This window comes from Oncorhynchus clarkii, chromosome 3 (assembly GCF_045791955.1).
Source record: "Oncorhynchus clarkii lewisi isolate Uvic-CL-2024 chromosome 3, UVic_Ocla_1.0, whole genome shotgun sequence".
Lineage (NCBI taxonomy): Eukaryota > Metazoa > Chordata > Actinopteri > Salmoniformes > Salmonidae > Oncorhynchus > Oncorhynchus clarkii.
In genome coordinates this window covers 32,131,850-32,200,679 of record NC_092149.1, presented here as the reverse complement: position 1 = coordinate 32,200,679, position 68,830 = coordinate 32,131,850, and the positions used below count along the sequence as shown (strand labels likewise).

The 68,830-nt window shown below is 43.7% G+C and overlaps 4 protein-coding genes across 9 annotated transcripts; 2 read left to right on the top strand and 2 right to left on the bottom strand.

The window, feature by feature from the left end:
- Positions 1 to 9,260: 9,260 nt before the first annotated feature.
- On the bottom strand, positions 9,261 to 13,733 carry LOC139393335 (uncharacterized). 4 transcript variants are annotated; one of them, XM_071141953.1, is made up of 6 exons: positions 13,442 to 13,733; positions 13,048 to 13,161; positions 11,829 to 12,188; positions 10,980 to 11,219; positions 10,184 to 10,280; positions 9,261 to 9,739 (listed from the first exon to the last, which is right to left on the bottom strand). In XM_071141953.1, exons 2-6 carry the CDS (start codon positions 13,100 to 13,102, stop codon positions 9,676 to 9,678), a joined length of 816 nt encoding a protein of 271 aa, XP_070998054.1. In that variant the 5' UTR covers positions 13,103 to 13,161; positions 13,442 to 13,733; the 3' UTR covers positions 9,261 to 9,675. The 4 variants fall into 4 exon arrangements, with proteins under 4 accessions (XP_070998054.1, XP_070998065.1, XP_070998043.1 ...); XM_071141964.1 differs by having other exon boundaries at positions 13,048 to 13,107; positions 13,442 to 13,718; XM_071141942.1 differs by having other exon boundaries at positions 9,454 to 9,760; positions 13,048 to 13,107; positions 13,442 to 13,670.
- Positions 13,734 to 18,729: 4,996 nt separating this feature from the next.
- On the bottom strand, positions 18,730 to 24,726 carry LOC139405919 (uncharacterized). 3 transcript variants are annotated; one of them, XM_071148365.1, is made up of 6 exons: positions 24,493 to 24,726; positions 20,524 to 20,580; positions 20,088 to 20,417; positions 19,603 to 19,830; positions 19,402 to 19,525; positions 18,730 to 19,289 (listed from the first exon to the last, which is right to left on the bottom strand). In XM_071148365.1, the coding sequence occupies exons 1-6, from the start codon at positions 24,602 to 24,604 to the stop codon at positions 19,253 to 19,255; spliced, it is 888 nt and encodes a 295-aa protein (XP_071004466.1). In that variant the 5' UTR covers positions 24,605 to 24,726; the 3' UTR covers positions 18,730 to 19,252. The 3 variants fall into 3 exon arrangements, with proteins under 3 accessions (XP_071004466.1, XP_071004467.1, XP_071004468.1); XM_071148366.1 differs by having other exon boundaries at positions 20,524 to 20,607; positions 24,493 to 24,649; XM_071148367.1 differs by lacking the exon at positions 24,493 to 24,726 and adding an exon at positions 24,359 to 24,443 and having other exon boundaries at positions 20,524 to 20,607.
- Positions 24,727 to 37,385: 12,659 nt separating this feature from the next.
- On the top strand, positions 37,386 to 47,766 carry LOC139385492 (uncharacterized). The gene is made up of 9 exons (XM_071130595.1): positions 37,386 to 37,510; positions 37,862 to 37,918; positions 38,771 to 39,121; positions 39,942 to 40,208; positions 42,083 to 42,370; positions 42,801 to 42,905; positions 43,080 to 43,135; positions 43,240 to 45,177; positions 46,467 to 47,766. Exons 1-9 carry the CDS (start codon positions 37,471 to 37,473, stop codon positions 46,494 to 46,496), a joined length of 3,132 nt encoding a protein of 1,043 aa, XP_070986696.1. The 5' UTR covers positions 37,386 to 37,470; the 3' UTR covers positions 46,497 to 47,766.
- A 9,082-nt stretch (positions 47,767 to 56,848) lies between these two features.
- LOC139385487 (free fatty acid receptor 2-like) lies at positions 56,849 to 57,907 on the top strand. Its single transcript, XM_071130586.1, has one exon. The coding sequence runs from the start codon at positions 56,849 to 56,851 to the stop codon at positions 57,905 to 57,907; it is 1,059 nt and encodes a 352-aa protein (XP_070986687.1).
- Positions 57,908 to 68,830: the final 10,923 nt, after the last annotated feature.

Below are 68,830 nucleotides of genomic sequence, written 5' to 3'. Positions count from 1 at the left end.
ACAGCGCAAACTGGTTCTAACCAGAATAGAAAGAGGAGTGGGAGGCCCCGGTGCACAACTGAGCAAGAGGACAAGTACATTAGTGTTTAGTTTGAGAAAGACGCCTCACAAATCTTCAACTGGCAGCTTCATTAAATAGTACCTGCAAAACACCAGTCTCAATGTCAACAGTGAAGATGCTACTCCGGGATGCTGGCCTTCTAGGCAGAGTTGCAAAGAAAAAGCCATATCTCAGACTGGCCAATAAAAGAAAAGATTAAGATGGGCAAAATAACACAAACACTGGACAGAGGAAGTGTCACGATCGTTATAATGAGTGGACCAAGATGCAGCGTGGTATGGTTCCATCCTCTTTATTTTGAAGTGAAACTCAAAGAAAACAATAAATCGCAAAACGAAACGTGAAGCTACAATAGTGCTCACAGGCAACTATTGATGGTTAAGATCCCACATAGCACAATGGGGAAATGGCTGCCTAAATATGATCCCCAATCAGAGACAATGATAAACAGCTGCCTCTGATTGATTGAGAACCATACCAGGCCAACATAGAAATATAATCACCTAGATGACCCACCCTAGTCACACCCCGACCTAACCAACAGAGAATAAAAAGCTCTTTCTGGTCAGGGCGTGACAGTACTCCAACCGCAAAACCTGACTCAATAGGGGAGGGTCCGGGTGGGCATCTACCGTCGGGGGCGGTAGATGCCCACACCGCTCGTGGAGATACCCACTCCGCCCGCCATCTTCAATGGCGGCTCTGGTGCGGGGATTGTCGCCGGAGGAACCGGACCGCAGATCATCCAGTAAAGGTGGCACCGGGCTGGTGACACGCACCTCAGGGCGAATGCGGGGAAGAGGCACAGGACGTACTGGACTGTGGAGGCACACTGGAGGCCTGATGCGTGGGACTGGTACAGGTGGCACCGGGCTGGTGACACGCACCTCAGGGCAAGTGCGGGGAGGAGGCACAGGACGTACTGGACTGTGGAGACGCACTGGAGGTCTGGAGCGTAGAGATGGCACAACGCGTCCTGGACAAATGACCACCTTCGCACGGCAAGTGCGGGAAGCTGGCACAGGACGCACTGGGCTGTGAAGGCGCACTGGGGATACAGCGCGTAGAGCCGGCCAGGATATCCTGGACCGAAGAGGCTCACTGGAGACCAGGCGCGCTGAGCCGGCACAACCCGTCCTGGACAGATACCCACTTTAGCACTACAAGTGCGAGGAGTTGGCACAGAACGCACCGGGCTGTGAATGCAAACTGGAGACACAGTGCGTATCACCCCAAAACATGGTGCCTGGTCACACGCTCCCCACGGTGAGTATGGGGATTTGGCTCTGGTTCAAAACATGGCTCTGCCAACGGCTGCCTCTCGGGCTTCCGTCGTAGCTGCGAACCCCGGTGTCGTCATTGTTGTTCCCTTGCTGCCTCCATCTGCTCCCATGGAAGGCAATCCTTTCCGGCCAGGATCTCCTCCCACGTCCAGGATCCCTTACCGTCCAAGATATCCTCCCATGTCCAGGATGTCTGCTCCTCCTGGCCATCTGCTTGGTCCGTTTGTGGTGGGATCTTCTGTCACGATCGTTATAATGAGTGGACCAAAATGCAGCGTGGTATGGTTCCATCCTCTTTATTTTGAAGTGAAACTCAAAGAAAACAATAAATCACGAAACGTGAAGCTACAATAGTGCTCACAGGCAACTATGCATAGTCAAGATCCCACAAAGCACAAAGGGGAATGGCTGCCTAAATATGATCCCCAATCAGAGACAACGATAAACAGCTGCCTCTGATTGGGAACCATACCAGGCCAACATAGAGAATAAAAAGCTCTCTATGTTCAGGGAATGACAAGAAGACTGGAAAAAGTGTTATGGACAGACTAATCTAAGTTTGAGGTGTTCAGATCACAAAGAAGAACGTTCGTGAGAAGCAGAAAAAATGAAAAGATGCTGGAGGAGTGTTTTACGCAATCTGTCAAGCATGATAGAGGGAATGTGATGGTCTGGGGGTGCTTTGTTGGTGGTAAAGTGGGAGATTTGTACAGGGTAAAAGGGATCTGGAAGAAGAAGGATGTCACTCCATTTTGCAATGCCATGCCATATCCTGTGGATGGCGCTTAATTGGAGCCTGTTTCCTCCTACAACAGGACAATGACCCATAGCACAGCTCCAAACTATGCAATAACTATTTAGGGAAGAAGCTGTCAGCTGGTATTCTGTTTATAATGGAGTGGCCAGCGCAGTCACCGGATCTCAACCGTATTGAGCTGTTGTGGGAGCAGCTGAACATATGGTACGCACTGTAAGAAGTGCCCATCCAGTCAATCCAACTTGTTTGAGGTTCTTCAGGAAGCATGGGGTGAAATCTTGAGATCACCTCAACAAATTTACAACTAGAATGCCAAAGGTCAGCAAGGCTGTAATTGCTGCAAATGGAGGATTTTTTTATGAAAGCAAAGTTTGAAGGACCCAATTATTATTTCAATTAAATTATTAAATCATTATTTATAACCTTGTCAACATCTTGACTATATTTCCTATTAATTTTGCAACTAATTTCATGTATGTTTTCATGGAAAACAAGGACATTTCTAAGTGACCCCAAACTTTTGAACTGTGGATATATACACTGCTCAAAAAAATAAAGGGAACACTAAAATAACACATCCTAGATCTGAAATAATGAAATATTCTTATTAAATACTTTTTTCTTTACATAGTTGAATGTGCTGACAACAAAATCACACAAAAATGATCAATGGAAATCAAATTTATCAACCCATGGAGGTCTGGATTTGGAGTCACACTCAAAATTAAAGTGGAAAACCACACTACAGGCTGATCCAACTTTGATGTAATGTCCTTAAAACAAGTCAAAATGAAGCTCAGTAGTGTGTGTGGCCTCCACGTGCCTGTATGACCTCCCTTCAACGCCTCGGCATGCTCCTGATGAGGTGGCGGATGGTCTCCTGAGGGATCTCAACCCAGACCTGGACTAAAGCATCCGCCAACTCCTGGACAGTCTGTGGTGCAACGTGGCGTTGGTGGATGGAGCGAGACATGATGTCCCAGATGTGCTCAATTGGATTCAGGTCTGGGGAACGGGCGAGCCAGTCCATAGCATCAATGCCTTCCTCTTGCAGGAACTGCTGACACACTCCAGCCACATGAGGTCTAGCATTGTCTTGCATTAGGAGGAACCCAGGGCCAACCACACCAGCATATGGTCTCACAAGGGGTCTGAGGATCTCATCTCGGTACCTAATGGCAGTCAGGCTACCTCTGGCGAGCACATGGAGGGATATGCGGCCCCCCAAAGAAATGCCACCCCACACCATGACTGACCCACTGCCAAACCGGTCATGCTGGAGGATGTTGCAGGCAGCAGAACGTTCTCCACGGCGTCTCCAGACTCTGTCACGTCTGTCACATGTGCTCAGTGTGAACCTGCTTTCATCTGTGAAGAGCACAGGGCGCCAGTGGCGAATTTGCCAATATTGGTGTTCTCTGGCAAATGCCAAACGTCCTGCACGGTGTTGGGCTGTAAGCACAACCCCCACCTGTGGATTTCGGGCCCTCATACCACCCTCATGGAGTCTGTTTCTGACCGTTTGAGCAGACACATGCACATTTGTGGCCTGCTGGAGGTCATTTTGCAGGGCTCTGGCAGTGCTTCTCCTGCTCCTCCTTGCACAAAGGCGGAGGTAGCGGTCCTGCTGCTGGGTTGTTGCCCTCCTACGGCCTCCTCCACGTCTCCTGATGTACTGGCCTGTCTCCTGGTAGCGCCTCCATGCTCTGGACACTACACTGACAGACACAGCAAACCTTCTTGCCCCAGCTTGCATTGATGTCCCATCCTGGATGAGCTGCACTACCTGAGCCACTTGAGTGGGTTGTAGACTCCGTCTCATGCTACCACTAGAGTGAAGCACCGCCAGCATTCAAAAGTGACCAAAACATCAGCCAGGAAGCATAGGAACTGAGAAGTGGTCTGTGGTCACCACCTGCAGAACCACTCCTTTATTGGGGGTGTCTTGCTAATTGCCTATAATTTCCACCTGTTGTCTATTCCTTTTGCACAACAGCATGTGAAATTTATTGTCAATCAGTGTTGCTTCCTAAGTGGACAGTTTGATTTCACAGAAGTGTGATTGACTTGGAGTTACATTGTGTTGTTTAACTGTTCCTTTTATTTTTTTGAGCAGTGTATATATATAGTGTAGTGTATGTGTGTATGTATGTATGTATATATATATATATATATATATATATATATATATATTTGGTCCCACAGATGACAGTGCATGTCAGAGCAAAAACCAAGCCATGAGGTCGAAGGAATTGTCCGTAGAGCGCCAAGACAGGTTCGTGTCGAGGCACAGATCTGGGGAAGATTTCAGAAGCATTGAAGGTCCCCAAGAACACAGTGGCCTCCATTAATCTTAAATGGAAGAAGTTTGGAACCACCAAGAGTCATCCTAAAGCAGCCGCCCCCGGCCTAACTGAGCAATCGGGAGAGAAGGCCTTGGTCACGGAGGTGACCAAGAACCCAATGTTCACTCAGACAAAGCTCCAGTGTTCCTCTGTGGAGATGGGAGAACCTTCCAGAAGGATAACCATCTCTGCAGCACTCCACCAATCAGGCTTTTATTGTATAGTGGCCAGATGGAAGCCACTCCTCAGTAAAAGGCACATGACAGCCTGCTTGGAGTTTGCCAAAAGGCACCTAAATACTCTCAGACCATGAGCAACAAGCTTCTCTGGTGTGATGAAACCATCATTGAACTCTTTGGCCTGAATGCCAAGTGTCACGTCTGGAGGAAACCTGGCACCATCCCCACGGTGATGGATGGTGGTGGCAGCATCATGCTATGGGGATGTTTTTCAGTGGCAGGGACTGGGAGAATATTCAGGATTGAGGGAAAGATGAACAGAGTAAAGTAAGAAGAGAGATCCTTAATGAAAACCTACTCTAGTGCTCTCAGGACCTTAGACTGGGGCGACGGTTCACCTTCCAACAGGACAACGACCCTAAGCACACAGCCAATACAATGCAAGAGGGGCTTCAGGATAAGTCTCTGAATGTCCTTGAGTGGCCAGATCCCGGACTTGAACTCGATCTAACATCTCTGGAGAGACCTGAAAATAGCTGTGCATTGACACTCCCATCCAACCTGACAGAGCTTGAGAGGATTTGCAGAGAAGAATGGGAGAAACTCCCCAAATACAGGTGTGCCAAGCTTGTAGCATCATACCCAAGAAGACTCGAGGCTGTAATTGCTATTGAAATTACAGTTTTAATTTTATTTTTTAATACATTTGCTAAGATTTCTAAAAACCTGTTTTTGCTTTGTCATTATGGGGTATTGCGTGTACAGTAGACAGATTTTTTTTTTTGGTATCCATTTTAGAATAAGGCTGTAACGTAACAAAATGTGGAAAAAGTCAAGGAGTCTGAATGCTTTGCGAATGCACTGTGTGCTTCTGCATATGCTCGCGTGCGTGCCCAAAGAGCTCTATTTTCATGTCATCTGACCATAGCACCGGTTCCAAGGGCGTTCATCAAACTCCAGGCGGTGTTATTAATATATACGCCTTAGCTCAGTATTTGTATTATTTATTTTAAACAGCCTTTTTTGCTGATCTTTATCAAGAATAACCCCACGCGGGTAAGGGGCGCGGCTCTGTTGCGACCTGCAGTGTTTGGTGTGGCGTAAAACTTTTTTTTTAAAAGCCACTTTAAATGTGTACATGACACTGCAACAAAATGTCCCCATGGGGACAATAAAGTCAGTAAGTAAGTAAGAATGCCAATAATTATGGACATGAATGTATTGCAAAGACACCAGTAAGTGGACTTCGGTAACTGTTGTTTTGGAATACTGGTGTAGGGGATTGTTTAAGCTGAGGACATATGGGTTTATTTTAAAGGCATGCGTTAGCACTTGTTTACTTGGCTCAGGCCGAAGCGGTGTAAACTGTATCCGAAGACTATCATCATGATCGATATACAGTACAGAAGCATTCGACAGGAACGGGAGTCTGATCTTTAAATGCTGGATATCATCTTTAAGAGGGAATTGTAATGTGTGCCGGAGGGTTGTTGGTATTCTCCATCACACAGTCGTAAGAGGACATTGTCACCCCCTTTGAAAACATCATAAGCATGTTTTTGGGATAAGCTTTAAGGACTTGTTACTTTTAAAAAAAACTGCCATGATTGGCCATTTTCATGAACTGAGGTGTATCTGACTTAGTATAGCAACATCATCCTCTCCCAAAGTGTCTCAGAGTAGGACTGCTAATCTACTGTAGGATCAGGTCCATATAATCTTATTCATTTGGATCTAAAAGGCAGGACTGATCCTATATCAGCACACCTAATCTGAGACTTTCTGAATACGGGCCCCATATTCGTTATAACTGCGCCATAAGACTCTTATTCATATCTTTCACCTCTGTGTGGTGTCTGATGCCCCCATCTCTTATGTCCCTTCAGAGCCAGAATTACATGGAGGGGCAGCGGATCGCCACTGGGTTACACCAGCGCAAGAGGGCCCACCAGCTCCAGCGGGCCTGCAGTCAGCTGCACTGGCAGCACACAGCTGTGAGTACAGAGTCCTGTTCATTAGGGCACACAATGGAAAATGTAGTTCAATGCAAAATTCTGCTTTGACTAAATATTGATGTTGAGGACAGACGTAGATAGAGGCCTGGGGAAGACCACCATGTATCCAGAGCTAAGCCTTAGAAATTCTCTTGTTAAGCATTAATGGCATGCATAGCTCTTCCACCGGGCCCTTCTCATGCTATACATCCACTAAACCCATTAGACCTCCCTCCCCCCGTCTGACCTAAAGCTGCTCTCCCCACCCTTCAACTGATCTCTCTTCTAATCAGTGCAGCACAGCCATTTTCCTTTGTTCGCGCTCCGCTGGGCTCCACCCATCTCCATAGACATGAATACCTATAGTCCTGGTAAGGAAGTCCACTCCGGGGGCAATAACAATAGCAGTGTCTGGAATGCACTGGGAGAGATTAGATAAGACAGGGGTCAATGCAGGGAAGTCAGATCACCTAGGTTTCTCATGAATGTGTTCTGGATCAGTAACGTCATATATACAGTAGATCTGAACAAGAAGTGGAATTTATGAATCAGCTATTGTGTGAGAGCTAGAAGCTAGGACAAGAACCGTAGAGAGCATAGATGGTGAGAAGATAGTATTGACTAGAGTAGAACTTCGAAAGCAAGGAGGACAATTCTAGATGGCCCTTCTTAGTTCCGGGAGGTTTCTCCGGCTTCTCAGTGCTGACTCCGTGCTCTGTTGGCTCTGTCTGTCCCACCAGACCAGAGAGAAGATCACAGAGCTGTTGAGGGGCATCCATTGTCTGGAGCTGTGTCTCTGTTTGTCATATTATACTGAACATAAATTGAAACACAATATGTAAAGTGTTGGTCCCATGTTTCATGAGCTGAAATAAAAGATGTCATAACTTTTCCATATGCTAAAAAATCTATTTCTCTCAAATTGTGTGCACAAATTGGTTTACATCCCCATTAGTGAGCATTTCTCCTTTGACAAGTTAATCCATCCACCTGACAGGTGTGGCATATCAAGAAGCCATTTAAACAGCATGATAATTACACAGGTGCACCTTGTGCTGGGGACAATAAAAGGCCACTCTAAAATGAGTAGTTTTGTCACACAACACAATGGCACAGATGTCTCAAGTTTTGAGGGAGTATGCAATTGGCATGCTGACTGCAGGAATATCCACCAGAGCTGTTGCAATATAACATTGTTTGGCCTCACAACCGCAGACCACATGTAAGCTCCACATCCAGCTTCTTCACCTGCGGGATCGTCTGAGACCAGCCGATGTCTCTTTAAAAAAATTATTTCACCTTTATTTAACCAGGTCGGCCAGTTGAGAACAAGTTGTCATTTACAACTGTGGCCTGGCCAAGATAAAGCAAAGCAGTGCAACACAAACAACAACACAGAGTTACACATGGAATAAACAAACGTACAGTCAATAACACAATAGGAAAAAATCGATATACAGTGTGTGTGCAGATGAGGTAAGATTAGAGAGGTAAGGCAATAAATAGGCCGTAGTGGCAAAATAATTACAATTTAGCAATTAAACACTGGAGTAAAGTGTTAAAAAATGTATTATTATTTGACCATGCTGGTCATTTATGAACATTTGAATATCTTGGCCATGTTCTGTTATAATCTCCACCCGGCACAGCCAGAAGAGGACTGGCCACCCCTCATAGCCTGGTTCCTCTCTAGGTTTCTTCCTAGGTTTTGGCCTTTCTAGGGAGTTTTTCCTAGCCACCGTGCTTCTACACCTGCATTGCTTGCTGTTTGGGGTTTTAGGCTGGGTTTCTGTACAGCACTTTGAGATATCAGCTGATGAACGAAGGGCTATATAAATACATTTGATTTGATTTAAAGCCCTTTTGTGGGGAAAAACTCATTCTGATTGGATAGGCCTGGCTTACCAGTGGCTCTGGCTTACCCTGCTCTGTCATGTGAAATCCTTAAATTAATGAATGTATTTTAATTAATTGACTGATTTTATTTGTGTTCAGTATATAATGTGTGTCTATACCTTGACTCTGTGATCTCTGTAGGTGCATTCTGGACTGGTGGAAGAGGCTAAGCAGTTGGGAGCCACCATAGGAGTGTTATAGCAGAATCTAGCCAAGTCTATGTGAGTGTTTGTGTTATTGAGTTGCTATGAACGTGAGCACATATATCCGCCCTGTATGACTCTTTCACAGCATATTGAACATATGATGTGCTCCCTTTCATAACACATTGGCCTTTAATGTAAGGACTCCCCCACACCATTTAACCCTGTGTTGCTGTTCTGTGACACTGTGTACCAGCCACTCTCTGCAGTCCCTAGAGGAGCAACAGGCCTGTATGGGACAGGTCGTCACCTGTCCAGGAAGCAGGGGGGCCCTGGAGCTGGAGCAGTGCAGCGACTTCATCCGCCAGCACCTGGAGACCCTGTCTGAGGCTGAGACAGCCATCCCCATGCCCGGATTGACCAGAGAGATGTACTGAGAGATGTACTGATGAGGTGGACACACACATGAACTCACACACGCACACTTTTATTCATGGCCATTGTGAAATTCACTATGTATAGAGCGCTTGTGCTTTGACTCCCATTCCCTGACTGAATTGTGGATTTACAATAGCGATCAATTCAACCAAAGCTTCACACAGTTTAAAATGTGCTTTTTATTACAAAGAATACACAGCTAAATATACAAAATGTTTATAATATACAAAAGTTACAAAATACGGAATTGATTTTCATTTAAAACAAATTATTTTAGAGCATTATATAAAAAAAAGTAGTGTGTAGTTCAGTACAATGCGAGGCGGTGTAAAAATGAGAGCTACTACAAAAACAGGCAACACACCGGGCAAAAGTCCCTCTTTCCATTTTTAGAACTCGTCAATTGGCCAAAAAGCAGTTCACTCTCCACATTGTTCCAATGCACTGAAAGGTCATGCTGCTCACAGGGAAGGAAGCTCCTCCCAAAGCGTTTTGTACACTTACTGTCCTTTTATGAGTGCATCTTTGAGTTGGGGAGTGTAGCGAAATACCTTGGGTACTGGTATCAATGGGTCACCATTACAAGTTGTCCTCAAAATGCTCCTGAAGCCTCTCGCCTCTGTTACTGTATCGCCTGTGTCTCCTAAACAGAAACCAACAAACTCTAATATGGGTAAATACAACAACACACTGTACATTTTTTAAATTTTAGTCATTTAGAAGACACTCTTATCCAGAGTGACTTACAGGATCAATTAGGGTTAAGTGCTTTGCTCAAGGGCATATTTTGCACCTAGTCGGCTCGGGGATTCGAACCAGCAACCTTTTGGTTATGGCCCAACGCTCTTAATCGCTAGGCTACCTGCCACCCTATATTGTACTGACAATGTCAATCGTGCAATGCCTTGATGTGATATTGTAACTTCCCATTTTGAGGTGCCCATCCATTCTCTTTTCCCATTCTGCAGTCTGTCAGCGACCTCCGTTTCCTTGCTATGTATGGCTTTATCTTACAGTATGTACCGTAGCTCAAAATGAAATGTGTATCTGTGCCGCGTGACTAGGGTGTCAGTGTGTGTTACCGTACCTCCACAGTAGAAAAGCGAGCGCTGCTCCACAGACCAGCAAGATGATGAGAGAGACCACCGCCACCGTGGTCCTCTTGCCCTCTCTCTCACACGGCTCTGACAGACCAGACAGGACAAGGTCACAACAAAACAATATGGGGACGTGTTATGGTGTCCATAGGACAGCCTCGGAGTCACTCGGACTTGGCTCTCGAAATATGGACACTGTACATACAGTATTAACACGAACGCTACATAGGGCATACCACTCGCACACACACCGAGGCTGTACATTCAATGGATATGAATGGTGTGGGCACTGTTTCTGCATTCAGCAATGCCTTTGAGGAAAAGTTACCTACCTACCTGTTCTGTCTGTCAAGGAGATATGAGATTTCTTACCCATGCTTTGCAGTGCTATTACATAGAACATTGGTCACCAACCCTGGTCCTGGAGAACTACAGGGTCTGCAGGGTTTTCTTACAACCTAGCACAACCACGTCTGATTCAGCCTTGAGCTACGCTAGCTAGCTAGAGGAACAGTCTGCATACACTGTAGCTCTGCATGACCAGGGTGGGTGACCACTGGCATAGAGACTAACAGACAGATGGCTGATTCACATCATAGGGCCAACATGATTATTTCTAGCACGGTTCCATCAAAAACAGTATGGTGGATGCGTAACCAGGCCGTGCCAGTGCAGCTTGGCTTGGCTCGGTTTGGTCCTGGAATGTGAATCAGGCATGAGAGACAGATGGGGTTTGTGTAGAGACTGAGAGACAGATGGGGTTAGTTAGTGCGTGGGGTTCCATACCTGCTGTGTAGGTGGCAGAGCTGTGGCCAAGTTTGTTGCTCACCATGCAGGTGAAGTGACCACAGATGGGGGTGGAGGAGACGACGAGGGTCTTCCCATCAGGCGAAACGTGTCCCACAGCATCGGTTATGGCTGCCCGCTCGTGGAGCCAGCTGAATTTAAGGTCTGTCCCCCAGGTCTCCACACAGAACAGGGAGGAGTGGGACACGTTCACTCTCACTGAGGGGTGGTGCACAGCCTCTGAGAGGAAAGACAAGAGACAGCGAAAAGAGAATGAGACCAGGTGTGAGAAAGGTGAGACTTGGAAGTTGGAACTGAAAATTGAGGAGGAGAAAGAGAGTGACAGAGGGTGGTTGCGTCGTGAAGTAACAGTGTGAGTTGAGCGTGTTGTCTACTGAGGCTTGGTGGTGGTGACTTGAGAAGTATGAGGCTGTGAGGAGAAAACAGATTAGAAACTTAGAAAGAAGACATTTGACAGAGACAAATCTAGAGCTTGGAACTATTGAAGAGGGATTGTGCGAGAGAGTCGTTGGACTGATAACCTGAAATATTACCGACTCAAAGTTGAGTGTTGGACTGCAGTGAAGCATATATTTATATTATAAAGACAAAGAAAGCACTTAGGCAGAACTGACCCAACAGTTCATCCTCTATAAGAACATAACTCCAGAGGACAGGAAGGAATATCTAGGAATGTATTCCAAACGGCAACGTAATCAGAAAGTCTGTGTTGTCACATAACACGTCATTATAGTGACATTTTAAGTAATACGTGAGCATAGGTGACATGGAACAATGGTTAAATGTCACTTTTGATATATTCTACTTAGACCATGTTGACCGTCGTACCGTACTCCTTGACGGTACACTGTCCAGAGGTCTTGACGCCAGCCTGGTCAGTGACGGTCACGATGTACACCCCGCTGTCTGCCACGCCAAAGCCCTCCAGCTTCAGTATTGACCCCTGCTCCTCCAAACTCAGACGCCCGTCCAAGCGTTTTTCTTGACCGGGGAACGTAATCAACGTCACCTTCCCAGGATTCCCTGGAGTCTTTGCGTTCTCTGGCTCCCGCTCCCAGGTTATCATGGAGATCTTTTCTTTGGGACCGCGGTCGATCTGGACCTGGAGAACTAGACGTCCGGCTGGGAGAACATTGACCGGCTGCGGGGTCTGGAAGTGGACCGACACGCACTGGTACCCACAAGACACTGGGGACAGAAACATGATCATGCGTTGTTATTGTTTTGCATGTGGTGATTGGATATCAATACCGTACCAACTTTCGATGGAGCCTGATGGAGAGAGAAATTTGAGGAAGGGCTCATTGTAATGGCCGGAGTGGAACGAATGGCCATTTCAATGAGCCGGTCCTCCGATTTTAAAATGACACCAGCCTCCACTGCTAACCACTGATACGGTTGGTTTCTATGTTTTTCATGACTTAGCTCATGATTTCTTACATTTATATTTAGTATGAAGTGAAGAGGACTTTCATCAGGTAGTCAAACAGTGACTGAGAGCACATGACAGCCTGACGTGATGTTTGTCGAGCTTTGTCGTTACATGACTAACCCTCTGTGGAATCCTCCATCTAACACAAAGGGAAGTTTACATCTCTTACAGGGAAAGACATTTCCTCAGAAGATGCAGATTGAAACACACCCTATTGTCTCAATCACCTTAGATGACCAGAGTTGCACACTCCTTGGCTCGGTCTAGACATATACAATGGTACTGTATTCCTTGGCTTTGAACTCAAACTGTTTTCTTTCAGAAGTGCGACGCAAGCAACTACAACATAGGTTGAGTGTGCACTGATGACAGTATATCACACACAAACTGAAAAACCTGAAGAATCCATTTTCATGTAATCTCGACACCCAGAACCAAATGTTAAGGCTGTCACGTGGGACTACTGATAATGTATCAGTTCAATACTAATATGGTAAATACGACATACACAAATGGCCAAATAGAGCAGTCAAATACACGCCGCCTGGTTGCACCAATACACTTAGATACAACCGTGTGACATTTTTATGGATCATGTTGCACAGAAGCACTTACACAAGAGCAGAGGTAGCAGAGAGAGGCTCCAGGAGAGACAGTGTTGCAGCCTCATGGCACCTGAGAGAGAGAGAGGGAGAGAGAGAATGACAGACAGACAGACAGAGTCTGAGACTGAGAAAGGGAGCGAGAGAAAGAGAGAGAGAAGAATAACAGACTGAGAGGACATTTCTCTTGGATGGTTCCCGTGACCTCTCTGATAAGAGACCGATAGAGACCCAGTTTCCAAAGAAGAGGTCATTGTTTCACTTCCTAAGTCTGACTCCTAAGTCTGACTCCTAAGTCTGACTCCTAAGTCTGACTTAGAAGCTTGCCTTAAGTAACCGGTCTATATTTTGGCACAGACAATGACTTGCACTGGATCAAAGTCAGCAGCTGTTTGAAATTCACTTACCTTCCCAACTGTACAATGGATTATGAGTCAGAGATTATGGAAGTGGCAGGAGTGCATTCATTCAAAAGGAAGCCCACTTTTCAGGGGTAGGGCACAGCACGCCAGGAAGCTTGGATGCAGTTTTATAATATAAAAACAAAAAAATCCTTACGCAAATAGAACAGAAAAATGTCAACCATCAAAAACAACCCAAAGAAAGAGGCTGGAGTGAACTAAAAGTTGCTCTGATAGATTGCAGTCTGGTGCAGGACTTTGTACTTGCAGCCCTTCCCTGTGTGAGGTCCAGCCAGTTAGGTACTTAGACGTCACCTTGTTTTCAAGCTGTGCAATTTCCTCTTTCCCTTTCCTGTACAATACATGCCACCACTCAGCTGTGTTTAAACAAGTGGATTCTATTGTATTCTGTTGTAAAATTATCACATTGATAATCACTCCTCCCCCTCCATCTATTTGTGTCCAAGCACCCTCTCAAATGCAAATGCAACAAATCATATTGTCCGGACACATACTTTGACACCAAGTTTTGAACACAATAAGCAAATAGAAAAGTAAATTCAATTAGAATAGCATTCTCTCAAGGGAAAGTTAACAATGTTGGAATGCTTTGTTCAAAAATGTGCTTTGTAGTTTTGTGGTGTTTTTTCATTATTATTCAAGTTTTATTTTTTTTTACATTTCCTGTTGAAAAACAACATACCACGTATGAATACAGTAATGTACACACACTTCAGGGTAAAAAAAACTTGATGGAGTAGGCTATTCAAGGAGTTGGTTTGATGGTGCCCTCTGATGTCATCGGCCTTCCCCCTTGCTTGCAGAAACAATAGAGGAGCAATAGAGAACAATGGAGAAAGGCCCACCCCCACTTGTGCCATGTCATGAGTGTACCTGGACCACCTAGTGCCTTTTGTTAAGTAAATCAGGTGCAAAGGTGACTGGAGTACAACTTTAACTTGGTAAAAAAAAAGTCTTATCAACATTTGCAACAACAATTAACAATACGGTAGAGTATTTTCAATTCACGTCCTCTGTGAATGACCATCCATAAATTAAATCAGGGGCGCAACATGCCCCCCCCGCCCCCACACACACACACACATTCTGAAATTTCATTTGTATTCCCCCCAGTTTTATCATTGGAATGTGATACAAAATGAGGCAACGGTGTGCTTTATGACCATGCAGACGCCTCCGAGCGGTCGGGTAGGCTGTTTGGATCTTTTATCCGACTGGATAACATTTTTAAAAATGTCCCCCCCACTTCTAAAATCAAAGTTGCGCCTCTGAAGGATATTATGAATAGAGGAAGTTCTAAAACAAGCAAGTGGATGGCGCTATTTCGTGAAATAGTTGGTGCTATGCTTTCCCTCTCTCATCCAGAATGCTGTGTTTCTAAACTCAGCAAAAAAAAGAAACGTCCCTTTTTCAGGACCCTGTCTTTCAAAGATAATTAGTAAAAATCTAAATAACTTCACAGATCTTCATTGTAAAGGGTTTAAACACTGTTTCCAATGCTTGTTCAATGAACCATAAACAATTAATGAACATGCACTTGTGGAATGGTCGTTAAGACACTACCAGCTTACAGACAGTAGACAATTAAGGTCACAGTTAAGAAAACTTAGGACACTAAAGAGGCAATTCTACTGACTCTGAAAAATATCAAAAGAAAGATGCCCAGGGTCCCTGCTCATCTGAGTGAACGTGCCTTAAGCATGCTGCAAGGAGGCATGAGGACTGCAGATGTGGCCAAGGGCAATAAATTGCAATGTCCGTACTGTGAGACGCCTAAGACAGGACGGACAGCTGATCATCCTCGCAGTGGCAGACCACGTGTAACAACACCTGCACAAGATCGGTACATCTGAACATCACACCTGCGGGACAGGTACAGGATGGCAACAACAACTGCCCGAGTTACACCAGGAACGCACAATCCCTCCATCAGTGCTCAGACTGTCCACAAAAGTCTGAGAGAGGCTGGACTGAGGGCTTGTGGGCCTGTTGTAAGGCAGGTCCTCACCAGACATCACCGGCAACAACGTCGCTTATGGGCAGAAACCCACCATCGCTGGACCAGACAGGACTGGCAAAAAGTCCTTTTCACTAACGAGTCGCAGTTTTGTCTCACCAGGAGTGATGGTCAGATTCGTGTTTATCATCAAAGGAATGAGCATTACACTGAGGCCTGTACTCTGGAGCGGGATTGCTTTGGAGGTGGAGGGTCCGTCATGGTCTGGAGCGGTGTGTCACAGCATCATCGGACTGAGCTTGTTGTCATTGCAGGCAATCTCAACGCTGTGCGTTACAGGGAAGACCTCCTCCTCCCTCATGTGGTACCCTTCCTGCAGGCTCATCCTGACAGGATATTGATCTCATCCCGTCAGTAGAGGTTGCCTGGTTATTTTTTTTAAATGTCTTCCTAACCATCTTAAATAAGCATGCCCCTCTCAAGAAATTTAGAACCAGGAACAGATATAGCCCTTGGTTCTCCCCAGACCTGACTGCCCTTAACCAACACAAAAACATCCTATGGCGTTCTGCATTAGCATCGAACAGCCCCCGTGATATGCAGCTTTTCAGGGAAGCTAGAAACCATTATACACAGGCAGTTAGAAAAGCCAAAGCTAGCTTTTTCAAGCAGAAATATGCTTCTTGCAACACTAACTCAAAAAAGTTCTGGGACACTGTAAAGTGCATGGAGAATAAGAACACCTCCTCCCAGCTGCCCACTGCACTGAAGATAGGAAACACTGTCACCACTGATAAATCCACTATAATTGAGAATTTTAATAAGCATTTTTCTACGGCTGGCCATGCTTTCCACCTGGCTACCCCTACCCCGGTCAACAGCACTACACCCCCCACAGCAACTCGCCCAAGCCTTCCCCATTTCTCCTTCTCCCAAATCCGGTCAGCTGATGTTCTGAAAGAGCTGCAAAATCTGTACCCCTACAAATCAGCCGGGATAGACAATCTGGACCCTTTCTTTCTTAAATTATCTGCCGAAATTGTTGCCACCCCTATTACTAGCCTGTTCAACCTCTCTTTCGTGTCATCTGAGATTCCCAAAGATTGGAAAGCAGCTGCGGTCATCCCCCTCTTCAAAGGGGGGGGACACTCTTGACCCAAATTGCTACAGACCTATATCTATCCTACCCTGCCTTTCTAAGGTCTTCGAAAGCCAAGTCAACAAACAGATTACCGACCATTTCAAATCTCACCATACCCTCTCTGCTATGCAATCTGGTTTCAGTGCTGGTCATGGGTGCACCTCAGTCGCACTCTAGGTCCTAAACGATATCTTAACCGCCATCGATAAGAAACATTACTGTGCAGCCGTATTCATTGATCTGGCCAAGGCTTTCGACTCTGTCAATCACCACATCCTCATCGGCAGACTCGACAGCCTTGGTTTCTTAAATGATTGCCTCGCCTGGTTCACCAACTACTTCTCTGATAGAGTTCAGTGTGTCAAATCGGAGGGTCTGTTGTCCGGACCTCTGGCAGTCTCTATGGGGGTGCCACAGGGTTCAATTCTTGGACCGGCTCTCTTCTCTGTATACATCAATGATGTCGCTCTTGCTGCTGGTGAGTCTCTGATCCACCTCTACGCAGACGACACCATTCTGTATACTTCTGGCCCTTCTTTGGACACTGTGTTAACAACCCTCCAGGCAAGCTTCAATGCCATACAACTCTCCTTCCATGGCCTCCAATTGCTCTTAAATACAAGTAAAACTAAATGCATGCTCTTCAACCGATCTCTGCCTGCACCTGCCCGCCTGTCCAACATCACTACTCTGGACGGCTCTGACTTAGAATACGTGGACAACTAAAAATACCTAGGTGTCTGGTTAGACTGTAAACTCTTCTTCCAGACCCACATCAAACATCTCCAATCCAAAGTTAAATCTAGAATTGGCTTCCTATTTCGCAACAAAGCATCCTTCACTCATGCTGCCAAACATACCCTTGTAAAACTGACCATCCTACCAATCCTCGACTTCGACGATGTCATTTACAAAATAGCCCCCAATACCCTACTCAACAAATTGGATGCAGTCTAATTTAGTTAGACTAGTTTTGTCACCAAAGCCCCATATACTACCCACCATTGCGACCTGTACGCTCTCGTTGGCTGGCCCTCACTTCATACTCGTCGCCAAACACACTGGCTCCATGTCATCTACAAGACCCTGCTAGGTAAAGTCCCCCCTTATCTCAGCTCGCTGGTCACCATAGCATCACCCACCTGTAGCACCCGCTCCAGCAGGTAAAACCAATTATTTCTTTGGCCGCCTCTCCTTCCAGTTCTCTGCTGCCAATGACTGGAACGAACTACAAAAATCTCTGAAACTGGAAACACTTATCTCCCTCACTAGCTTTAAGCACCAGCTGTCAGAGCAGCTCACAGATTACTGCACCTGTACATAGCCCACCTATAATTTAGCCCAAACAACTACCTCTTTCCCTACTGTATTTATTTTATTTTGCTCCTTTGCACCCCATTATCATTATTCCAGTGTTTTACTTGCTATATTGTATTTACTTTGCCACCATGGCCTTTTTTTTGCCTTTACCTCCCTTCTCACCTCATTTGCTCACATCGTATATAGACTTGTTTCTACTGTATTATTGACTGTATGTTTGTTTTACTCCATGTGTAACTCTGTGTCGTTCTATGTGTCGAACTGCTTTGCTTTATCTTGGCCAGGTCGCAATTGTAAATGAGAACTTGTTCTCAACTTGCCTACCTGGTTTAATTAAGGTTAAATAAAAAAATTAAAAAACATGGCCCTCCAGCATGACAATGCCACCAGCCATACTGCTCATTCTGTGTGGGATTTCCTGCAAGACAGGAATGTCAGTGTTCTGCCATGGCCAGCGAAGAGCCCGGCTCTCAATCTCATTGAGTACGTCTGGGACCTGTTGGATCAGAGGGTGAGGGCTAGGGCCATTCACCCCATAAATGTCTGGGAACTTGCAGGTGTCTTGGTGGAAGAGTGCGGTAACATCTCACAGCAAGAACTGGCAAATCTGGTGCAGTCCATGAGGGGGAGATGCACTGCAGTACTCAATGCAGCTGGTGGCCACACCAGATACTGACTGTTACTTTTGATTTTGACCCCCCCCCCTTTGTTCAGGGACACATTATTCCATTTCTGTTAGTCACATGTCTGTGGAACTTGTTCAGTTTATGTCTCAGTTGTTGAATATTGTTATGTTCATACAAATATTTACACACAAATATTTACACATGTTAAGTTTACTTAAAATAAACACAGTTGACAGTGAGAGGAGGTTTATTTTCTTGCTGAGTTTGTAGCAAATTGTGCATTTTTCCATTTGCTTTATATCATACATAGGCATCACAAAAGTAGGTTTAGGTTTAACTTTGACTTGTAAATGTGATGGCATACAGTACTTAACAAAAAGATACAAAGATATAATCAGTCAAAATATACGTGTAGACACTGCATCAAATACCACAAATCAGCATACAAATACACCAATAACAAGCATTTCACTATACCCACAATAACATCTGCTAAACATGTGACAAATACAATTTAATTTGATAAAAAGGCATATCAATATATTTTATTGATGCGGAATAGGGCCACCGCTCTTAATAGGAATGATCATTGGTGTCTGGCAGAGTGACATGCTGCAATAGAATATTACATTTAAACTTCTCATATCATACCATCTCCGCAGGTGCCCATCTGTGCCAAAGACTTGTGTGATCGTTCAGTGTGTAACAAAATGTCATAAGACTGATAATGCAACGCGAGGGACCTCCTAAAGTCATATAATCCCATTCGTCCTCCGCTGTTTGCATCTCCTGTTAATAACACACAGCAATGTGAAAAGTGTACGTGTACCAAACAGAATAGCAGTCATTTATTAATGTATTACTGTAAAAGACAAGCCGGGGAGATGTTGTGTAATCTTACCAGGAGAGACATCCACATTTCATTAGAATCACTATGATGATGATGATGATGATGACGATGGTGGCCAATATTACAACACACCAAGTCTCACAGGATTGGTTACTTTGGGATGGTGTAGGAGAATCTAGGCCACAGCAAAGAAGCATGAAAGACTGAAAAAACTCAAAATAGTCATAATAAATGATCATAATGCATGTATACCAGTGATGTAGTGTGTAACACTAGTCCCCAGGCTGCTGTTGACCACACATGTGTAGTTGTGGCCCTTCATTCCAGACATGTATAGGTTCCTGCCATCTGCAGAGAGATTGGCTGTCTGATTGGAGACCTCTACCCCATCCACCAACCAGGAAACCACTGGGCTGTCCCACTGTGCCCTGTCATTAGCCACCTCACACTGGAGGGACAGAGACGCCACAGGAGCAGCAACTAGGCGAGAGGGAGGGAGAGAAAAAGTTAGGCAGAACAAATAGTCCAAATATAGTTATATTGGTTATTGCGTCCTTACGTAGTTCTGCACATAAGGGTAGCCTCTGTACCGAGGCTTCACTCACATTGTTCGGAAGGTGAGGTGAAAGCCTGTGACCGAGGATAATGTCAAGGTAATGGGACTTTATTAGATTGCACAGTATATGACCCAAACTAAATCTAGGTAGTGACCAGAATTATTGGTGTAACTTTCTCACCACTCTCTCTAACAAGTATCTTTGCTGCTTCCTCGTTCCCCATCTGGTTAGTCACAGTGATGATGTAGACTCCATAGTTAGATGAACTTATATTCTCCACCCTAAATAAGGCCCCCTTCTGGTCTATTGGATTGCCAGGTGAATCTTGGTGATCGGCCAGCCTGACCTGTCCCTGACCCTTCTCAGTCTTGTAGTCCCAAATCACCATGACGATCTTCTCTGTTGGTTTAATCTGGAACTGGGTCTGCAGGACCAGGTCTCTCCCCAGAGCCACATAAAGGAGATCCTTGTTCTGGAAATGCACTGACAGGCACTGGTGGAGGTGCGGCACTGAGGAAGATAGACAAGGAATTACTGTACATCTTATGTACACATTACTGTACCATAAAGTTATTTTTGCACTGCAATAGCTTACTGACAAAAAAAAAAAACTCACAGAGGGCCAGGATCAGACAAATACGCCAGACCAGGATGTGCTGTGTTTCCATCACATCTGCAGAGCCATTTAGATTTTACAATGCTGAGGAGAAAGAGTGTGTAACAGCATTTAAACTTGCACTCTATCACTCACATTGTCAGGGGCAGAGGCTCTAATGTATTTGAGGGGATTTGATGGCGAAATGCTATTGAATAATTTGTAAAAATCAAACAGCAACAAAAACAACTACAGTATATTATTGTTAGCTATATACTTATGGGTTTGGATTTCTGAGCTTTAACTATTCTTAAGCATTAGTTAGAATAGAGACATGAGGGGTGCCATAATTAAGCTTGGGAGGGGTTAAATACAGGGAAAACGGTCACATGTGGCAGTACTTATAAGGGGAGGAACTGTTTATTGCCCATGTCACTTAGCTTTCTGCCTAGCGGTAAACATACAATGTTTTGCTATAAGGAGGAAACTCCACCCAAAGTGGGGTATGTATACTACCACAGGAGGAAACTCCACCCAAAGTGGGGTATGTATACTACCACAGGAGGAAACGTGTTTATGTCGATTCAGCTGTTCGATCCTCTAGGATTAATAAACCTGGTTTAAGTTTCACAGTGTCCGTCCAGTTCTTATTCTAATAATTAGGACCTAACAATACATAAAATGTGTTTCAACGGTCTTGACATCATTTTTTTACCCTTAAAGATGGTTCTTTGGCGACCAACATATAAAACAATACTACGCATCTAGAGGAGTTTTTGACATAGGCCACACTTTCCATTTACAGTGCCTTCGCAAAGTATTCAGACCCCTTGACTTTTTCCACATTGCTATGTTACAGCCTTATTCTAAAATGTATTCAATTGTCCCCCCCCCCTCATCAATCTACACACAATACCCCATATTGACAAGGCAAAAGAAGGTTTTTAGATATCTTTGCAAATTTATAAGAAACGGATATATAAAATGTACATAAGTATTCAGACCCTTTACTCAGTACTTTGTTGAAGCACCTTTGGCAGTGATTACAGCCTCGAATCATCTTGTGTATGATGCTACAACTTGGTACACCTCTATTTGAGGAGTTTCTCCCATTCTTCTCTGCAGATCATCTCAATATCTATCAGGTTGGATGAGGACCTTTGCGGCACAGCTATTTTCAGGTCTCTCCAGAGATGTTCGATCGGGTACAAGTCCAGACCCTGGCTGGGCCACTCAAGGACATTCAGGGACTTGTCCCGAAGCCAGTCCTGCATTGTCTTGGCTGTGTTCTTAGGGCTGTTGTCCTGTTGGAAGGTGAACCTTCACCCCAGTCTGAGAACCTGCTCCAGAGCGCTCAGGAATTCATTAAAGATCTCTCTGTACTTTGCTCCGTTCATCTTTCCCTTGATACTGACTAGTCTCCCAGTCACTGAAAAACATCCCCAGAGCATGATTCTGCAATCACCATGCTTCACCTTAGGGATGATGCCAGGTTTCCTCAGGACGTGACGCTTGGCATTCAGGCCAAAGAGTTTGTCTTGGTTTAATCAGACCGGAGAATCTTGTTTCTGTCCCTTTTGGCAAACTCCAAGTGCCTTTTACTGAGGAGTAGCTTCTGTTTGGCCACTCTACCATAAATGCCTGATTGGTGGAGTGCTGCTGAGATGGTTGTCCTTCTGGAAGGTTCTCCCATCTCCACAGAGGAACTCTAGCGCTATATCAGACTCGGGTTCATGGTCACCTCCCTGACCAAGGCCCTTCTCCACTAATTGCTCAATTTGGCCAGGTGGCCAGCTTTAGGAAGAGTCTTGGTGGTTCCAAACTTTTTCCATTTAAGAATGATGGACACTGTGTTCTTGGGGACCTTCAATGCTGCAGAAATGTTTTGGTACCCTTCCCTAGATCTGTGCCTCGACACAACTATTTTTTTTCTCTGACATGCACGGTCAACTATGGGACCTTTATATAGACAGGTGTGTACCTTTCCAAAGCATGTCCAATCAATTGAATTTACCACAGGTGGACTCCAATCAAGTTGTAGAAACATCTCAAGGATGATCAATGGAAACAGGATGCACCTGAGCTCAATTTCGAGTCTCATAGCAACGAGTTTGAATACTTATGTAAATTTGCAAACATATCTAAAAACCTGTTTTTGCTTTGTCATTATGGGGTATTGTGTATTGCTGAGGATTTTTTTCTGTATTTAATCCATTTTAGAATAAGGCTGTAATCAGGGTTGGGGAGTAGTGGATTACATGTGCAAAAAACGGAACTGTAATCCATTACATTACCTGCAAAAATATTGTAATCAGACTACCGATACTTTTGAAAAGCTAGATGATTACTTTTACATTTAGAAAGGATGTTTGCGCAAAAAAAGCTTTGACACTTTTCCGTTTTCTCAATGACATTCAAATCAGCATTGAAAAATGGTGCAAGTTTAAGTTTGTTCCACCTGAGCGAGTCTGATCAGACCATTATGATGCTACATCAAATGCGTTTGATGGACCGCGGGAAATGAGCAGGAATAGGCGTTTGTAGGCTATAGTCCAAGCTATGTCTTCCAATGGTGTGACTGCTGTCGGCATCCAAAGGTTATCCAATTTGAATAAACGCTTGGAAGTAAAGTTGACAGTAGTGGTGTATTCTACGACGATACGGATATCACTTATTATTGATATCTACATAGCGCATTGATGGGCATCACACTGCTGCTCTCTCACTTAGCTATTTGCGCCTTGTGGTTGTTGTGGATGGCTGTTCACAAATCTAAATGTGTATTTGAACCCAATAATGGTTGAATTCAAGAAGTTTAAACGGCCTATCAATCCCTGTTTTTGAAACCAGTGGACAGCCATTGAAAAATGCGCTCTTACAACAGCTACATAGTGCAGAACCCAGCCTATGGAATAAAAGTGGGGCTTTTAAAAGTGGGGCTTTTTTTTTCTTCTAATTCATGCTGATAAAAACAACAATATCCATAGGGCTAATAGACACATGCTCAAACTTGCACACTTTTGATATACTTAAATGGGCAATCTGTAGTTGCTACATCCATTCTTGGATATATAAATTATACATACAGTAGCCTTCAAAAGTCAGGACACACCTACTCATTCAAAGGTATTTCTTTATTTTTACTTGATTCGACATTGTAGAATAATTGTGAAGACATCAACACTATGACATAACAAATAAGGAATAATGTAGTAACCAAAAAAGTGTTAAACAAATCAAAAATATATTTTAGATTTTAGATTCTTCAAAGTAGCCACCCTTTGCATTGATGACAGTTTTGCACACTCTTGGCAAAGCATGCAATTCCATTTATTTTTCATCTCGAATCAACGAGCCCAATCAGTCCTCCATGACAACAAAATCAACAGAGTAGGGCTGGCTAATAAGTCCTTACATTTGGGGTCATGCTCAGGGAAAACAATTTGGCTAGTCTATACCATATTTCCAAATCCTATTCTTGAAGATCAAGGGGTATTACATTTATTGGAATGACTGGACTTCTGATAGACTTTGGTTCTTAATGTAAAGATATCATTTAATGGTATTATTATATGTAGTAGAAAGGGATGGGTTAGAAGAAGCCTACATACCCAACCCATAAAGTAAAATGTAGCATTCATATACAGTATGGCCAGCTATATAAACTTTAACATGGAATTATCCTGCAATAGATGTTGTTCAATTGGTGACATACATGTTTGTCTTCTTCTAATGTCTCTTAATGTCTCTTCAGATTACGTTGCTGAGTTTGGGTAATGCAAAAGTTAAGTTTCTGATTACAATTCTGGGCAGGTAACTTGTAACTGTAACAGATTTTATTTAGAAAGTAACTTACCCAACCCTGTCTGGAATGTAACAAAATGTGGAAAAAGTCAAAGGTTCTGAAAACTTTCCGAAGGCACTGTAGATGAGAACAAAACAGGTTGGAAAGGAAAAGGAGAAAGAGAAAAGGAGGAGTATTCTACTCACAAGAGAATGTATCCACAGCAGTAGCTGCTCTTCCGTCTCTTAACTCTCTTGACTCTGCGCCATTTAGTTTACCGAAGGTTTGAATCGCTATCAAAATATGCAAACCTTTCATGAAACATTTGAACCCTCTCTGTATGGTTCTGTACTATTGTACAATGAGACATGGAGTCTATTTCTGTGGCGGCGTCCTATATTACGTAATACTGTATCCTTTTCCTGTCAATCTCTTCCGTTCATTATTTTGTACCTGATATTATCAGACATTCTAAACATAGCCAAATTCCAGTGCTCAGTTGGCTAGTCAAACCTTGAGCTCACGGTTACTGTTGATTGTAACACTTGCCTGGGTGCCAGTGATTCCGTTGTAGCACTCATTTCAACTTGTTGTCATGCCAAACATGACAACTAAAACAGAAGCATCCAGGTTATTCAGTAATACAAAAGTCAGGTCAGCTTGATGTGTTTCTGTTTTCTTGCCTAATATTTCCCGGTTGAAGGACAAACTCAATGCATACCGGCACTTAAAATAGATACTGTATGTAAGTGTTGAACCAGTTCTTCCCTTTTCACAGTCCAGTATGGCAGGAGCTAGGGGAGTAACAGGGAGTAACTCCTACTGTAACTCCTACTCCCTTGTTCCAGCTCGTACTCCTGACTGAATATTCATGCATTTTAATTCATCTTTGTATGGATACTGTGCCAGGCACACAAATGTCCTTCAAAAAGGAAACAATTCCAGACTTCTGCTAGAACTCTACATTGGATGAAACAGTATTTTCAAGACACTCGCTGTTTTCAATTATCATTCCTACATTAATTGCCAGTGTTGTAAGGTACTTAAGTAAAAATACTTGAAAGTATAACTTGAGTAGATTTTTGGGGTATCTGTACTTTATTTAAAACAATTTTTTGACAATGTTGACTTTTTACTTCACTACATTCCTAAGGAACTTAAGTATATTTAAAACCAAATACCTTTTAGACTTTTACTCAAGTAGTATTCTACTGGTTGACCTTTACTTGAGTCATTTTCTATTGTGGAATCATTACTCAAGGATGACGTTAGGGTACTTTTTCGTTGTTGTTGCAGGAAAGATATTGAAATTCATACATATCAGTCAACATCAATGCTGAATAAAGAGTAGAGACCCAAGTCACATTCATAACAACAGCATCCCTTCGAATACATAGAGATCCACTCTCAAACAATTATCTATACTGTCAAAGATGTTCAGACACCTAAGTAAGGAGCCACGTTACCCTCTGGGCCTACTGAGCCCATGTCCATCCGCGCAGACAAGCAGATGCACATCCACCCGCCTAGACACATGTCCATCCCCGTACACACTTTCATGTGCACGCATGACCAAATGCATCCATAAGACACTGACAAATAAATGGTAGGGTCCAAGACGTGACACCGGCTTAACGATAAACTTTAGGAACACCTTAATACGGATCCCCCCTCTAACCTTTGCCCTCAGAACAGCCATAATTTGTTCGGGCATGGACTAGAAGGTGTCGAAAGTGTTCCAAAGGGATGCTGGCCCATATTGACTCCAATGCTTCCCTTAGTTGTGTCACGTCGGCTGGATGTCCTTTGGGTGGTGGACCATTTTTGATACACACGGGAAAAACTCTCTTCAAGTGCTGGTGTCATCTGTTGTGTCGTAACCCTGGAGAATGAAAACCAGAACATTTCTTTAGAATATCAGTCAAGCAAATACTGTATGTATTGCACCTGGACAGATGATCAGATGAAGGTGGTAATTGCTTTAGGGTTTGAAATAAATATTAACACTACAACTCTTTTGTTATTTTCAGTATTCATTTCATTCAACATCACCAACACCAAAATGGTAAGACATTTTGAATAATGTCCCTATTGTATGTGCATGTAGAGAATTGCCACAAAGAGAGAGAGGTCAATACTGATATTCACTGTTATAGTCCACAGCAACAGCAGGGGCATGGATCCACGTTGTTGCCACTCTGATTTTTTACATGTAAACAGAGGAAGACAATTAACATAAAATATAACCTGACAATTTATTCTGCTATTTTCCGGAATTGACATTTTCTCTTGACTTCATCAGTTACCCATACGGATTACATGCACACAATGTGAACTAATTCTGGATAATCAAAGGAAATGTACACTACCCTTTTCTTTGAAGAAAGGACATCTTCTTGCTCTTCACAGTTGTTTCTGGTTTGGCTGTGGGGAGGCTAGGTTTGGCGACGGCCTGAACCCTGGAACCACTGGATCGCTCGCTCTGGTTGGGATCATGAGGAGAAAGGAGGTCTTTGAGCAAGTGCTCTAGAAAGGATTTAAGAGATTTGATTTGATTTGGATCTTTTTTAATCCTCACTTGGACTAATCTTCCAAGAGTCCTTAAACATTAAAATACAATTTATAATACAAACACATTTTCACATATAACACACTTATACAAACAGACATAATACAGGAACATTTTGACCTGATAAATAACAGTCTAAAAATATATATGTGTTCTTCATCTACCATAGTCCAGCACAACTTTCCTATGTATTACATTTAAATTGTTTTAAAGTACTGTTTAAATGTATATATTGAAAGGTTTCTGGTTTGCTCAGTTAAATTATTCATTTCTTTATTGCTCTAAATCGAAATGTTCTTTTGCCTATTTCTCTTTTCTGTCTGGATAACATGGTGGACAATCTATTCCTGGTATTTACTGAATGTCTGTCTCTTACTAACTGAATACCGTTGTGAATAGAGTTTGGCCGTTTTAAATGATGTATATTATGAAATAAAATAAGCATGCTTTCAATTATCTTGTTGATTGATGACCAACCAAGAGCATTGCGCATGACTACAACAAAAGAACCGTATCTCCACCTTAAAACAATCCTTGCCTCTTTGTTCTGTGCAATCTGCAGCCTCCTAATTTGACTTGCTGATGCATTTCCCCAGACCACAGAACAGTAATTCACCTGACTCTCAAATAATGCTTGTGTTATTTGCTTAAGAATCTTTCCTGGTAAATATTTAGCTATCCTCCTGATCATGCATGCTGTTTTAATATTTATTTTACATAGATGAGTTATTTGAGATAACCATGATAAGCAGTTATCTAGCTGCACTCCTAGTAGTTTGGTTTCTGCCACTTCCTCAATTTGTACTCCTCCCATACTTAATTGTATCCCATGCTGTGTTGGCCTTTTCCTAGTGGAACGGACTAACATAACTTTGGTTTTCTTGGTGCTTAAAACAAGTTTGTTCCAACGAACCCACTCCCTGATATGCTCCAAATCTCCTTGTAAAGCTTGCTGCACCTGTTGAACCGATTGTCTTGCTGTATAAATTGTAGTATCATCTGCAAATATAGTAGCTTGAGTTTCAGATAAGGTATAAGGAAGGTCATTGGTATATGTTAAATAAAGAAGTGGCCCAAGGCAGCTGCCTTGCGGTACTCCAAAGTTTAAAGCACGAGGGGAAGAAAATGAACCGTTGATATAGGTGGACTGTTTCCTGTCAGTTAGATATGACTGTACCCAATTCAATGCTACCTCCTTAAAACCATAATGCATTAATTTAGTCAAAATTATTTCATGATCCACTAAATCAAATGCTGCACTAAAATCTAAAAATAGTGCACCAACAAACCTGCCATTATCCATAGCATTGAACCACTGGTCATTGGTAATGGAATGTTTTTTGCGATAAGCATGCTGATTGGCTGTAATCAGATCATTCTTTTCCATGTATTCCCATATTTGTTTACTCACAATACCCTCCAATATCTTACTGAGTGAAGGGAGTAGACTAATTGGTTGACTTGGCAGGAGTAATGGGTTCTTTGCTGTCTTTCGGAAAAGGACACGCCTTTTCCAGTGACCAATTGAATATGTATTTTAGTGGAGCTGCAATCTGGGGAGCACCATAGCGAAGTAAAAAATTGTCCATGTAGATTTACCAGTGGGTAATGACTTCAATAGGTTTAACACTTCCTCTACTGACACCATTTGTAGACTAAAAGAGCAGGTCTTGTTGCTCATAATACACGAAAATAACACATCCTAGATCTGAATGAATGAAATATTCTTATTAAATACTTTTTTCTTTACATAGTTGAATGTGCTGACAACAAAATCAGACAAAAATTATCAATGGAAAACAAATTTATCAACCCATGGAGGTCTGAATTTGGAGTCACACTCAAAATTAAAGTGGAAAACCACACTACAGGCTGATCAAACTTTGATGTAATGCCCTTAAAACAAGTCAAAATGAAGCTCAGTAGTGTGTGTGGCCTCCACGTGCCTGTATGACCTCCCTACAACGCCTGGGCATGCTCCTGATGAGGTGGCGCATGGTCTCCTGAGGGATCTCCTCCCAGACCTGGACTAAAGCATCCGCTAACTCCTGGACAGTCTGTGGTGCAACGTGGTGTTGGTGGATGAAGCGAGACATGATGTCCCAGATGTGCTCAATTGGATTCAGGTCTGGGGAATGGGCGGGCCAGTCCATAGCATCAATGCCTTCCTCTTGCAGGAACTGCTGACACACTCCAGCCACATGAGGTCTAGCATTGTCTTGCATTAGGAGGAACCCAGGGCCAACCGCACCAGCATATGGTCTCACAAGGTGTCTGAGGATCTCATCTCGGTACCTGATGGCAGTCAGGCTACCTCTGGCGAGCACATGGAGGGCTGTGCGGCCCCCCAAAGAAATGCCACCCCACACCATGACTGACCCACCGCCAAACCGGTCATGCTGGAGGATGTTGCAGGCAGCAGAACGTTCTCCACGGCGTCTCCAGACTCTGTCACGTCTGTCACATGTGCTCAGTGTGAACCTGCTTTCATCTGTGAAGAGCACAGGGTGCCAGTGGTGAATTTGCCAATCTTGGTGTTCTCTGGCAAATGCCAAACGTCCTGCACGGTGTTGGGCTGTAAGCTCAACCCCCACCTGTGGACGTCGGGCCCTCATACCACCCTCATGGAGTCTGTTTCTGACCGTTTGAGCAGACACATGCACATTTGTGGCCTGCTGGAGGTCATTTGGCAGTGCTCCTCCTGCTCCTCTTTGCACAAAGGCGGAGGTAGCGGTCCTGCTGCTGGGTTGTTGCCCTCCTACGGCCTCCTCCACGTCTCCTGATGTACTGCCCTGTCTCCTGGTAGCGCCTCCTTGCTCTGGACACTACACTGACAGACACAGCAAACCTTCTTGCCCCAGCTTGCATTGATGTCCCATCCTGGATGAGCTGCACTACCTGAGCCACTTGAGTGGGTTGTAGACTCCGTCTCATGCTACCACTAGAGTGAAAGCACCGCCAGCATTCAAAAGTGACCAAAACATCAGCCAGGAAGCATAGGAACTGAGAAGTGGTCTGTGGTCACCACCTGCAGAACCACTCCTTTATTGGGGGTGTCTTGCTAATTACCTATAATTTCCACCTGTTGTCTATTCCATTTGCACAACAATATGTGAAATATATTGTCAATCAGTGTTGCTTCCAAAGTGGACAGTTTGATTTCACAGAAGTGTGATTGACTTGGAGTTACATTGTGTTGTTTAAGAGTTCCCTTTATTTTTTTGAGCAGTGTATGACCATCAATCCATTGGACAGTAGCTTGTTTGGAAGAATGTGTGTTTACATTATTGCTCATTAAATACATTTTCTTTGTAAAAAAAAATCTGCTAAATAATTGGCAATATCAGCTCGTTTTCTTATTGTTCTCCCGCCAATCTCCACACTAGATTGGCATGATGAGATAGATGTACCAAGTAAGCCCTTAACTGTATTCCATACCTCTTAAGAATAATTTTTACAATCAATAAAAGCATTGTTGTAAAATAACGTTTTTTTCTTACGATTCAATCTAACTGCATAATTACGTAATGTTCAATAATTCTGTTAATCAATTTCTAGTTCTGATTTGTCTGCTAAGGCTTTTGCCATATTTCTTTGAGAAAAGCCTCACCCAGTTCATCATCAATTCATGGAGACGGACGAGCCCCAACTGTACTCTTTCTTACTGGGGCATGATGGTCCATTACCTCAGTGAGCAAATCAATAAAACATTCTGTAGTGTGATTTAAATCATCCTCTAGATAAATCAGCTCCCAAGGTACAGCAGCCAAATCATTTTGAAATAGCTCATGATTAAATGTTTAAAAATTTATCTTGACCACAATCCTTGGGGGTTTCTTTGGAACCTCGGTGTTCATGGTTATGGACACAATATTATGGTCTGTCCAGCCCACTGGTATTGATCTGGCTTTTAAGCATTGCAATTGTATATTACAGAAGATCAGATCAATGCACGTGTCTGAACGATGACCCAACCTAGTTGATGATCTAGTAGTATCATTAACCATTTGTTTCAAACCACAGTTCTCGGCATATCTCATAAATTTAGTTCTATTCGAATTATTATGATCCTTCCCATTTATATTGAAATCACCCAAGATAAATACATCTCTGTTGCTATCTGTGGCCTGGCCAAACCCAGTACATAAGTCATCCAGATAGAACACCTTAGAGCTAGGAGGTCTATACACACATCCTACCAATATGGGTGCCTGGTGAGGCAGATGTACCTGAGCCCATAGTGCCTCTATTTGACATACATTAAGGTCATACCTTCTCTTAAAAGGTATATGATTCTGAATGTACAGAGCTACACCCCCACCATTCCTATTCCTGTCCCTTCTCACTAGACAATATCCTTGAATGTTCATTTGTCCATCATTTACAGATGCATCTAAATGCGTTTTGGTCAAAGCCAAAATATGAATATTATTTATGTTGACCAAGTTAAAAACCTCATGTATTTTGTTAGGAAGGCGACATACATTAACCTGAGCTATATGCAGCCCTTTCCTTATCAAGTGAAGATCAATAGAGCATGTATTCATTATAGTGGAGATCAATAGAGCATGTATTCATTATAGTGGAGATCAATAGAGCATGTACTCATTATAGTGGAGATCAATAGAGCATGCATTCATTATAGTGGAGATCAATAGAGCATGTATTCATTATAGTGGAGATCAATAGAGCATGTATTCATTATAGTTGAAGTTGTACACTACAACACAAACTCAGATTTGAACATTACATTAAAATAGCCAGGGAGTTACTCTAGAGTCCTGATACAGTTGCCAGTTGATGTAAAGTCTCTCCATCACCATGGAGACTCGTTGATTCAGGCTACGCTTTTCCTTCATGATGGGATACATTTTTTTCTCCTTTCATTGATCTCGGTGGGGAAGTGATCATTCATTCCAAAATCACTGTTTCTGAGTTCTCTCCCCATGTTCTTCGTCATTTCCTTTTGCTTAAATTTGTCAAAACATGCAATAATAGCCCATGGCCTATTCCCAGAGGCCTTACCCATTCTATGGACTCTGGAGAAAGTGACATTACGCACAACATCAGTGGGCAGTTTCAGTTGAGTTGACATAAAGTCTCAGACAGTGTCCTCACAGCCTCTGCTGTTGTCATTTTCTGGTACCCCTGAGAATATTAGATTGTCCCACATTGATCGACACTGTACATCAAGCAATGTTTCTTTAAGTTGTTTGTTCTCCCTTTGCACCACCTCCACCTTGCTATGAATAGAGTCTACAGTACCTTTCAGCGCCGTGTTCTCTTTCCTTAGATCATCAATCTGACGTTGGCTGAATTCTAGACTGAATTCTATTGAGATCCTCTCGTATATATCCAAGATATCAAGTTTGGCAAGCCTTTCATTGATGGATTTTAACAAGTCAACATCCATATCAGTAAACCTCTCCCCACTCTCCACTCTTACTAAGGGATGGTTAGGTTCCATCGTTGATACCGCTTGGCCAACCTGGTTTTGGTTTGTTTTTGTTGATTTTGGGTTTGTTGGTTATCCTTAACAATGCTTGAATCCTCTGAAACCAGTGACATGTTACTTTGAGTTCGTACGTATCTCTCGTCAATGAATTGCTCAAGCTCTTCAATGGATTCTGAATCATCCAGTGTGTTTGCAGGCAGAAAAAAGCCAAAAAGAACAAAACAACGTTAACTTAGCTCGCGTCTAGTCAGACTGCTCTGTGAAGGCTCTGTGAATGACTCTGCCTATGGCTCCCTCTGGAGCTCACCTATCTGCCTTCTGCTCAGGAGAGCAGAATCAGACTTAGCTCTATAGGCCACTGAAGACACTGTCCTGCAGAAGGAAGCTGCATATCTGCTCCAACAGGTGGTCTATGAATGGCCGGCGGATGCCTGTGGAGAGAAGGGCCTGAAGCTTTCACTCAGCTGAAGCTGCATCCTCCCATGCTGCCAACATACTACCCTGGTGACCTTATCTAACATCTCTGACTGGGAGACAAGGCTGGTTGTGCCACTTCTAGCTCCTTTCTACAGTGCTTTAATGACCCGACGGGTTCTGTCCGTGAGGGAGGGTGTTCCCTTAGTTGTGGGAAAATCAGTGATACTTGCAAATGAGGAGGTGCTCTGGATAGCTTTCAGCTCCTTGTCCAGGCTCTCTCTACTCATTGTGCTGTCAAAACATCCAACACTAGCTTTCTCTGGCTTAACTGTGAGGCTAGTAATGGGGATGTTGGCTGGTCGTATGGGATTATGGGCATGGTGGAAGAGGTGCAACTCAGGATAGAATTATACTGGTCTTCAACACTCTCTGAGCCCACAGTGTGATCAGACACACATCTTGTCTCATTCAGACGTAACACAGGGGAGTTGTTCAGTGGTGCTGTGATGTATATCTCAACAGAGGCATCATGGTTGAACACCGTTCCAACGCTGCAGAACATGGAACCCAAACCACTGTTTGTGAGCAGGGAATGATCTGAATCCCTGACTTAGTCTGAGATCAATAGTGTCAATGGGAAAGATGAACTTGTCCACCTTGACACTCACATTGTTATAAAAGCTAGCAGCAGCAGAGCGGAACCAACCCTTGGGGAACTTGGGCCTGGTCTGGAGGTCAAGACCGGTCTCTGAGATCACAGCCTCAATCTGGTCAGCACTGACAAGTTTGGGGACAGATTTCTTAAGTCTTTGCAGGTAATGGATAAACATTCCAATAAGTCCGACTCCTCTCCATGTTGAACGGACAGTGCAGCTGACAGAGTATGACTGGTCACTAATAAATAAATTGGACTCTGTAGATGAACTAATGAGCATCTCGGTTACTGCACTCACAGCCTTAGCCTGAAACTTACAGTGATGCGACATAATAGGGAGACTTCAAAAGGACCCAGTTCTAGCACTAATAGTGATATCATCACCGATCTCACAGAGTACAAAGAAGGTATACCAGAGGAAGATTAATCCTCCATGTGGGACAACAGATTGTTCACAAATATACTGCTGGTTTCAGAGTTTATTGTTCCCAAAGTAGACTCGGTTGCATTCTCTGTTAAGAATGAGAAGACCAGAATGCTAATAACCTCGTGTCTAGGTGGAGTTGGTATGTGTCCTCTGCATTGGTAGACAGGGAATGAGAACTGCAGAGTTTCTCACAAAGGGCCAATGCCCTTAATTGGGTCTCTGAAAGTTTCTCATTCTCCCTGAATAGAATTATATCATTCAAAGAAACCATGGCAATGTCGACATGGTTTAAGTTATCCCGAAGCTCGTCAGGTGTGGCTGGGGCCTCTCGAATTGGAAAAGTCCAAATCCAAATCTTTATCCACAGTCTTAACCAGTTCTCACACACCTGCCGCCAACTATGGGAAACAGACAACATTTGGTGTTTGGTGTGTCACGGGGCACTGATCTCGGTGGCCAGTGAGGACGGGACAAATGGCCATGGTCAAGACCTCCGCTGATGCTTGTTGTGCAGCATGCTGGTCAACTTGTCTTCCTGCCTTACTCACTGCATTTTTACCACATTCGCCTTACTGTTGCCTTTTGGAGGAAGTTCTAGCCATGAGACAGGGGAAATTTGTTAAACTGTCAAACTTTAATTGGCTTGCTTTCAGGTTGTCTCCTGTCACGCTTCGACCATGGGACTACACTATATATACAAAAGTATGTGTAAAGCCCTTCCAGTGAGTGGATCTGTCTATTGCAGCCACACCCGTTGCTGACAGGTGTATAAAATTGAGCACGCAGCCATGCAATATCATTGGCAGTAGAATGGTCACTGAAGAGCTCAGTGACTTTCAATGTGCCACCGTCATAGGATGCCACCTTTCCAACAAGTCAGTTTGTCAAATTTCTACCCTGGTAGAGCTGCCTCGGTCAACTGTAAGTACTGTTATTGTGAAATGGAAACGTCTAAGAGCAACAGCGGCTCTGCCGCGAAGTGGTAGGCCACAGAAGCTCACAGAACGGGACCGCCAAGTGCTGAAGCGTGTAGCGCGTAAAAAATACATCTGTCCTCGGTTGCGACACTCACTAGTTCCAAACTACCTCTAGAAGCAACGTCAGCATAAGAACTGTTTGTTGGGAGCGTCATGAAATGAGCTTCCATGGCCAGAAATGGGAAATGCGTTCTCTGGAGTGTTGAATCATGCTTCACCATCTGGCTGTCCGACGGAAAAATATGGGTATGGCGAATTCCAGGAAAACACTACCAGCCCAAATGCATAGTGCCAACTATGTCTAGGGCACAGAGCCCTAAACTCAGCCCCATCAAACACCTTTGGGATGAATTGGAATGCCGACTGCGAGCCAGGCCTAATCGCCCAAAATCAGTGCCTGACCTCAGTAATACTCTTGTGGCTGAAGGGAAGCAAGTCCACGCAGCAATGTTCCAACGTCTAGTGGAAAGCCTTCCCAGAAGAGTGTAGGCTGTTAAAACAGCAAATGGGGGACCAGCTCCATATTAATGCCCATGATATTGGAATGAGACGTTCAACGTCCACATACTTTTGATCATGTAGTGTATGTCCAGGGAGCTGGGCAGGGATTACTGCCACTAACTGAGCAGCTATCTGGGCATTTCACTGGGCTCCTGAGTGGCGCAGCGGTCTAGAGGCGTCACTACAGACCCTGGTTTGATTCCAGGCTGTATCACATCCCACCGTGATTTGGAGTCCCATATGGCGGCGCACTATTGGCCCAGCGTCGCCCGGGTTAGGGTTTGGCCGGGGTAGGCCGTCATTATAATTAAGAATTTGTTCTTAACTGACTTGCCTAGTTAAATACATTTTTTTTTTAAATAAAATAAAATTTTTGTTGGGACTTCTAGCCGTGTTGAGCTAAGCCCACTAAGGTTGGCCAGGGTCTGTTGTATATGGTCCGGCATAATATCATTGATACGCTTCACAGAGGAGGCAGCATCAAGACCCTACTACTACAGAGGGAGGTCTACATGATCCCCTATCTAAAAACACTGACCGCTAGTGGTCTGAATATTGACGTTTTTATGAACAGTCGGCTAAATGGTACATTTTCTCTTCCACAGTTTATCAGCTTGCTCTTATGATGTTCCCTTTGTCATAGATTTTGGTGTTGGTGCTACAGGTGCCAGCGGGAGGCAAATGTAATAAGTATGGCATTAGTGTCCTTGATTTCAGCAAGTTCACTAACTAACCCATATGCCTATGGCAACCCTATTACTACCATCAGTACCATTACTACTGAAGTCATCAACACTACCCCTACTAGGGATAATAGTAAGCCTACAAGCTTTATTTTACACCCACTACAACGTATTTCACAACCATAAATAATGCAAGACGCGCAAGCATACATTTTCTCTAGGAAATTACATTTTCTAGTTGCCTCAGTCTAGAGGGCTTGATGTCAGGTTAAACTATCTATGGGTATGCATGTCACCCGCCGTCCCTGTCCCTCTGTCTCGGTGTCCATGCTTTGGATGTTAGAGATTGTCTCCATTTCTTCAATATTTTCAACACATTTGCCATGGGCTGGGGAGGCATTTTTTGCAGTTTAAAAATAACATTTTCAGAAATTCAACACATTTTGCAGACTTACGCCATGTTTAATATGATATCTGATGGCGAGTGACTAGCAAAATCAATGGGGGCCCGCTGGAGGTCAGGGCCCCTGGGCACATGGCCCTGCATGCCCGATCGGTGATTTTCGACATGATTACTAGAAGTTTAGATAACTGGTTTTAGAAAAAAACAGAAATAAGTTAGTGGTCTGGACCTCTGTGTCCTATGTAGCTACGGGCCTGAAGTGATCTACTACCAGTAGATTGGTGCAGAAAGAATGCACAGAAACAATAAGTAAGACTTGGCTACTAGGCCCAATCAAGAGCTCCATTCTTTCATCGCTGTGCTAAATTCACTGATGCACCTATAAACGTAACAATGCTTTGTGTTACGCCCTTGCGTTGTCTTCATTGGGATGTGTACATGTGCATGCTCCTTACACTGCCGCCTACTTTCCTCTTCGAGCTCTCACTTACAGTTGTTGTTAATGAATGTATCTTTCTCAAGGAACTACAATGCATGTTGACCATAGGTTTGATCATTCCCTGTCTCTGCTATAGGGCAGCACTTAGACATTTGTATTTTCACAATCCAATCACCTCAAAAGAAATTCAGCTCCACACATTTATAAGTGGAGCATGTGTAAAGTATTCAGCACAGGTAAAACTTGCTCTTGAATTATACTTTTTTTGAGGTTTTTCCACAACTATTCCCACAAGTGCTAACTGAGAAAGGACAGCAGGATATGGTTGTGATTTTGAATGGAAACTAACTGGTGTTTGTTCACTTCAATTGTCATCAGCTACTGATGTTTGTAGCTGGTGTGCCTTAATAAACAAACCCAGTATGGATTGCGTGCTCTCTTGGCCCATAGGCTCACAATGCTGCTTTCAAGTAATTGAGGTGAACGATCCCTTTAAGAGGACAGGTGTGTCTGCAAGACAAGGGTGTATTCACTAGGAACCAAACAGAAGAAAAGGGGTGAAACAGAGATGGACCTATCTGAATTCGTCCTATAAGAAACTCTTATTTTTAGTGCGCAACATTTTCCATTGCAAGAGGTTTTACTAAGGTGTGGCCTAATGAATACACCGGCGGAGACAGGTGAGCGTGGAGAAAACAGTAAGTGAAACCTTTCACACTTAAACAAACTGGTTTGCCAAAAGTCTGCTTATGGCTTTTACAAATGAAACATGAGAGAAAAGAGAAAAGTCTGTCGTAAGTATTGACATTGAAAATCTTTCAAGACATGTTTTGAATTAAGTGAAAGTGAGTTTATTCACAATCTTCATCTTATGTACTCTGTCAGGTTTAGAATGCTAGCACGCTAAGCTACTAGCATGTCCTATTTGTGATTTCAGAAGAACACAGCCTGGGTTTCTTTCTTTCTGTGTTTTAATTAGTCTTAAACAGACACATTTCATTCACTTCAATTTAGTTGTGATTTGAGTCTGAGTCAAAAATCCTCCACAGGCTTTCCTGACTATGTGATGAACTTACACCTGCTTCCTGTAGTTCTGTCATTGGCAGGTAAGGCATCTCTCCTCCCTAAATTTTCTGACAGGGGCTTCAATGTTGACTTAACTGAGTAACCTAACCTAAAGCTGACCAAAAGGGTGTGCCTGTGGAAAGAATGCTGACGTGTGTGTTTTTAAAATGTGGGAGAGGTTGGACTAGTAGCTCTACATTTTTGGGAAATTCCAAGGTGACAGAAACAATGACTCCTTCCCAGCTCGGCTGCATTCTTAGTCTTTGTGTTCTATCGCATAAATGAAAAATAAAGTCACACACTCATCTCTCCTTGTGAATTTATTCAACCAAAGTTTTGGCTTAACAACCTTTATCAGGGTGTGTGATATTTTACCACACAATGTCCAAAGGCTTATCAGCTCTTCCATGACTGTTTCCCAAATGGCACCCTATTCCACCACACAGTGCACAACTTTTGACCAGAGCCCTGTGGGCCTTGATCGGAACCCTATGTAGGGCACTATAAAGGGAACAGGGTGCCATTTGGGACACACCCTCTGAGTCATACTTTCTCTATCCAGTATCCACCTCTACTTTAAAAGTGTGCTGCTGTTTTACTGCAAATGATCAATGAGGGAACCTCGGTGCAATTCATCTCAATTTGTGTCCTTCTCATGCACACCTTGTAAAGTCAATCCACCATGACTGAGCATATTGATTTGATTTAGTATAATTCATCTGCTGAAGACTTTTGGGGCCTTTTATATGCTTACAAAGTAATTAAATTCCCCCAACTATACCCCTCAAACACTCTCATACTAGTGTTATAACTTGTTATAATCACTGTAAGAAATTAAGCAGGTAAAGAAGTGATAGTCATTGTATTCTTCTCCCCCCTTTCTTACATTCCAGTCATCATATCTGTCACTTTCTCCCAGGACCTGGTCTCAATCCAGTTTAAGTCAGATCCAGTCCTGGTGCAGACTGGCACCGATGCGGTCTTCACGGTGGTCACAGTGTCCCAGGTGTTTTCCATCACATGGGGGTACCCAGGTGGGGTGACCCCCCTGGGGCTGTGGGTGGGGGGCAGTGCGGTGCTCAACACTGTGGCCCAGTACCAGGGCAGGGTCACCATCACAGCCACCCAGCTCCGTATCAGCAGTGCCCAGCTGGGAGACGCGGGGAACTACACAGTGCAGGTGGACCCCTCGCCCACCACGGGCCTGGCCCAAAACTCAAGGTCTATACAGCTCAGAGTATTCGGTAAGGAGGGAGGAAATGAGGGAGGAAAGGAGGGAGGGAGAAAAGGAGGGAGGAAAGGAAGGAGGGATGTAGTGGGGGAGAGAAAGGAGGAGGATGGGAGGGAGGGAGGAAAGGAAGGAGGGATGTAGTGGGGGAGAGAAAGGAGGAGGATGGGAAGGAGGGAGGAAAGGAAGGAGGGATGTAGTGTGGGAGAGAAAGGAGGAGGATGGGAGGGAGAATTACAGAAGTGAATAGCAGTGGTGGAAAATCGAGCTTGAAGTGTAATGTGATTATAGCCACTTGTTTGCCCAGACCTGTTAGTGTTTGTTATTACTGTTATTTTTAGCCACAGATAGCACTTCTATCTTTATATTCTCAGTCCAGGCCTAGCGCTTATTGGCATCTTGAAAGCCACTTTTGCCATCTGCCCCTTTATTTACCATCTGCTCCCATGTCTGGATGTTGCTTCTTCTCCCAGCCCATTATTTTCATTAAACAAAATTAGTTTAGGCAGAAAACACTAAGTGTCCCTCTATTTTTCAGCATATTTTGAAGCTTGAATTGAATCCCCCTCTGTCTGTGGTCACACTGTGAAAGCCCAATAATGGCTAATTCAAAAGCTCTCCCTGTGTGTATCTCCAAATCAGTCTACTACTCCAGTATTCACTAGCCTGGTCCAATAATAGTTTGTGGCATGATAATGACTATAGGAGGTAACAATTACCATAGGAGTTGGCATGACCATAAGAGTAGTCAATGACCATAGGAGTTATGAAGACAACACTAACCGATTTGGGACCAGTCTATAATCTCCCTTGCTTATCTTCTCTCCCCACCCTAGATGCAGTGGATGGCGTGACTATGTTTGTGCCGTCAGTGGCTCTGGAGGGGGGCAATGTGTCTGTGCGCTGTACCTGGACCAAGGGGACAGAGACCAGTGTGATGTGGGGTAAAGGGGGCTCTGTTCTCACCTCGAACTCCAGGGTCACTATCAAAGGGGGCGACCTGGTGATCAACCCAGCCAGGAGGGAAGATGCCGGGGTCTACTCCTGCACCGTCGCTAACCTTGTCAGTGCTCAGACCGCCTCAAAGACCCTCACAGTTTACTGTGAGTCATTGCAGGCCCAGCTGCTAATGCTGATAACATAAGCCACACAGTGAGCAGGGCCAGTGAACAGGGTCGGATTCCAGACTTGGCATGCAGGGGTAATCCAGGGGTGATTAGATGGCATATGAACACTTGATAAGTCATGGCAAAATGTGTAGGATTGTAATTAACCATAAATTAGCTTTAAAACTGCAATATTTTCTCTCAGCCTCATAATGGCAAAGTGTGTAGAATAGCATGAGATTAGCTATATGACGGCACAATTTTCTCTAAACCTCACCCCACTGCACCCCACTGCTGAAGCTAAGAACGGTCGGTCCTGGTCAGTCCCTGGATTGGAGATCAGATGTGGCTGGAAGTGGTGTTGGAGTGCCAGTAGGAGGCACTCTTTCCTCTGGTAAAAAGAAATATACTGAACAAAAATTTAAAAGCAACCTGCAACAATTTCAACAATTTTACTGAGTTACAGTTCATATAAGGAAATCAGTCAATTGAAATTAATTCATTAGGCCCTAATCTATGGTTTTCACATGACTGGGCACAGGTGCAGCCATGTGTGGGCCTGAGAGGGCATAGGCCCACCCACTGGAGAGTCAGGCCCAGCCAATCAGAATTCATTTTTCCCCACAAAAGGTCATTATTACAGACAGAAATACTCCTCAGTTTCATCAGCTGTCTGGGTGGCTGGTGTCAGACGATCCCACAGGTGAAGTAGCCGGATGTGGAGGTCCTGGGCTGCCGTGGTTACACGTGGTCTGCGGTTGTGAGGCCAGTTGAACGTACTGCCAAATTCCCTAAAATGACATTGGAAGCGGCTTATGGTAGAGAAATGAACCTCAAATTCTCTGGCAACAGCTCTGGTGGACATTCCTGCAGTCTGCATGCCAATTGCATGCTCCCTCAAAACTTGAGACATCTATGGAATTGTGTTGTGTGACAAAACTGCATATTTTACAGTGGCCTTTTATTGTCTCCAGCAGAAAGTGTACCTGTGTAACGATCAGCTTCTTGATGTTCCACACCTGTTGGGTGAATGGATTATTTTGGCAAAGGAGACATGTTCACTAACAGGGATGTAACCAATTTGTGCTCAACATTTTAGAGAAATATGTTTTTTTGTGCAAATGGGAAATGTACTTTTATTTATTTCAGCTAATGAAACATGGGACCAACATTTTACATGCGTTTACATTTTTGTTCAGTATAATAATAGCTTAATGCCCCGGGGCAGTGATTGGGGACATTGCCCTCTGTAGGGTGCCGTCTTTCGGATGGGACGTTAAACGGGTGTCCCGACTCTCTGTGGTCACAGAGTAGCATGAGGTTAGCTATAAGACTGCACAAGTTTCTCTCTGCCCCATGGCAAAAAAGTATAGAATTGCAGGGAAAACTGTGGCCCCAGATGCAGTGGTCCGGCTCTGACTGTGAGTAACTATCTAGTGTCCAGGGTTCTGTTAATTAGGGCACTTTCAAGTCTTTCCTTGTTTTAGTCTGTTTTCTTCTGTTTGGTGCCTAATGTACATGGCCCAGCAGTCAAAAAAATGCTAATGATATGAGCTAGTTGTTCAACTACATTACACCAAGTAATGTCACTACCAGTTAGCCACATAAGTGCATTACTAAATAGGCTACAGGGCTAATTCTCATTAGCAATAATATCACTACTCATAAAGCCTCGTGAGCCGACTGATCCCGCATGAGCTTCCGGTATCATGCAACTCGCGAAGCTACTAGTCATACCCAACCCCCGTAATATTGTCCCCATTCATTTTGAGGTGAAACTTTACTGTGATAGTCTGTGAGCCACATGCTTTGTCTTTGAGTCTGTCTGTTGATGTCCCCCCCCCCCCCCCCCTCCTCCCCTCCACCTCCAGATGGTCCAGACACCCCCGTGCTGAGCAATGATTCTCCGGTAGACTGTGTGGGAGGAGCGGATGCAGTGCTAGGCCAGACGATCCATCTCACTTGCGTGTCCGACTCCCTGCCCCCTGCCACTTTCTCCTGGCAATACAACAATGAACCCGTGGCGTCTGGACAACCAGACAGTGGCGTGTTCAGCCTCCAGACCTTCTCCACCAACCAGAGCGGCCAATACAAGTGCGTGGCTAGCAACGCCATCACGGGCGCCACGTCGGAGCAGGCGACGGGCCTGGCCATCGTGGGTGAGTTATGCGGGACGAACACTGGCCTTGACCACTACCGTGACTCATTCTGGTGACTGTTTCGTTTTGGACGGCGCAGCGGCATCCATCTTTGAGTGAAGAGAGGGGAACATTTTGGCACAGCCTAGCTCATCAGCGAAAGATTGATTCAACCAAATGCTCTCGCAATGGGAATCAAACTCTTTTTCTATGACTTTCAGCTGTCTTCACTGTTCTTCCCTTTATTTCCACCACTCGTTCTCTCTCACCTCTCTTCCCCTGCCATCACTTCATCATTCTCTTTCTGAAACCTCGTCTATTTGTCTGTCTGGGCTCCGTGTCCGTGACACATTATCATTATTAATTTCTGTCTCCACCTCCCTCCCACTCTTTCTGTCCCTGTCTCCCCCCCCCCCCCCCCACCTTCCTTCCCTGTTCCCCTCTGTCTCAGGCACATGCCTCAGTGCAGGGGCAGTGGCTGGCATAGTGATAGGCTGTGTGGTCGCTCTGATCTTAATCATCATGGCCATCGTACTCCTGGTGCGCTGGAGGAGAGGTGAGTGAGAGTCTGTCTGTCTGTCTGTCTGTCTGTCTGTCTGTCTGTCTGTCTGTCTGTCTGAACATTCACGTTGACCTGTGTATAAGATTCCAGTTGTGTGTGGTACAGATGCTCATGTAAACATATGTTTCTATGTTTGAATATTGTATGTGACAATGTTGCTTATCACAGTTGACCGAAGACCGGAGGCCACAGGACAAAAGGGACACCCAGACCTCATGCTTACAGTAAGACACTCATCTTTTCCCCAAAATATTATCATTCTGAAAGCACTTTATTTCATCAATTAATCCATTTCTTTCTTGCTCTTCTCTTTCTCTCTCCTTTTCAGCCTCCAGAGCCCCCTCCACCTGGTACCCGGACTTTAGGTGGCCAGCACTCTGTCCCACCCGATGGCCGCGAAAACACACACACACCGCCACGTGACACTAACACACTTCAACACAATGGCCATGCCAACAGCAATGGGTTCCCACACAATGCTCAACATCAGAATGCCAATTCATTTCCACGAAATGCCACCACGCAGGACCACAACACTTTCACACGCACTGCTGCACCTCAGAATGCCAACACACTCGACACCCTCCCACAGATGACTCAAAACCACCCGAACAATCCAAACATTCTCATACAAGCGGGTTCTACTCAGGTCGGTGTTAACCTTAACACACTGCCACACAACCAGCAAAATAGCAACGCACAGCTACCCACGGTTCACGTCAATCTCAATTCCTATCCAACTAATGGTCAACATCCCAACCAACAGTCACAGCAACAATTTACAAGCCCTCAGGACAGTACAATGCAGTGGAGTGCCATCAATGTAGCCAACAGTGCTAGTGCTCCTCAAGTTCAAAATAACAACCCACAAACGGTCACACAGACTGGACAGTCATACTCCAATCCCAGGATGCAACTTGGCTTGTCATATCCTGGTGGTCCTTCACAGGTTGACCACAGTAACTTAGACACTGGTCCTCAAGTCTCTACTGGTCCTGTTCCTACTGGTTACACACACGGTGGTCGAAGTCACACTCTCCAGCGAAACGCCAACACACAGGCCTGCCAGAGGGACCAGGCTACTGATACCCAGCCTAGACACTCCGACCCAGCAACGGCCAGTTCTGTGCCACGGGATGCCAGTCATGCCACACCAAGTGCCAGCTCACACCACCAACAAATGCCTTGGGACCGTCTGAGGGGCACCCCGGCGTACCCCAACAACTCCCCCAGAAGGGTACAGGCTTCCCCCGACAGCAGCTACACCTCTGATAGCACAGAGTCTCCGTCCCAGGCTAGACGATTTCAACCACACACCCGAAGGAGTGGGCCAGGAGCACAGACCCAGAGCCCCCCACAGAGCCGATCTACACCCAGGAAGGCTGCACCTACGGCGGGCAGACAGGCCCAGAACCTCCCCCACACTCATGGGACGAACAATCAGCCTGGGGCTCCAAGCCACACACAGTCGCATATCAGTTCTCATGTACGCGATACACCAAGGCAGAGAGCCCGGCAGGATGTCAGAGCTCAGTCCCAGATCACAGCTCAGACCGCTTCTCAAAGCCAGACTGGCCCCAGGCAACAAAATGCCTCACATAGCCACCACAACCCCCAGCTGCAACAACAGGGACCAGGCGCTCCACAGGGACTAATAACCAACATGCCCCGAGGCACCACACTCAACACTCAAGCTCTAACAAATCCAAATCACATCCCACAGACACAAATCGGGATTCAGTATGGTAGGGGAAACACACATATGATACCGCAGCCCACACAAGACCAGAGACAGACAGCAACACAAGGTTGGGGTGCAATATCACAGCCTGTTACACAGAACCCCAGTAGCCTCACTCAGACGGCCCTGGAGATGCACACACTGACAACCCCTAACCCTTTTCACAACCGTAACCAACAGACACAGGCCGCCCTGCTCAACACCCAAGCTCGAGGCCCTAACCCTGGGCGCCAGCGGCCCCCCACGCCCCCTCCCGTGATCCCTCTGGCTCATTTTCAGACTATTCCCAGAGAACGCACCCAGCACCAGTCTCCAAACCGGGGCCCCGATGGCCCTCTCAGGCCCCCAGTCAACGTACACACCACACAGAGACACCCCAACGCCCACCCGCCCCACAGACATCCCGACGCTACCATGCCGGCCAACCTGCACTCAGGAAATGGCCACCACGTGCACGCTGATAACACACACAGGCACGGCCAAGGTACTCAACATGCCCACAGGAATCCTGCCCACCCACGCCAGGTAAGTAGACACCAAAGTAGTGCTTGATATCAGAGCCAACCATTCCCATATGTTTGATATATGTTGATTAGCCATTTCATGATTCATTAATCGCCACACGGCTCTCTGTCTCAGACATGTGATCATTATGTCTGTCTCATTATGTCATTCTCTGTCTACTTAGTTTCTTAGGTTTCCCCACCTCTCATTCTCAGTTAGTCCGCATCCCAAATGGAACCCTATTAACTTTATTTATTTAACTATGCAAGTCAGTTAAGATCAAATTGTTATTTACAGTGACGGCCTACCGGGGAACAGTGGTAGTTTAGTTCAGGGTCAGAATGACAAATTTTGACCGTGTCAGCTCGGGGATTCGATCCAGCAACCTTTACGGTTACTGGCCCAACTACTAGGCTACCTGCCGCCCCTATAATATGTCTAGAATATGTGTGTCACGGGTAGAGTTGCAAAACTACTGGCAATTTACTCAAGTTACTGTAATCTGTGATTTTGGTAATTAACAGGTAATCTATGGTAACTTTGGTTATGTATACATGAATAACTTAAAAAAGATGTATTCATATATAGTATCTATTTTGTATATCTGTGTCCATATTGCCCATGAGTTTCTAGTGAATAGACCACATGGTACAAGAGAAAATGGCCTAATTCGTGAGAAAAGCACCTAATAGACTATGGCATTATTTAAAATGAACTCTGCAACTCTTCCAACTATTGACTTTTTTTTCACCAGTTTGGCGCTAACACATTAACAACAAGAACATATTGACACGGTCAAATAAATATATAAAGGATATTTCATAACAGTGGTATTCACTAAGTCACTAAGTTGATGGTTTATATTTAGGATAACGTTTTACAGCTTTGTAATTTATTTAGATAAAAAAAAATAAAAAAAATCTTATTTTAAATATTTGACACGTGATGAGGCCACGCAGAGGGCCAGAGATAATTAGACACCTGTGAAAATGTGAAGTACCCAAAAGAGCCTCTAGATGTCTTGTGATAAATTACATAACATCATTGAAACTTCAAAAGCTTCCAGTTATATACCCTCCCTTTGCAACCCGAGTCACAGGGAAGCTTGCCAAGCAGCTTTTATAGCGGGGCCTGCACTTCCTGTTGAGCGACTGGTATCTTTCTGCTGGAGTAATGACAAGAGTATTTGGCAGGGATACAGCCAGGGTAGTTTAGCTGGGTGTTTGTCTGTCTCTACCGTACCAGTGTGTCAGTGGCTATGTTGAACACGACTTGTATATAATTAAGGTCTTGTTCTTTCTCTTCGACAGCAGACCCACCAAGGGAGGCCGAGACACTGAGTGATGCCAACGGACACACACACACACACCAGCAACTGACAAGAGGAGAAACACAAGCATGGATGACTATGGGAGCCCTACTCTAAAGCAATGGAGACCAAGCAAAAACACACGTGTGCACGTGCACACACACACACCCCCACTCACTCACACTCTATCACACACACTTCCCGCAGTCGACTCCCCCTGCCTGTCAAGTGTATGCTATCTGTTGATTTTCAACAGTACCGACGATGAGTCACTGGAAAACACACACTTATGTGTCCTTTCTGAAGCTCCATACAACCAAATAGTAGGAATGAGAAAAAGGCCTTATTGATGGCGGGAATCTCCAGGCCGTGTGTACGTGGCCTCTCCCATTCAGCGTGTTCAGAGAGAGAATGAGGCACTGCCACAACAACGAGGACTTGTTTCCATTCATGTCTGTGTGTGTGTTGCTCCTTGTGACTAGAATAAACAGTAACAAGGACAGGAAAAGAGAACCCTTGCTGGACGGATTCCAATTGATTGAATGGACTTGGCCCCTGGGAACTACTGTGTGAAAATTCTGAAGGAAATAAAAACCCCTCTGCGACTTGCTTTATTTAATATTTCCATGGAAGTATTTACGTGGTGACTTTCTGTTTACAGATGCTTCTCTTGACACCACTCAATTAAGGGGATTCGCTTCGGGGCCTGGGCTTCGGAAGCAATGCGCAACTAACTATGAAGGAGACCCCACAAATGGATGGGCCGCTTATTAATTAAGCGCTTTTATGCGGTTTAAATGGCTCGGAAAATAATAGCGGCCATGCGTGGAGGAGGTCAGCACAAAGAAGCTGCTGAGCTGCAACATTTTCCCCGACTAAGCAAAGCAAAACAATTTGCTCTGGGACTACAATGTTCTTTTGTGTGGGGGATTGGCACATTACAAGTGATCTCTTTTGGAAGGAATCTTAGTTTTCTTTAGAACAAAATGTGCATTTCATGTTTTTGTTTTTCTGTTACGTGGTAAATATGTTGGCACTGCCATTGCGATATGTGTCTTTGTGACTCAGGGAGGCTGTTTTATATTAAAATAAATGTTCCCTGAGAATACAGAATAGAGGGCCACCAGTTGAGGACCAGTTGGGGAACCCTGGGCTAGGGGTTGTTTCTAGATTGGAAGCCCCCTCTCTTCCCCATCCAGTTCCTTTACTTGACTTGAGGTTTTTAAAGATTAGGGGTCTCCGTTGAACATGCGTTTTTCTTGACCAGTATGTTTTATTGACAATAATAAAGTGTTTTGATTGCCCCACGTGGTGTCTTGTGAATGTCGATCATTGGGAGGAGTTTATTTACAGGAAAATACTGTATGTCAGTGTATTATATGACATTCATTTTGATATAATGTTACCTACTGGTATAATCTTAACTGCATACTGGTATAATCTTAACTGCCTACTGGTATAATCTTAACTGCCTACTGGTATAATCTTAATTGATTTTGAGATCATCTTGGCCTCCAGGCATTCTGACCATCTTCAGCTGTTACAAATATTCCCAGAATATTGTATTTACTAAACAGTTTTTAAGTTGAAGAATCTGCGCTGTAAAATTACCAGCACCAGAGTTGCCAGACGAATACTGCAATTTTGCACCACAGCAGAGATTTTCCTTCCTGTGAAACCTATTACTGTATTCCTGCTGTAAATTTGGGCACATGATTCCATGGCAGAATCTATTGGACGAGTCATGGTTGATAGAGGGAATAAGCCTACTGAATCTCAAGCCGTATTTTAGAGCATTAACAATGAGGAAGATATGTTGACCTCTGCATTCGGGACTAAGAACAGGAGAAAGTCCTTTAGAGACACGAGTTGACCTTTTCAATCCTGTTTTGTATGTGCTGACACTCGGTGAGTAAGACTCGTTCAATTTAATAAAATACTGTTCTTCTTTTGCCGAGTATGCAGACTCCCTTAGGGAGTTGTTGATTTTCCACATTAGTGAAATGTATGTCTGTTTCCTCAGCTTGTTATGGAGGAATTAGGAGTTCCTGGCTTGCTGCTCGATCAGTCCCTCAGCACAGCTCCCACTTGTGAGTACATCAAATACAGCCCTGCTCCACAATTGCTAAGGTAGAAGGACTTTGTACTGTTGAGGAATGGTAGAAATCATATTATAGTTATCCTCCGAAGCTAAATGACTGTCTGTTTTTCCAAAATGATAGGAATATGTCACGTAGGAAGACTCCATTGCCGACTGTACATGCTGATACTGCTCCTTTCCAGAATGCAATTTGCATGTACATTGAACGTGGTTGTTTTCCTCTCCTTCCATGATTTACTGTGTTTGCTGCAGCAAATTTGTATTGTTTATGCTTCACATTAGGGCAATAAATTAGCGTACGAAACAAGGCAACAGGAATGGATGTGTAAAATCAGCATTTTTGTTGTGATTAAATTACTTACTGGTGTGTGTGTCTAGTATTTATCACACAGTGGCTCCACCCAGCCCTCCTGACCCAGACGAGCCAGTGCTGCTCATGGTGTGTGTAACCGTTGCTGTGGTTTTGGTGGTGGTTTTTCTGGGGATCTACTATGGCATCCAATGCCACAGGTAGTATAAACCCTAGAGGGTGTCTCACACACAGGACAGTCAATGGACCTATTCAAATACCCTTCAAATGTATTCATACTTCTTTCCATGAGGAAATCACTGATCTGACACATTGATTGAAGCAATGGGGAACGCATGTTTTCACCTATCCACTCTTGTACTGATCAGTGATTACCACAGGGAAGGGAGGAAAGAAAGCATCCGTTTTTAGAGGTATTCACTCACTGCACAGATATAACGTACATGGTTGTAAGTCTCCTCTTCGTTTCCATCAGTGCTAAGAAAAACACCACTGACACCACCAGAAGAAATGGGTCCATTTAATTATTATTATTTTTTTACCTTTATTTAACTAGGCAAGTCAGTTAAGATCAAATTCTTATTTTCAATGACGGCCTAGGAACAGTGCGTTAACTCCCTGTTCAGGGGCAGAATGACAGATTTGTATCGTGTCAGCTCAGGGATTTGAACTTGCAACCTTTCGGTTACTAGTCCAATGCTCCATGAGGATGAGTCCCGAAGTAAGACTTAAATCCTTCTCATTTTGAACACCTATCTATTATTTTCTATTTCAATTCCATTTTTAACGCATGTCTCTCTTTGCAGGGACTGGCTGGAACATCGGCGTGTTTGTCTGCACAGGATGTGCATCTGCATGCAAATGTATTGGCTGAAGCCCAGTAGCAACATAGGTTGTATTCCAAATGGCATCATATTCCCTATTTTGTGAGAGAAATTTGACCAGAGCTCTATGGGTCCTGGTCAAAATGAGTGTACTATAAAGGGAATAGGGTGTCATTTGGAACACAATCATAATTTCAACAACGTCTGGAGTTGAGTATCACATCAGTCTGTCTGCAATAAACATTTTGAGCAGGAAAATCAGACATGAGTTTTTATGTATTGTATCTCCACTAGGGGGAGCCAAACGTGCAAGAGAGACTTCAGGGGACTCATTGATTAGAACCATTTCCTTTGCCTCTAAGGTATTTTCCATTAGATAGGATTTTACAACACTGCTTGTTCAATACCACAAAATTAAAACAATAGACTTGAGCCATAGGCAAGGAAAACTGTCTGCAATTCAATAAATATACTGAACACAGATAAGATAAAACTGTGGTGAATAGCAACAAGGAAATCCACAGTCATGTTTAGCTCGTCTAACAAATGATCACAGTCAGCTATTGATTTAAAGCACAACAGAGAAGACAGAAACCCCAGAGAGAGCATGCAAGGCCTATTCGCTCGCTACAGAAAACGTCAACATCCTACAACTGCCACTTGCTCTTGCGTTGATGCACAGAGGGTTATTTTTACAAGGCCAGACATACTGTAGCAGAAGAGCATCCACTGGAATACGAACATGAATGGGTCAACAAATCAAATATAAATCAGATCAACAAACAAAACATAGGCTTGTGTTGTCAATCGTGGCTTTCCTGCTGTATTTCTGTTTCTTTGTAGTTGCATTTTTTTTATTTAAAAAAGAAAAATTGAGAACCATTTGTGACCATACTGTACCACCAGCATAGAAATAGAGTTCTGGTTGAGTTTTATTTGTTCTGGTCATCAGGTCTTATCTTAAAGTGGCCATCAGCAATCGAAACAATAATAAAGCGTTCTCCCCACCCCTGTTCCGGCAAAACGCTGAGGGACGGGGCTGGAGAAATGTAACCACTCTCAAGTTCAGAGACAGAGCAATGGATGCAAGACTGATCATCCACGACGTACAATGATAGTTATAACCATGTTTGGATGCTATATAGTGTTTGTTTACATTTACTTTGTTTACAAACATTGGAGTAAAACAGACTTATATTTGTTGGCTCTGATGGTACGAGAGTTGAACTAAGCTCACAAGGTATTTATATTCTTCAACCATCAATGGGTACTTACAGTATCATTAACTTATAAATCCAAAAATGGATGAAGCACCTGCAGGTTGCCCCTTTAAAGGAAATAGATTTATATGTGTTCTATTTATGTATTACCGTTGTGCATTTATTTATTACCAGGGAGGGGTTGGGCAGAGGCCTATCAGCTGTTATGAGGCCATAAGAAAAAACACATCTTAAACGATAAGCAGCTGAGCTAATGTGTGATCTCCCCCATCCATTGTCCTGCTACTGTAACATCCTGTTGGCTCAGAAGTACTTTACCCCATATAAATAAAATATGTATTTCAATGGCTCTACCACAGTAAGTCCTTGAGAGGCATGAAAAGGAATTCAACCATTGTTCAACCATCTTGTCTTAGAGTTGACGGTAAATGCGCCTTCATTTGTTAAGGACCTCGAAACAGCAGAATGACAAGTATGAAAATGACAATGTCAAGAATTGAGACATAACATATATTCAGACTCATACTTAAATATCTTAGAATATATCTTAGAATTGTTGCTGCTGGGGATAACACCTTAACCTGAGGTCTCTTGAGGGCGACAGAGTCAACACAGCTGCAATCTTTTCCTATCGCAGGAGGGTCACAGAGACAGACACAAGAGTCACATTGTATACCCAGGTCTGGCGAGAGAACACCGCGTGGCATTCGATGCGTGAATCAGCGGCTGTCGTCAGTTGACCGCGGTGCATTGCCGAGCACGAGACGCCAGCCAGTCAGACCGTACCGTTTTGATAAACAGCTCTTGACTTGCTCGCGCCGCACACGGACCACGCTGAGGTTTCCGGGTAATTATGGGGAGAGACTAAGAACAAACCATTCTAATTATCACATGGCTTCATCTATCAGCTCGCCCGACACACACACACACTGTAAGCACAAATGTCAGGGAGGCGCTCGTCATGACAGTCCCTGATTAAACACCCTCCGAGATGGCAGCTCTTCATCTGACACGGTGTGTGTCTACCATCATTACCACGGGGGCCCAGCGTTCCCCTGACACCCCCCCATCTTACCTTTATCAGTACCACCAGGGTGCTCTAAATGCCCAGCTAGATAGAGGACCTCTGTCACTGCTGTGAAATGCTGTGTCATTATGTCAAGTATGACACATGTATTAAACCTGGCTTTTCACTATACAATCTATACAATTAGTGTTAGATTGGAGCCTCGATCGGTGGCACACACATAAACATAGGTTGTATTCCAAATGGCACCATCTTCCCTATGTAGTGCACTACTTTTAACCAGGGACCATAACCCTCTTGTCAAAAGTAGTGCACTAACTACAAAACTGTAAAAAAGTATTTTGATTTTCTCAATTTTCACATATTTTGATACTGAATGTTATTAGATCTTCAACCAAAACCTAATGTTAGATAAAGGGCTCCTTCTATATATGAAGGCAAGTCGTCCAGGTCCTGAGGCAGCAAAGCATCCCCAAACCATCACACTACCACAACAATGCTTGACCGTTGGTATGAGGTTCTTACTGTGGAATGCAGTTTTTTTTGCTAGACATAATGGGACCCTTCTCATCCGAGAGGTTTCCTTAAGTTTGCCAAGATGCACCTGGAAGCAGCTGGGCGATCATCAAGACTATTGGAAGAATGTTCTATGGACAGATGAGTCAAAAGCTTTTTGGATGACATGGGTCCCTTATACCAACGGTCAAGCATGGCGGTGGTAGTGTGATGGTTTGGGGATGCTTTGCTGCCAAGGACCTGGAGGACTTGCCTTTTTCACGGCACTGTGTATGTACTGCAGGGAATAGGGTGCTATTTGGGACTTATACTTAGTATAGTTGGATGTAAACAAATAGTTCCTCACTGCCGATGGACTATAAATCCCTCCTTATCTTGGCTCTATGTTAATCTGTGTAATATGAGACTTGCTTTTCAACAGAAGTGTATGCGTGTGCCTGTTCTTGTGTTTGTGTGTATGTGTGTGTGTGTTGTATGTGAAAGACAGACCGGACACACAGCACATGTTCATCAACCAGAGGTTCCTTACTAAGAAGGAAATGTATTTATTTAATATTTATGAATTTATTTATGAAGTTAATCTAAGCAGCAGATCAACAGAGTTAGTGATACTCAATAGCAGAGATCGACTGGTTTGGCCATATTGCTCTGGCAAATGCCAGATGGGCTCGTCCATCTTTAGCCCAGCGGGCCCGTCTAATTGTTTTAGTTTTTTTGGGGCCGTTATTTGGCTAATAATGGGGGCATCAAGGAAATGAATTGGCCTTATCATTTTTTTTTTGTTGGCTTGGTTCCATGGAAAATGGTGAACAAGCATGTTGCAGTAGATGTACCAAGAAATGAAGTGTTGAAAAAGTTTCCTTTTGAATGAACTTTGACCTACTTCTTTGTCCATCGTACCTCAAATCTGACGCAAGTACAACCATTCAAGGCACGTATAGACAATTGTGTGGTTGCTTTGCTCTATAAATGGGAACTAACGTCTTGCCAGTTGTAACCGCAACTCAAGTTTCTCATGAACAGTTTGTTTTTGGTTTATAGTAACGGTCTAGTTACTAGGGATGATGCATTGTAATGGACCGTATCCACTCACTATTCAGTCATTAATTCCATCATACAGTTTGAGTCTACACATGAACTCCTTGCTCGAGCACCAAGCAGAAATGTCATTTTATTCCACACTGTAGGATTTCCCCCAAATTAGACTCAACTACCTCACATGTTCAGTTGGCATTGTACTCAACATCGTACTCAAATAGCACATCGTTTGAGCCATTTTGTTGTACAGGGATGTTTGAATTTCGATGCTGAAGAGTCCAAAAAGTCTGTAAAAACTTAGCAAAAACGACAGCGTAATAAACTCAATGGCACGAGTTGTGATTTCACATGGTTTGCGTGAGTTCTTGTGTGAAAACAATCAGATAGGCTATGTTGACATGAACTAGAGGGGACAGTAAATCAGAGAGTTTGATATTTCCCAAATGTAATTAACATTCTCCACATGCTGAGTGATCCATGTAAAAGGTTGGGTGAGAGGATTGTATTTTTTAGGTTATTTGTGTATTTAACAATAGATGGTATTCAGCTATTTATCCATAACCCTAATACTAAACCCAATTTGAAACCTTACTGCGACTACACACCTAACACATAATCCATAACCCGAGCCTCAGCTGCCAGGCCTCACATCCTAACTCTAACCCTAAACATAAACCCAAACTGTAATCTGAGTAAGCTGTTGCATATCAACAGAGTTGCAGTTGAGTTTTTTTTTTCGATAGTTTGAGCATTTACAGAAAGATCATCTGTTGTGGAGAGTCCCCCCCCCCCCCCCCCCCCCCCAAAAAAAAATAAGGAACATGTCCATTTTCTTTCCTGTTTAGCACGAACTGAGGTATGTGACATCAAGTACGTTAAATAGAGACTTTACCATTAACAGCACAGTTTTATTTGGAGCCAAGCTTACTCACCATTTGACCATTTGACCAGGAGACGTGCCTGTGTGTGTGTTTGTGTGTGTTTGTGTGTTTGCTGACTGAGGTATGTACAGTGGAACTCTTTAGATATCACGCTTCTTGTGCTATTATCAGGAGCTTTTATGTAAATGTTGGCAAAGTAGACAGACAAGGCTTTTATATGACAAAATACCTGCAAGCCTTTTGAAATGTATTAGATCTAAGGTAAATATGAAATACCATGTAACTGGAATATAAATAAATACATTTCAGTAATGAGATGGTATAGGTATGTTTTGTGTTTGTACTACACTCTGTCTAAATTGGCACGGTTACTGAGTTTTTTTTGTCCTTTGGGAATGAGTGTGTGATGTTCCAGTCTGATGGCTGCTATCCAAATGGGCGTCTCTGTCTGGCCAATCACTCTCCGTAAAATGTTGTCACTTGAGCAACATCTCTATTGCTGTACAGTAGTACCCCTGTAATGATGGGCTGTGTTTAAAGTGTTGGGTTCTGTCAAGGTGAGCATTGTTTATCATCACTGATCAGGTGAAACTCTCTCTGTTCCAACCCTGCAACACACCTTATTCAACTAATCAAGGTCTTGATGAGTAGCTGATTTGTTAAATAAGGAAAAAAGCTTGTGGACACAGTAGCTCTCACCCAAACCAGGGTTGGTGACCACTGCACTAGCGCGCTCGACCAAATCTCGCTCTGTACACTACACCGAGTGCCATGTTACATTTCTTATCCTATCTTATGAAAGAAATCAGCTGTCAAATTAACGAGAAACCTCGTGGAACCTCAAACATTTACATGTACAGCCACATGTCCAGTGCGTGGTGGTTTCTCATAACGAGCTACCTCCCAGACCAAAACGCATCCGCTAGACTGCAGTTTTATCAGTTACACCTGGACGACTTCCCGGAAACACCAGATAAACTAAGAAAAGCCGGCTACCTCCTTCCTTCCAGGTGTATGTTGTCGTTTATTGTCATTTAGATACCATATACCCTTCTGGAGAACTTGGGCTTCTATAAACAATTGAAGTTCACATGACCCAGTTTTGAATAACTATACCCTTTCCTCCAAGGGTGCGTTTTAGCACAAATTGATTACAAAATTAGTAAGTTTTGAATCAGTGTTGGGAAAGATAATGAGAAGTAGATGACCGTGTTGATGGTCTGTTAATCAGTATTGCCCAAGGTCGGTTAGAAAAATAGGATCCAGTTCTCACAAGTAATTGTTTCCCTTGGTTACATTCTTCCCCATGTAATCGACATTGACATAATATTACCAAATTGACATGCACGTGTCATCAAATTGTTGAACTAGAGTGAGCAGGAAAGTATGGAAAAGCAGAAAATCTATTTAGCTTCTTCTGAATTCATATTCTGTTCACAATTTTAACATTGTCAGTGCAGAGGTCAACCTTGATAACCCTGCTAGCCCCAAAATATGTGACTATCATTTCAACAGATACTTTGTGGAAGTGTCATTGGGAACCAAATAACCCCTTACTCTGTAGAAATTAAAGTCACTCTTCTTCTACCATCCTTATGGCTTACCAGCCACTGAACACTTGTGTCATGATGGGAGTATTATGTTGTTAGTTTGCTCCACCATGAATAGAAGGAAGCTTAGGGGTTCATGCGTGCGCTGGGTATTAACACTGGGATTAGCCGAGAGGCATCTTGGATACTCAAGGCTGTGAAGCACAAACAGACCGCTCCCTTTATTGTTGTGATGGGTACCTCGTTTGCCACAATTAATGGCTTCACTCCAATGCACTGTGCCTACGGAGACGAGGTCTTGCTAGTTTGCAAAGGGGGCAGAGTTTGCTAACAAGTCACCTGCTTGAGGAACATAATGAAATTGACGTTTGCTCTGTATACCCCCATTTGTCTTCTGTAGACAGTCCAACCATTTATTTTTTATTTAACCTTTATTTAACTAGGCAAGCCAGTTAAAGGCCAGTTACTAGGCAAGCCAGCCAACAAATTCTTATTTACAATGACGGCCTACACCGGCCAAACCCGGGCGACGCTGGGCCAATTGTGCGCTGCCCTATGGGACTCCCAATTACTGGTTGTGATACAGCCTGGATTCGAACCAGGGTGTCTGTAGTGATGCCTCAAGCACTGAGATGCAGTGCATTACACCGCTGACTTGCCAAAGACAACCACAGACTCAAAGAAACTCTTGTTACACAGAATGACATGGCTTTGTTAACCAATTGCATCACACCCATTGTATCCATCCTTCCTGTGAATTTCTGTAAACAAACTAGTGACAGTGACTCAGTTTCTCTTGAATTGCTTCACACCCTTATTGACTAACTATGCATATCCTGAATTGACCCCAAATTGAGTACCTGCATTAGCTAACGCAAACATCAGCTCATTGTCTGTTTCCTTCCTCTTTTGCAGAATGCTGTCTGGGAATGAATCCGGGGATAGACACAGCCACAGCTGCCTGGTGCTGGTGGTCTACATCATCACCTTCCTGATTGGCCTCCCTGCCAATTGTGTGGCCTTCTACACCTTTGGAAAGAAGGTGAGGCAGAAAGCCGTGCCCATCGACATCCTGCTCCTCAACCTGACCGTCTCGGACCTCCTCTTTCTGCTCTTCCTGCCCTTCAAGATGAAAGAGGCGGCGGACGACAATGTATGGAACATGCCCGTCTTCCTGTGTCCATTGACCAGCTTCGTCTTCTACGCCACCATCTACAACAGCACCTTCTTTCTGACTGCCATCAGCGTTGAACGCTACCTGGGGGTGGCCTTTCCCATCAAGTACAAACTCATAAGACGGTCTTTGTACACCACGGTGGCTAGCGTCGCCTTCTGGGTGATCTCCATGGCGCACGTCAGTATCGTCTACATCATTCAATATTTAGTCGATTCCAGTGCCACCCAGGAAGGGGACATGTGTTACACGAATTTCACCCAGATGCAGCTGCAGGTCCTGATACCTGTCCGCCTGGAGCTCTTCCTGGTTCTATTCTGTGTACCTTTCTTCATCTGCTGCTTCTGCTACATCAACTTCATCCGAATCCTCTCTCAGCTGCCCAGCATCAACCCCAAGAAACGTCTGCGGGCTATCGGTCTGTCTCTGGCCACCCTGCTGGTGTTCATTGTCTGCTTCGCGCCCTACAACCTGTCACACTTAGTGGGCTTTGTTAACTGGGAGAGTCCCAATTGGCGAATGGCCGCACTCTTGTCCAGTACCATCAACGCCAGCCTGGACCCCATCATCTTCTACTTCTCCTCGTCGGCCCTCAGGTGTACCTTCCACCTCTTCCTGAAGAACCTGTTGGAGAGTGTGCAGTGGTTGTGCTTCTGCAGTAAGGCTCTCTACTGCCCTGTGTTGTTCTGCACCAGAACTCAGAAGGACAGCACACCAAGCTCCAATGACAACATGTGTCAAACTCATTCCACAGAGGGCCAAGGTTCTGCAGGTTTTCGCTCCACCGGTGTACTTGATTGATGAATTAAGGTCACTAATTGGTAAAGACCTCCCCTCACCCGGTTGTCTAGGCCTTAAACAAAAACTTTCAGATTCTAGCTCCTCCATGGAATGAGTTTAACACCCTTTTTATAGTGTGTAGTCAAGCCATATGCTTCACTTGCTACATGCTTGCTACATAAGTTAGCTAAATACCAGCCTGTGCAATGTGTTTATTGTACTTAGGTTCTTATGAAAAAGACTGAGGACTATGCTATCTGTCTTTATAAGTAGCCTATACATGAATCAGTTGTGGTCAGTGCCGTTTAAGATGAGGGAGGATGATTTTAGATTTTCTTATGAGCATGGCCTTATTTCTATTACAGCATATTAGATGACTGTTATTCATATTCCATTCACCCAGCTCAATGTAACATTGATAGGTTTAGGTTACTACATGATACTGAAATTGTACCTATACCCATCATGAGGTTGCTACAACCTAGCCTATGAAGGAAAGTTTACAACCTAGGTGCATAGGCTGAGAGAATTGTCACACATTCATTGCCGCCTTGCACACTCTTGCCTGCATCTAGCTGACCTATGTAGGGTGTAATCATTGGTCCAACAGTTGCAAATTAGTGTCTATTGGACAAATTCAGGTATGTTTATCCCCTATTCATCCCATTTGCTTCCGTTTAAGAAACATTTTTCAACAGAATCAGCAGAATGAATACACCCCTGATTACACACAAACAGTTCACTTTCATTGCAGCCATATAAAGAAAGCCTGATCATTTTGATCGGTGTACATATAATTCCTTCTCGCATCTATCTATGCTCTCTCCTCCTCTCACCTTTTCCCTTCGCTTGTGGACTTCAGTGCACAACACATCAGCTGTCTGTGACCAGGCTAAAAACCCTTTCCAAACCAAACCTTCATATCATGACTGCTAACCGCTACACACAGCCTACATCATTAGTCAACATAGCTACTAGAACTAACGCGTTAGTAAACCCGCTACAATCATGCAGTACAGTGTACTGTCAGAAAGCAGTTTAACAGTTACAACGCGGGCAGTGGCAATCAATTAATACAACCAAAAGCTTACCTTGACTTGGAAGGATGTGTAGTATGCATTTGTATGTGTGTATTTATGATCATTTAAAGGTTTTATATTATTTCTGTTCCCCTTTATTTTCTATGACTTTTTTTGTAGTGATGACATTCAAATCTCTTTTTGCATCATACTTCTGGATTTTAATTGATGCCCCCTCTGAAAATGTTTCACTTAATGGGATACGCAAACTTGCGTAATACACTCTGATTGTCCCAATCCGTGTCTAATGTGGCTGTTGGTTTTTGTGATTTCTTAATACCACTGAAGGGTTCTTCCAGTCAGTCATCAAAACAATGTAAAACAGGAAGATGAGTATCAGGGGTATCATACATTTATTTAATGTGAGCTCCAAAGGTATTGGGACTGTCACACATTTTTGGTTGTTCTGAATGAATCGTGAATAATGATGAGTGAGAGTTACAGATTCACTATTGTAATGGTGTCCTGGGGGTTTGATATTTGTGCGACTCATCGTTATTCACAATTCATTCAGGACTATCCGTAATCCTGTTAACATCCACATTAATGTAGACGTGTTTAGAAACATATTGTATTCTTATTTACAATAAAAGTGACTCCAAAATGACACAATAAAGGTGCAGGGTTACGTAACTGGGAGGAAGCAGCGTAGTGTTGGCTATTTAACAGTCTGATGGCCTTGAAGCTGTTTTTTAGTCTCTCGGTCCCAGCTTTGATGCACCTGTACTGACCTCATAGCGGGGAGAACAGGCAGTGGCTCAGGTGGTTGTTATCCTTGATGATATTTTTGGCCTTCCTGTGACATTTGGTGCTGTAGGTGTCCTAGAGGACAGGTAGTTTGCCCCCGGTGATAAGTTGGGCAGACCGCACCACCCTCTGGAGAGCCTTGCAGTTGCAGGCGGTGCAGTTTCCGTACCAGGTGGTGATACAGCCCAACAGGATGCTTTCAATTGTGCATCTGTAAATGTTTGTGAGGGTTTTAGGTGCCAAGCCAAATTTCCTCAGCCTCCTGAGGTTGAAGAGTTGCTGCTGCGCCTTCTTCACCACACTGTCTGCGTGGATGGACCATTTCAGATCGTCAGTGACGTGTACGCCGAGGAACTTGAACTTTTCCACCTGCTCCACTGCTGTCCCGTCGATGCGGATAGGAGCGTGCTCCCTCTGCTGTTTCCTGAAGTCCACGATCAGCTCCTTTGTACAGTAGGGGGCTGAGCACACACCTTTATGGGGCCCCTGTGTTGAGGATCAGCGAAGTGGAGGTTTTGTTTCCTACCTTCCACACCAGGTGGCGGCCCGTCAGGAAGTCCAGGACCCAGTCGCACAGGGCGGTGTTCAGACCCAGGGCCCTGAGCTTAATAATGAGCTTGGAGGGTGCTATAGTGTTGAAGGCTGAGCTATAGTCAATGAGCATCATTCTTACATAGGTATTCCTCTTGTCCAGACGGGATAGGGCAGTGTGCAGTGCGATGGCGATTGCATCGTCTGTGGATCTATTGGGGCGGTAAGCAAATTGGAGTGGGCCTAGGGTGTCAGTTAAGGTGGGGCGGCAGGTAGCCTAGTGGTTAGAGCATTGGGCTACTAACCGAAAGGTTGCAAGATTAAATCCCTGAGCTGATAATGTTCTTCTGCATCTGAACAGGTCAGTTAACCCACTGTTCCAAGGATGTCATTGAAAATAAGAATTTGTTCTTAACTGACTTGCCTGGTAAAATAAATAAGGTAGAGGTAATGCGATCCTTAACTAGCCTCTCAAAGCACTTCATGATTACAGAAGTGAGTGCTACGGGGCAATAGTCATTTAGTTCAGTTACCTTTGATTTATTGGGTACAGGAACAATGGTGGACATCTTGAAGCAAGTGTGGACAGCATATTGGGATAGGGAGAGATTGAATATGTCCGTAAACACTCTGCACATGCTCTGAGGACACGGTTAGGGATGCCGTCTGGGACAGCAGCCTTGCGAGGGTTGACACGCTTAAATGTCTTACTCATGTCAGAAGGAGAGCCCACAGTCTTTGGTAGCAGGCTGCGTTGGTGGCACTGTGTTATCCTCAAAGTGGGCGAAGAAGATGTTTAGCTTGCCCGGAAACAAGACGTCTGTGTCCGCGGTGTGGCTGGTTTTCCCTTAGTAGTCCGTGATTGTCTTGTGTCTGAGCCGTTGAATTGCGACTCCACTTTGTCTCTATACTGACGTTTTGTCTATCTGATTGCCTTACGGAGGGAATAACTACACTGTGTATATTCTGCCATATTCCCTGTCACCTTGCCATGGATAAACTCAGTCATCCGTGTATTTGTCAATGTTATTCTCAGAGACATATCCTAGTCCGCGTGATCAAAACAATCTTGAAGCATGGATTCCGATTGGTCAGACCAGCGTTGAATAGTCCTCAGCACGGGTACTTCCTTTTTCCTTTTTTTCTCTCCTTCCTTTTTGAGGGAGGGCATTGGCATCTCTGGAAGTTGGAGTAGTAGAGGTCGAGTGTTTTAGCAGCGTGAGTACTACAGTCAATGTGTTTATAGAACTTCAGTAGAGTTTTCCTCAAATTTGCTTTTTTAAATCCCCAGCTACAGTAAATGCGGCCTCAGGATATGTGGTTTCCAGTTTGCATAAAGTGCAATGAAGTACTTCGAGGGCTGTTGTGGTATCGGCTTGAGGGGGAGTATACAAAGCTGTGACTACTGTATAACCGTAAATTCTAAGGAGGCAGACCAAAAGGTCAGCATGAACTCCACATTTGACACATTGTGTGCAAACAATATACACTATAATGTGATATGTTTAAAATAATCTGCTCACTTGAATAGTGTCCAATGTACGACCAATGTACAGTCGTGGCCAAAAGTTTTGAGAATGACACAAATATAAATTTTCACAAAGTCTGCTGCCTCAGTTTGTATGATGGCAATTTGCATATACTCTAGAATGTTATGAAGAGTGATCAGATGAATTGCAATTAATTGCAAAGTCCCTATTTGCCATGCAAATTAACTAAATCCCCCCAAAACTTTTCCACTGCATTTCAGCCCTGCCACAAAAGGACCAGCTGACATCATGTCAATGATTCTCTCGTTAACACAGGTGTGAGTGTTGACAAGGCTGGAGATCACTCTGTCATGCTGATTGAGTTCTAATAACAGACTGGAAGCTTCAAAAGGAGGGTGGTGCTTGGAATCATTGTTCTTCCTCTGTCAACCATGGTTACCTGGAAGGAAATATGTGCCGTCATCATTGCTTTGTACAAAATGGGCTTCACAGGCAAGGATATTGCTGCCAGTAAGATTGCACCTAAATCAACCATTTATCGGATCATCAAGAATTTCAAGGAGAGCGGTTCAATTGTTGTGAAGAAGGCTTCAGGGCGCTCAAGAAAGTCCAGAAAGCGCCACAACCATCTTCTAAAGTTGATTCAGCTGCGGGATCGGGACACCACCAGTACAGCGCTTGCTCAGGAATGGCAGCAGGCAGGTGTAAGTGCATCTGCACACACAGTGAGGCGAAGACTTTTGGAGGATGGCCTGGTGTCAAGAAGGGCAGCAAAGAAGCCACTTCTCTCCAGGAAAAACATCAGGGAAGGACTGATATTCTGCAAAAGGTACAGGGATTGGACTGCTGAGGACTGGGGTAAAGTCATTTTCTCTGATGAATCCCCTTTCCGATTGTTTGGGGCACCCGGAAAAAATCTTGTCCGGAGAAGACAAGGTGAGCGCTACCAACAGTCCTGTGTCATGCCAACAGTAAAGCATCCTGAGACCATTCATGTGTGGGGTTGCTTCTCAGCCAAGGGAGTGGGCTCACTCACAATTTTGCCTAAGAACACAGCCATGAATAAAGAATGGTACCAACACATCCTCCGAGAGCAACTTCTCCCAACCATCCAGGAACAGTTTGGTGTCAAACAATGCCTTTTCCAGCATGATGGAGCACCTTGCCATAAGGCAAAAGTGATCACTAAGTGGCTCGGGGAACAAAACATTGATATTTTGGGTCCATGCCAGGAAACTCCCCAGACCTTAATCCCATTGAGAACTTGTGGTCAATCCTCAAGAGGCGGTGGACAAACTCCAAGCATTGATTATGCAAGAATGGGCTGCCATCAGTCAGGATGTGGCCTTGAAGTTAATTGACAGCATGCCAGGGTGGATTGCAGAGGTCTTGAAAAATAAGTGTCAACACTGCAAATATTGACTCTTTGCATCAACTTCATGTAATTGTCAATAAAAGCCTTTGACACTTATGAAATGCTTGTAATTATACTTCAGTATTCAGTAGTAACATCTGACAAAAATATCTAAAGACACTGAAGCAGCAAACTTTGTGAAAATTAATATTTGTGTCATTCTCAAAACTTTTGGCAACGACAATTATTTCACTCCAAAAGGTTGACTTTTAGCTTACTTTATAAGGAGACACATTTTAATTTAAATAGTCAATGTTTTTTTCATGATGCTCTTCTTTAGTTTAGGACCAAACCTGGGTTGAAACCAGTTGCTCTCATCTGTGTGCTCACTATACATTATCTACAATGACCTTTTTAAATGTACCACTTTTTCCTTTATTGGCAACCCTATTGGGTACTTTTCCTCTATTTGCAACCAGATCCGGTAAGAAAACCATTCACCTTCCATAATAATGATAGTGCATTTTTGTGTTTCCCTTTTAGTTAAGAAATGCCTCACCACCAATCATACTGACAAATATGATACACAAGTAGGATAACTAAATACATATTTTGACCACATTTGTCAGTATGAGTGGGCATTATTCTGTTGCGGGATTTTCCACTGCGGTTAGCCTACAGAATGAAAGAATGACCTCGTACCACCACAGTCAATGTTAAGTTAGTCATACAGGTGTATGTATGGTAGCTAGGGAGGAGCTGTTATAGACTGCTTATAATAGACCGGAGTCACTTTTTTCCCTCATGCACTGTTTCCTCCCTCCTCTCTTTCTCTCTTAATCAAGAGGTCGGCACAGTCATGACCAGATAACAGTCTACATCTATTAACCAATAGAGCAGACAGGCCGGTTCCTCAAAGCCCTTAGCTCGAAGACCGTCCAGCTTCTATCGCAGGACAGTGTTACCACGGAGACCATGTTTGGAGAACACTGGCGATAGATAGCAGCGGTGTCTATCTAATAATAATTTGCCGTTACCTGCGCTGGATGTTTTGATTATGCTGTAAACAGCGTGGCTGGCTGTAGTCGATAGGAGCTACAGAGGGAGGAATTAAGTAAAGAAGATCCAGACTCAATTGTTGCACCTGGCAGGATATCCATGGTGGAATGAGGTAAGCTTTATTTCTCTTTATTTCTATTTTTGGTTACTTCAAAAAGTATCTACAATAAATTCAAGTCAAGTTAATTTTTTCATCATAGACACATGATATATTGTAAGCCTACATGGAGTACACAGTTCACCTCTCGACAATGCAACATCAATAGACAAAATAAGTAAGTGAACGCAAAGGGCAGTAAAAATTATTAAGTAAAAAATAGAATAGTATTTTAGCAAAAATATAATACAGAAGGCACTCAAACGAATTGAAGTTGGATATTTACAAGACTGGGAAATTGTGCAATAGATACGCAATACCAGTAATAAATAAATAAATGTGCAGTAATAATAAATAGTATTCCAGTAGCAGCAGTCATGGTGTGTGCGTGTGCGTGTGTGTGCACGTGTGAGTAGCCGTGGGAAGTAGTTTGGGGGAGAGGGTGCTGAGATTTAAAAAATATATTTTTGAATCTTTAGCTTGTTTTATTCTGATTTTTTAGGGGGCACCCTCAGCACCCATACTTCCCACAGCTATGTACAATATCAGTCAAAAGTTTGGACACACTTACTCATTCAAGGGTTTTTCTTTATTTTTTTTAAAACTATTTTCTACATTGTATAATAATAGTGAAGACATCAAAACTATGAAATAACACACATGGAATCATGTAGTAAACAGAAAAGTGTTAAACAAATCAAAATATATTTTAAATTTCAGATTCTTCAAAGTAGCGACCGTTTGCCTTGATGACAGCTTGGCATTATCTCAACCAGCTTCATGAGGTAATCACCTGGAATGCATTTCAATTAACAGGTGTGCCTTGTTAAAAGTTAATTTGTGGAATTTTTTCCTTCTTAATGCGTTGGAGCCAATCAGTTGTGTTGTGACAAGGTAGGGTTTGAATACAGATGATAACCCTATTTGGTAAAATAGCAAATCCATATTATGTCAAGAACAGCTCCAATAAGCAAAAATAAATAACAGTCCATCGTTACTTAAAGACATGAAGGTCAGTCAATGCAGAAAATTTCAAGAACTTTGAAAGTTGCTTCAAGTGCAGTCACAAAAGCCATCAAACACTTTGATGAAACTGGCTTTCATGAGGACCACCACAGGAAAAGAAGATCCAGAGTTACCTCGGCTGCAGTTCATTAGTTACCAGCCTCAGAAATTGCAACCCAAATAAAAGCTTCACAGAGTTCAAATAACAGACACATCTCAACATCAACTTTTCAGAGGAGACTGCATGAATCAGGCCTTCATGGTCAAATTGCTGCAAAGAAGCCACTACTTAAGGACATCAATAATAAGAAGATACTTGATTGGTCCAAGAAACACGAGCAATAGACAGTAGACCAGTGGGAATCTGTACTTTGGTATGATGAGTCCAAATTTGAGATTTATGGTTCCAGGTCTTTGTGAGACGCAGAGTAGGTGAACGGATGATCTCCACATGTGTGGTTCCTACAGTGAAGCATGGAGGAGAAGGTGTGATGTGTGGGGGTGCTTTGATGGTGACTCTGTCAGTGGTTTATTCAGAATTCAAGGCACACTTAACCTGCATGGCTATCACATCATTCTGCAGCGATATGCCATCCCATCTGGTTTGTGCTTAGTGGGACTATCATTTGATTTTCAACAGGACAATGACCCTAAACACACCTCCAGGCTGTTATTTTACCAATCACCCTACCTCAACCCAATTGAGATAGTTTGGGATGAGTTGGACCGCAAAGTGAAGGAAAAGCAGCCAACAAGTGCTCAGCATATGTGGAAACTCCTTCAAGACTGCTGGAAAAGCATTTAATGAAGCTGGTTGAGAGAATGCCAAGACAAGAGTGTTCAAAGCTGTCATCAAGGCAAAGGGTGGCTACTTTGAAGAATCTCAAATATTAGATATATGTGACCTGATTCAGGAAACTATGCGTATGTTGCAAGTCACGACTTCACAGGAGAGCCTTTTGAACGTTTTTTATGCAGAAATGCCTTCTCGAACATGTGAACTTTCATGTGCCTTAATTTCAAACTTCTATGTCATCTGTAAATACGAAAAAAATTGTTAAGTTACGAGCCTAGTTGGTTTAGCCACAGAAAAAGAGGGCAACCTTCCCGCTAGACATGATTGGCTGAGATAATGAGTGGGCTGGACATGCCAAGAGATGAGTTTGGATTGGTCTACGGTGTTGCGTCTTGTGTCTATGAAATTAACTGCTTGTAATGCGTAGATAATCCTTTCTACTTCAGTTTTTTCGAATGATATCATGCTAGCCATGGAGAACTGCAAACATGTTGCTACTGCTCTCAATAACATTGCTGCCATGAATTTATCAGGTGCTATCGACTAAGGTCAGTGGGAAAAAGTTGTGGTGGATTACTTTCTGGCTGACTCTCTCTCACTCTGAAAATAACACATTTTGAAATCAGTGGAGCACAACGTGCCAAACAAGCTGTGCAAACTAAACGGAAACAACACAGGATGTTTTATAAAAGAGGTTGAAGTCTGCCGTGAAGCTTTCATCCATGTATACAGGTAAGAATCTAGCTACAGATTTAGCTATTAAAAGTTTCTAATTTTGTCAGAAAGTTGTTTTCATTGCAAGCTAAAGCGTACTGTTAGCTAGCCAGCTGGAGTTCGATGGATGGCTTGCTAACTAACAATGAACCTAACATTATTTGGTAAACTTTAGCTTGCCATGACAATCGGTTTGTATTGCTAGTAACGTTACTTTATGGATTGGGAATATCGTTAATTTTTTAGCTGAGGTTAGGCTTGCTAGCTAACATTCATTTATGTGTATGAAGTGTGTGTAATGTCAGTGCTGTTTTCTCAGAATGCCATTTCGCATTTCTAGTTATAGCCTAATGTTAGCTAGCTAACATTGAACTTATTGATGAACTTTAGCTAGCCATGACAATTGGTTTGTATTGCTATTTAAAGCTTGTTGTTAGCTAGCCAGCTGACGTTGGATGGCTGGCTAGTTACAATAGCATAACATTACTGTGAGTAGTGATGTTATCTCAGAATGCCATTTCGCATCTCTTGTATAATAATGCTAAAATGTTTGTATCTGGAATTCAACATTAATCAGTAGAACACGCCTGACTCTAATCCACCAGTCATACAGTCATCAAAAAGAGAGTTGGCCCAAGCAGTGCAGTCATCAACTATATGCATCGTTTCTTCACCAACTATGGAGTTGGGAAAACCTGTGTGGACCTGAATTGTGATAACTGCAGTGATCAAAACAAGAACCCGTTTGTGCTCTGGTATCGTGCCTGGTGGACCATGTACAAGCTCCACCACAATCTAGACCTTCATTTCCTGATCACAGGCCACATCAGATTTGCCACTGACTGGTGCTTCGGCCTCATCAAGCTCAGTTGTCCTGAGTCTGCACAACTCTGCCAGGACCTAGGATCAAGAGAGACAGTCAAGTGTTTTAGTACTATATCTCTTGACACAACGATGAAAATAATCATGGCCTCTAAACCTTCAAGCTGCATACTGGACCCTATTCCAACTAAACTACTGAAAGAGCTGCTTCCTGTGCTTGGCCCTCCTATGTTGAACATAATAAACGGCTCTCTATCCACCGGATGTGTACCAAACTCACTAAACGTGGCAGTAATAAAGCCTCTCTTGAAAAAGCCAAACCTTGACCCAGAAAATATCAAAAACTATCGGCCTATATTGAATCTTCCATTCCTCTCAACATTTTTAGAAAAAGCTGTTGCGCAGCAACTCGCTGCCTTCCTGAAGACAAACAATGTATATGAAATGCTTCAGTCTGGTTTCAGACCCCATCATAGCACTGAGACTGCACTTGTGAAGGTGGTAAATTACCTTTTAATGGCATTAGACCGAGGCTCTGCATCTGTCCTCGTGCTCCTAGACCTTAGTGCTGCTTTTGATACCAACGATCACCACATTCTTTTGGAGAGATTGGAAACCCAATTTGGTCTACACGGACAAGTTCTGGCCTGGTTTAGATCTTATCTGCCGGAAAGATATCAGTTTGTCTCTGTGAATGGTTTGTCCTCTGACAAATCAACTGTACATTTCGGTGTTCCTCAAGGTTCCGTTTTAGGACCGCTATTGTTTTCACTATATATTTTACCTCTTGGGGATGTCATTTGAAAACATAATGTTAACGTTCACTGCTATGCGGATGACACACAGCTGTACATTTCAATGAAACATGGTGAAGCCCCAAAATGGCCCTCGCTAGAAGCCTGTGTTTCAGACATAAGGAAGTGGATGGCTGCAAACGTTCTACTTTTAAACTCGGACAAAACAGAGATGCTTGTTCTAGGTCCCAAGAAACAAAGAGATCTTCTGTTGAATCTGACAATTAATCTTAATGGTTGTACAACCATCTCAAAGAAAACTGTGAAGGACCTCGGCGTTACTCTGGACCCTGATCTCTCTTTTGACGAACATATCAAGACTGTTTCAAGGACAGCTTTTTCCCATCCACGTAACATTGCAAAAATCAGAAACTTTCTGTCCAAAAATGATGCAGAAAAATTAATCCATGCTTTTGTTACTTCTAGGTTAGACTACTGCAATGCTCTACTTTCCGG

Excerpts from the sequence above, each read along its gene's own strand:
- LOC139393335 (XM_071141942.1), bottom strand. The coding sequence starts at position 13,102 with ATGAGGCTGCAACACTGTCTCTCCTGGAGCCTCTCTCTGCTACCTCTG. Across the intron at positions 12,189-13,047 it reads TCTGCTACCTCTGCTCTTGT|TGTCTTGTGGGTACCAGTGC; the intron begins GTAAGTGCTTCT and ends TTCTGTCCCCAG. Across the intron at positions 10,281-10,979 it reads CTCTGCCACCTACACAGCAG|AGCCGTGTGAGAGAGAGGGC; the intron begins GTATGGAACCCC and ends CTGGTCTGTCAG.
- LOC139405919 (XM_071148365.1), bottom strand. The coding sequence starts at position 24,604 with ATGAAAGGTTTGCATATTTTGATAGCGATTCAAACCTTCGGTAAACTA. Across the intron at positions 19,526-19,602 it reads TGTTACACACTACATCACTG|ATTCTCCTACACCATCCCAA; the intron begins GTATACATGCAT and ends GCTGTGGCCTAG. Across the intron at positions 19,290-19,401 it reads AAATGTGGATGTCTCTCCTG|GAGATGCAAACAGCGGAGGA; the intron begins GTAAGATTACAC and ends TGTTATTAACAG.
- LOC139385492 (XM_071130595.1), top strand. The coding sequence starts at position 37,471 with ATGAATACACCGGCGGAGACAGGTGAGCGTGGAGAAAACA. Across the intron at positions 42,371-42,800 it reads GACGGGCCTGGCCATCGTGG|GCACATGCCTCAGTGCAGGG; the intron begins GTGAGTTATGCG and ends CCTCTGTCTCAG. Across the intron at positions 45,178-46,466 it reads ATCCTGCCCACCCACGCCAG|CAGACCCACCAAGGGAGGCC; the intron begins GTAAGTAGACAC and ends TCTCTTCGACAG.
- LOC139385487 (XM_071130586.1), top strand. The coding sequence starts at position 56,849 with ATGCTGTCTGGGAATGAATCCGGGGATAGACACAGCCACAGCTGCCTG.